This window comes from Crotalus tigris, unplaced genomic scaffold (genome assembly GCF_016545835.1).
Source record: "Crotalus tigris isolate CLP2741 ecotype Arizona unplaced genomic scaffold, ASM1654583v1 scf7180000021203.308827, whole genome shotgun sequence".
Taxonomy (NCBI): domain Eukaryota; kingdom Metazoa; phylum Chordata; class Lepidosauria; order Squamata; family Viperidae; genus Crotalus; species Crotalus tigris.
In genome coordinates, this window is record NW_024098395.1 from 1 (window position 1) to 71,657 (window position 71,657).

Here is a 71,657-nt window from a genome sequence, read left to right on the forward strand (position 1 = left end):
GGGAGAAACGGCTGAAAGAGAGCTGCAGCACAGCTGGAGACTTGAACTCGGGTTTCAGGGGGTGGGGCAGGCCTCGGACATCGCCAACCTGGTGCCCCCCAGACCCATCAGGAATTCGGGTGTTGGACACCCAGCACCTCAAAACATGGGAACTGTGCTGCCTTTGGAGAACTAACTGTGATTTCAAGAAGATGCTTCTGGGGGCTTCAGACCATGACCAAGTTTATGCTGGGGAATTCTGGGAGATGAAGTCCACCCCTCTTTTAAAGCAAGCTGATTGGGGGATTCTGGGAGTCGAAGTCTGTTCCTCTTAAAGCAGGATGGCTGGGGAATTCTGGGAGTGGAAGTCCACCCCTCTTAAAGAAGGCTGGCTGGGGGATTCTGGGAGTGGAAGTCCACCTCTCTTAAAGCAGGCTGGCTGGGGGATTCTGGGAGTGGAAGCCCACCCCTCTTAAATCATGCTGGATGGAGGATTCTGGAAGTTGAAGTCCACCCATCTTAAAGATGCTGGATGGAGGATTCTGGGAGTTGAAGTCTGTTCCTCTTAAAGCATGCTGGCTGGGGAATTCTGGGAGTGGAAGTCCTCCTGTTTCAAACCATGCTGGCTGGGTAATTATGGGGGTTGAAGTCCACCCATTTTAAAACATAGTGGCTTGGGAATTCTGGGAATTGACATCTATCCCTCTTAAAGCAAGCTGGCTGGGGAATTGTGGGTGTTGAAGTCCTCCTGTCTTAAAACACAGTGGCCGAGGAATTCTGGGAATGGAAGCCCACCTCTCTTAAAGCAGGCTGGTGGGGAATTCTGGGAGTGGAAGCCCACCCCTCTTAAAGCAGACTGGCTGAGGAATTCTGGGAATGGAAGCCCACCCCTCTTAAAGCAGGCTGGCGGGGGAATTCTGGGAGTTGAACTCCACCCCTCTTAAAGCCTGCTGGCTGGGGGATTCTGGGACTGGAAGTCCACCCATGTTAAGGCTGAGAACCCCACCCTACCCCCGTGAGACAGCTGTGTCCTTAGCAAAGTTCAATTCTCACATGTCGAATCCTTTTAAGTGCCCTCCGTCAACAGTTGTGCTGGTGGCACAACTAAATCCCGGCGAGGCTGGGGGAGCTTTGAACATGGGTGCCCCCCCGCCCCCTCCCCACTGCTGTTTCCAGCAAAGACACTTTTCCATCACACCCAAAGTGTGGGCTCTTTGCAAAAGCTGGCTTGGGACACAAACGAAGAGGGGAAAGTGCGCCCGTTTGTGTGTGTGTGTGTGTGTGTGTGTGTGTGTGTGTGTGTGTGTGTGTGTTGAAGGTTCTATTCTTAGGTGCTGACTCCTGGCTGCTATTCTTAGCCCAAAATGCTGCCTCATCGCCCCGGAAAGGGTGCCAGCTCCCAGCCAGAGCCTGCAGCTTGAAGCCCACCCTTCGGCCAGCCAACCCCATGGAGAGGAAATGGTTCCTCTCTCCCTTGGTACCAACGGAAAAAGGGGGGGCAGCGGATGGGACGCCCTGGACCCTCCACATCGAACAGCGAGGACAATGAAGCAGTGGAACAGAAGTTGCCTTCAGAAATCGTGGGTGCTCCATCACTGGAGGGTTTTAAGAAGAGACTGGACAGTCACTTGTCTGAGATGGTGTAGGTTCTCCTGTTTGAGCAGGGGGCTGGACTAGATGACCTCCAAGGTCTCCATTCTATTCTATTCATTATTCTATACTATTCTATTCTATTTTATTCTCTTCTCGTCTATTCTATTCTATTCTATTCTATTCATTATTCTATTCTATTCTATTCATTATTCTATTCTATTCTGTTCTGTTCTATTCTATTCATTATTCTATTCTATTCTATTATTATTCTATTCTATTCATTATTCTATTCTATTTTATTCTCTTCTCATCTATTCTATTCTATTCCTCTTTTAATTCTATTCTATTCTATTCTTATTCTTATTCTATTCTTTCTATTCTATTCTATTCATTATTCTATTCTGTTCTGTTCTATTCTATTCATTATTCTATTCTATTCAATTCTATTCAATTCTATCACTATTCTATTCATTATTCTATTCTATTCATTATTCTATTCTATTCTATTCTATTCTATTCTATTCTATTCTATTCTATTCTATTCTATTCTATTCTATTCTATTCTATTCTATTCTATTCCATTCCATTCCATTCCATTCCTGTTTTAATTCTATTCTATTCCTGTTTTAATTTCTTTAATTTCTATTCCAGTGGTGGCGAACCTATGGCACGGGTGCCAGAGGTGGCACTCAGAGCCCTCTCTGTGGGCACACGTGGCATCGCCCCATTCTGGGAGTGGAAGTCCACCCCTCTTAAAGCAGGCTGGCTGGGGGATTCTGGGAGTGGAAGCCCACCCCTCTTAAAGCATGCTGCCTGGGGGATTCTGGGAATTGAAGTCCACTCCTCTTAAAGCAGTCTGGATGGGGAATTCTGGGAGTGGAAGTCCACCCATCCAAAACCTCCAAGGCAAGGAAACAGCAGCTTCAAGACAGAGCTACACAGTTCAAGGAACTCAGTTCCTTCTTCAACCACTTAGTTGTTCTTTGTGTGTCTGGCCTCCTTTCTTTGCTTGCCTCCTCCTCCTCCTCCTCCTCCTCCTCCTCCTCCTCCTCCTCCTCCTCCTCCTCCTCCTCCTCCTCCTCCTAATGAATAAGGCACCCAACACAGAAAAAAGCTCCCCATCAGACGCAAAAGTGCTTTTTCAAGAGACCGGAGGCATGAATCTCCCTAGCCTTCCAATCAAAGATGTGAAATTAAATCCCCCTCCCCTCACAACTGACCCCAGAAGAAAAACTAGTCCTGGAGGGAGGTTAAACTTTTTCCTTTCGTCCACCTTCCCAAAAGGCTCCCCACCCACCCAACCCAGAGGGTCTCCCCAGAATGCTTTCTAAGTGAGCCCACCGCTGCACCCAGTGTGGTCAAAAAAAGTCAAGATGGCAACCGCCACACGCTAACTAACCAAGGAGAGAGAAGCAACCTTGAACTAAGGAGAAACTTCCTGACAGTTAGAACAATTAACCAGTGGAACAACCTGCCTCCAGAAGCGGTGAATGCTCCAACAGTGGAAGTTTTTAAGAAGAGACTGGACAGCCATTTGTCTCAAATGGTATAGGGTTTCCTGCCTGAGCAGGGGGTTGGACTAGATGACCTCCAAGGTCCCTTCCAACTTTATTACTGTTATTGTTAACATTAAGCCTGAATGAGATAGTCAAGAGAGGGGTCATTAGTTGTCTTTAAAAACAACACAAACACATTATTATTATTATTATGGATCATCGCACAGTCAGCCAGATGTTCAGACTGGATTTGGCATTTTGTCTACCTATCGAGTCCTTACCCAGGACCTGGGATAGGCAGATGTGGATGTTTGATGGTATTACAGATATCGTCTGTAATACCAGGATGGAAGCAGTTCCTAGTAAGGCTGCCTTTTGCAATTGACTAATGGCGAATTTGTCAATGCCAATGGTGTACAAGTGGTGCTCCAGTTGTTTTGGGATTGCACCCAAGGCGCCTATGACTATTGGTACTACCCTTGCTTGCTTTTGCCACAGTCTTTCTATTTCTATTTGTCGGTCTTTGTATTTTGTTATCTTCTCCAGTTCTTTCTCGTCTCTTCTGCTATCTCCAGGCACTGCCACGTCCACTATCCAGACTTTTTTGTCTTTCTTATCGACAATTGTTAAGTCTGGGGTGTTGTTGTTGTTGTTGTTGTTGTTGTTGTTATTATTATTATTATTATTATTATTATTATTATTATTATACTTTCACCAAAGTGCCTTCACCGCCTCCGATTCTAATCGCTGTTTTGTCAAGAGACCCTAAACACAAGTAGTCCCCGACGTAAAATCGTTCCCTTAACAACGGTTTGTATTAAAGATAAGCCCTGAAAAAGTCAGTCCCGAACTCAATTCGAACTCGTGACCGCTGCCCCACCCCCGCCAGTCTACGTGATGGCAATCGAGGGTAAATCCCATTGACAACCAGTTGCAGCGTCCTGAGGTCACCCAATCGCAATTGGTTAGGGTTTTTTGCCCGTTTTGGGCAAAACGAGGGAAAAAAAACAATGCCATTGGTCAAGCTGGATTCGCATTCACAACCCAGGTCAACTCAACTTTCGACCGCAGGACTTGACTTACTGACCACATTGACCCGTGGGAAACTTAGTTGTAAAGTTGGCGTCTGGTCAACTTAAGACGATGATGACTAAAAATCAGAAATTGTGGTCGTACGTTCAGGATGGAAACTAACCAAAGAGAGAAGCAACCTAGAGAACTAAGAAGAAATTTCCTGATAGAACAATTAATCAGCAGAACTCCTTGCCTCCAGAAGCGGTGAATGCTCCAACACTGGAGGTTTTTAACAAGAGACGGGGCAGCCATTTGTCTGACATGGTATGGGGTCTTCTGCCTGAGCAGGGGGTTGGACTAGATGACATCCAAGGTTCCTTCCGAGTCTGTCATTCTGTTAATTCAGTGGTGGCGAACCTATGGCACGGGTGCCAGAGGCGGCACTCAGAGCCCTCTCTGTGGGCACGCACGCCGTCGCCCCAGTCCTAGACCTTCAGCTGGGTTTTATAAAACCTTTTCGCTTTAGGCCTCCGCCGCCATGTGCAAAAAAAAAAAAAGGTTCAATCAATCAGTCAATTTCAACTTCTCGCGGGAAAAAAAAAGATCTTGCAAAGTTGGGTTTGATTGATTGAACTTTTTAGTCCCACCCAGTCTGCTGTTACCACTGTAGCCACGCCCACCCAATGGGCCACACCCACCCGGCACCCGACGATGCATAAGTGGGTTTGGGGTTGCAGTTTGGGCACTCAGTCTCTAAAAGGTTTGCCATCACTGGGTTAATTAACCAGTGGAACTCCTTGCCTCCAGAAGTTGTGAATGCTCCAATACTGGAAGTTTTTAAGAAGAGACTGGACAGCCATTTGTCTGAAATGGTGCAGGGCAGTGGTTCTCAACCTGTGGATCGGGACCCCATTTGGGGTCGAACGACCATTTCACGGGGGTCACCAAACAACGCAGTCCGCCATTTTTTTCCCCTTTTCCTTAGCTGTGCTGCTCCCTTTTATTCTATTGGCTTTTGAAAGCCAATAGAATAGACTCTCTTGAATAGGGTCTAATTCTATTGGCTTTCCAAAGCCAATAGGAATTGTCCAGGCTGTCTCTGCCCTGCTGAGCCCGCCAAAAGTCCCATTCTGCAAACGGGGCTGCACCAGTTGAGTAGTCCTCCACTTACGACCGGTTGAGTAGTCCTTGACTTACGACCGGTTGAGTAGTCCTCGACTTACAACCGGTTGGGGGTCGTGGCATTAAAAAGGTTGAGAACCACTGGTTATAGGGTTTCCTGCCTGAGCAGGGGGTTGGACTAGAAGACCTCCAAGGTCCCTTCCATCATCATCATCATTATCCCTCCCTCCATGCGAAACGTCTGAAGGGTTAGGGTTGTGACATCCCTGGCACCGTCACTTACCATGATGGTTGTGTCTTCGGATGCGCTGGCAATGACGTTGTCGTTGTGGGGACACCAGTCGATGTCCAGCACGGGGGCCGTGTGTCCAGTCACCAGGGGAACGTTCTTGTCCACGCGGCCCACCTGCAAACATACATGGAGAACAGGGTATTTTTAATTAATTTATTTCATTTATATGCCTCTTTCCAAAGGAAGATTCTGGTCCGTGCACCCAGGAAAGATCGGCACGAACTTGGTGGCTCCCCCAGACTTAGTTTGGCCTAGCGGTCAAGGCACCAGGCTAGAAACCAGGAGATGGAGAGTTCTAGTCCTGCCTTAGGCCAACTGGGGTGACTTTGGGCCGATCACCAGGCGACGGTGAGTTCTAGTCCCGCCTTAGGCGTGAAAGCTGGCTGGCTGACTTTGGGTCGATCACTGGGAGACGGTGAGTTCTAGTCCTGCCGTAGGCATGACAGCTGGATGGGAAACTTTGGGCTAATCACCGGGAGACGGTGAGTTCTAGTTCTGCATTAGACATGAAAGCCAGCTGGGTGACTTTGGCCGATCACCAGGCGACGGTGAGTTCTAATCCTGCCTTAGGCATGACAGCTGGATGGGTGACTTTGGGCCAAACACCAGGCGACGGTGAGTTCTAGTCCCACCTTAGGCATGAAAGCCAGCTGGGTGACTTTGGGCCAATCACCAGGAGGCTGTGAGTTCATCCCGCCTTAGGCATGAAAGCCGGCTGGGTGACTTTTGGGCCAATCACCAGGCAACGGCGAGTTCTAATCCTGCCTTAGGCATGACAGCTGGATGGGTGACTTTGGCCAATCACCAGGCGACGGTGAGTTCTAGTCCCGCCTTAGGCATGAAAGTCAGCTGGATAACTCTGGGCCAATCACCAGGCGATGGTGAGTTCTAGTCCCGCCTTAGGCATGAAAGCCGGCTGTGTGACTTTGGGCCGATCACCAGGCGACGGCGAGTTCTAGTCCCGCCTTAGGCATGAAAGCCAGCTGGGTGACTTTGGGCCAATCACCGGGCGACGGCGAGTTCTAATCCTGCCTTAGGCATGACAGCTGGATGAGTGACTTTGGCCAATCACCAGGCGATGGTGAGTTCTAGTCCCGCCTTAGGCATGAAAGCCGGCTGGGTGACTTTGGGCTGATCACCAGGCGACGGCGAGTTCTAGTCCTGCCTTAGGCATGAAAGCCGGCTGGGTGACCTTGTGCTAGTCCCTCCCTCTCAGCCCGGCCCATCTCACAGGGTTGTCGTTGTGTGGAAAAGAGGAGTAGGACTGTGTGTTGGACACGTTTGTCGCTCGAGTCACTTGTCAGAATAACGGCAGGATTCCAATCAATACAGTAAAGAAATAAGCCGAGAGGGTCTCCCCCTGGGGGGGGGGTCTATTAGGAGCCTCCTGACTTTGTGGTCCCGACAAGGTGCGTTACACAACTCGTCCTTTCCACCAAGGACAAAGAAAACAGAGCGATTATTCCTCGTGACGTAGCCCAAAATCATCGGGGACAATTTTGGCAGCCCCGTCACGCTCTTGCAAACTGCACTTCCCGCACTCCGACTCCCAGGTGCGCCTGGCAGAACAAGAACATCCTGAACCCCTCCTGGGCATCCGAGCGCGGGCTCCCCTCCGAAGGGGGGGATTGTTCGGGAAGGCCGGGCGACTTTGAGAGGGCGGGTCTCGGGCCCCTTCTCCCTCCCCCCCGTGGCTTTTCATTTTTTGTCCCTCTGGTGTTGAGGGGTTGCCCTCCCCCAGCCTCACGCAGGCTTTAGTTGTTGGTGGAGAGGAAGAGAGGAAGGGAAGGAGAAGGAGCGGAGGAAGGGAGATAACAAGAGAAAGAAAGGGAAGGAAAGAAGGGAAGGAAAAGGAAGGGAAGGAAGAGAAAGGAAGGGAAGGAAAAGAAGGGAAGGGAAGGGAAGAGAAGGGGAGGGGGGGAGGGGAGGAAAGGAAAGGGAAGGGAAGGAGTGAAGAGAAGGGAACGGAAGGGAAGGGAAGGCAAGGAAAGGAGGGAAGAGAAGGGAAGGGAAGGAAAAGAAGGGAACGGAAGGGAAGGGAAGGGAAGGAAAAGAAGGGAAGGGAAGGGAAGAGAAGGGGGGAGGGGAGGGGAGGAGAGGAAAGGAAAGGGAAGGGAAGGAGTGAAGAGAAGGGAAGGTAAGGCAAGGCAAGGCAAGGCAAGGAAAGGCAAGGAAAGGAGGGAAGAGAAGGGAAGGAAAAGAAGGGAAGGGAAGGGAAGGAAAGGAAAGGAGGGAAGAGAAGGGAAGGGAAGGGAAGGAAAAGAAGGGAAGGGAAGGGAAGAGAAGGGGAGGGGGGAGGGGAGGAAAGGAAAGGGAAGGGAAGGAGTGAAGAGAAGGGAACGGAAGGGAAGGTAAGGCAAGGCAAGGCAAGGAAAGGAAAGGAAAGGAAAGGAGGGAAGAGAAGGGAAGGAAAAGAAGGGAAGGGAAGGGAAGGAAAGGAGGGAAGAGAAGGGAAGGGAAGGGAAGGAAAAGAAGGGAAGGGAAGGAGTGAAGAGAAGGGAAGGTAAGGCAAGGCAAGGCAAGGAAAGGAAAGGAAAGGAAAGGAGGGAAGAGAAGGGAAGGAAAAGAAGGGAAGGGAAGGGAAGGAAAGGAAAGGAAAGGAGGGAAGAGAAGGGAAGGGAAGGGAAGAGAAAGGGAGGGGAGGAGAGGGAAGGGAAGGAAACGAAAAGGAAGGAAAGGAAAGGGAAGGGAAAGGGAAGGGAAGGGAAGAGGGAGGGAAGGAGGGAGGAGGATAAATGGGGAAGGAGAAGAAGAAAGAAAAGGAGAAGGAGGAACAGAAATGATGGGGAGGAGGGCTGTGGGGTCCTTGGTGCTCTCTGATCTTGGATGTTTTCTTGCAGACGTCTCATGACCCAACTAGGGAACATCATCAGTGCTAGAAGGGAGTGGGGTTTGCTGAGGGGAGGAGGAGGAGGAGGAGGAGGAGGAGGAGGAGGAAGGATCAAGGAGAAGAGAAAGTAGGGAAGCCATGAGGGCTGGGAGATTGTCGGGGGGATCAATGCAGCCCCTACCCTAGATCTACGGTGGCAGAGTTCTCCTCCAGGCGCCCTGACCTTGAGCGAGCTCCCTCGCCTGCCGCCCCCCCCCCAGGGAAATATGAGCTGTGGAAAAAATGCCCCCCCCCCTTCAGCCTCCTCCCTTCGTTTTAATTGTTCCCAAAGTGAGTCACTTATTATTGTGACTCAGCCGGACAACTGCTCCAGTCCATCTCACACAGGCTGGCCAGTCCAGGGCAGGAAGGGGGGATTGGGGGGGGGGGAGAGAAGGGGACACTTAGAGGTCAGCTGTCTGAAGAGGGAAGAGGAAAGAGGACAGTGGCGAGGGTGCAAAACATTCACAAGCAGCAAAGGCCGGGCTGAAGTGCACGGAAAAAGACTTTGGGAGGAGGAAAAAGTCCAGAGAAGAGCAACTAAGAGGATCCAAGGCCTGGAGACTTAAAACGTACGAAAAACGGCTGTGGGACTTGGGTTTGGCTAGTCTAAAGAAAAGAAGAAAGAGGGGAGACAGGATAGCGGTATTCTGGTATTCGGGGGGGGGGCTGCCACAAAGAAGAGGGGGTCAAATTATTCTCCAAAGCACCAGAGGGCAGGATGAGAAACAATGGTTGGAAACTGATCAAGGAGAGAAGCAACCTGGAATTAAGGAGAAACTTCCTGACAGTGAGGACAATGAACCAGTGGAACAGCTTGCCACTAGAAGTTGGGGGCGCTCCATCACTGGAGGTTTTTAAGAAGAGACTGGACAGCCACTAGTCTGAGATGGTATAGGTTCTCCTGCTAGAGCAAGGGGCTGGACTAGAAGACCTCCAAGGTCCCTTCCAGCTCTATTCCGTTCTACCTTAGGGGTGAACCTGACAGCAATCTTCCAATATTTGAGGGGCTGCCCCAAAGAAAAGGGAGTCAAGCTATTCTCCAAAGCGCCTGAAGGCAGGACAAGAAGCAACGGAGGGAAACTAATCAAGGAGAGAAGCAACCTAGAACTAAGGAGAAACTTCCTAACAGGGAGGACAATTAACCAGTAGAACAGTTTGCCACCAGACGTTGTGGGTGGTCCATCACTGGTAAGGTTTTTAAGAAGAGACTGGACAGCCCCTTGTCTGAAATGATCTAGGGCGGAGGTAGGCAACCTTGGCTCTTTTATGACTTGTGGATTTCAACTCCCAGAATTCCTCAGCCAGCATGGGGGAACTATGGCCCCTTCATGACTTAAGGACTTCAACTCCCAGAATTCCTGAGCCAACATAGGGGAACTATGGCCCCCTTCATGACTGGTGGACTTCAATTCCCAGAATTCCTGAGCCAGCATGGGGGAACTATGGCCCCTTCATGACTGGTGGACTTCAATTCCCAGAATTCCTGAGCCAGCATGGGGGAACTGTGGCCCCCTTCATGACTCGTGGACTTCAACTCCCAGAATTCCTGAGCCAGTATGGCTCAGCTTGGAAGCCTCTCCCTTTCCCCTCAGGAATTCTGGGAGTTGACGTCCACGAGTCATAAAAGAGCCAAGGTTGCCTACCCCTGGTAGGGTCTCCTGCCTGAACAGGGGGTTGGACTAGATGACCTCCGAGGTCCCTTCCAGCTCCATTCTGATTGATTGGCTCTCTTGCTTCCTTTGGGGTTCAAGATATTTTGCCAAACACCGTTTTTTTTTTCCTCCTGCAGGTTCATCCAGGCCACCTGGAAATTGTCCTTAGATGCAGGATGTGTGGGCAGCGATAGTCCAATGGGGCATGTCCATCTTTTTGCCGGAGAGGCGAGCAATTCGTCACGCCTCCCCAACTCGGTGTCCTGCCTCGGCTGTCTGGAGGGATGTCGTGCGCATCGTGGTGTCATGGCAGAAACGATGTGAAATGGGTGGTTGAACAAAGGGAGGAAATAGCAGGGTGTCCTTCAGGGGGTTTGACATTGTCAGGTCTTGTGGTTCTCTGTTTGGCCGGCTTTTTTTTTGATTTAATGTCCTGGCCGTGTCATACTTTGCCTGGTGGGAGTTCTTGGTGCTCTCTGAGCTGGGTGGTCTTCTTGCAGGCCTTTCACGACCCAGCTAGGAAACATCATCAGGGTTAGAAGAGAGGAGGAGGAGGAGGAGGAGGAAGAAGAAGAAGACTGTGGGGTCGTTGATGCTCTCTGAGCTGGGTGGTCTTCTTGCAGGCGTTTCACAACCCAACTGGGGAACATCATCAGCGTTAGAAGGGAGGAGGAGGAGGAGGGGGGGGGAAGACGATGACTGTGGGGTCCTTGGTGCTCTCTGAGTGGTTTTCTTGCAGGCATTTCACGACCCAACTAGGGAACATCACCAGTGCTAGAAGAGATGATGATGATGATGATGGTGGTGATGATGATGATGATGATGATGATGAGGAGGAGGAGGAGGAGGAGGAGGAGGAAAATTATGGGGTGTTTGATGCTCTCTGTGCTTGGCGGTTTTCTTGCAGGCATTTCACGACCCAACTAGGGAGCATCATCAGTGCTAGAAGGGAGGGGGATTTGCAGAGAGGAGGAGGAAGAAGAGGAAGAGGAAGAGGAGGAGGAGGAGGAGGAGGAAGAGGGGGACTGTGGGGTCCTTGGTGCTTTCTGAGCTGGGTGGTTTTCTTGTAGACCTTTCACAACCCAACTAGGGAACAGCATCAGGGCTAGAAGGAAGGAAGGAGGAGGAGGAGGACTGTGGGGCTGCCCTCTGAGCATGGTGGTTTCCTTGGAGATGTTTCACTGCCCAACTAGATTATATACAGCGGTTTGCCCTGCCCACCATTAAATATATAAATAGAGAGTATCTAAAGCATTAATTAACCAACAGCCAGATAAGCATGGATTAACACCAGCCGAACAGTCAAGCAGAAAGCAATACCCCAATCAAGGAATTACTAAGGAGAAAATCGCTGCCCCATCAAATGTCTATGTCCTCCCTGCGTGGAAAGGAGCTTTAAACCTCTGTTTCCAGCTGGACCGAGGACCGGGCACGGTCCCAACAGCTGGAGGCATTAAGAAGCCAACTCCGATGAAGGCTGCATTCACACAACGCACGAAAAACCCAAGGATAGCGACCGCGTTGGGCGTTGGAACGGGAAACGCGATCTCCAGCCACGACGTTTTTTTTCCTCCCTGCAAAAGTGCCGGATCGGTTTACGTCGGCCACATCAAGCGTGTTCGGAGGATTCGGCCACATCAAGCGTGTTCGGAGGATAAGTGTCCCCAAAAGGGATTTAAGCAAACTTTCTCAATAAATAAACTCCATCAGAGGGAAAGAATAACTTGGGAAACGGACGTCAAACATCCAGGTTAAGGATGGCTGCAAAACATGGTGGATTGCAAATCAAATATGAATTGGCAGAAAAAGGCAATTTGAGGGGGCATCAGGAAAAATATTGCACAGGGGATCCTAAAAGTAAAACAATTTGTTTAGTAACCGTTCAAACTTTCAACAGAACCGGAAAAAAAAAAGTGAATTATGTCCAGTTTTCACACTTGCAACTGTTCCAGCATCCCCATGATAAAAATTTGGACACTTGGCAACTGACCCATGTTTACGACGGCTACAGCGTCCTGGACGTAGAGATGGGAAGGCCTGGGGGGAAAAAAGCTGGACAAATAGGGGGGGGGAAACAGAGTTTTTTCTGGGTTTTTTTTTTTTTGAAACGGCTTTGGAAGGGGGGGAAGGAAAAAAATGTTTTTTTCCCCAATTTTTCCGGGTTTTTTTTTCACTCCAGGTATCCCCATCTCTATCTGGAGTCAGGTGATCCCCTTTTACCGTCTTCCAACAAGGAAAGTCCATGAGGAAGCCAGATGGGTGGAAACTAACCAAGGAGAGAAGCAACCTGGAACTAAGGAGAAACTTCCTGACAGTGAGAACAATTAACCAGTGGAACTCCTTGCCTCCAGAAGCGGTGAATGCTCCAACACTGGAAGTTTTTGAGAAGAGATTGGACAGCCATTTGTCTGAAATGGTCTCTAGGGTTTCCTGCCTGAGCAGGGGGTTGGACTAGATGACCTCCAAGGTCCCTTCCAACATTATTATTATTATTAACAAACTGCCTAAATAAATGGTGAAGAAGAGACTGGACAGCCGTTTGTCTGAAATAGTACTATAGGGTTTCCTGCCTGAGCAGGGGTTTGGACTAGATGACCTCCAAGGTCCCTTCCAACTTTATCATTATTGTAATCAAGGAGAGAAGCAACCTGGAACTAAGGAAAAACTTCCTGACAGTCAGAACAATTAACCAGTGGAACAACCTGCCTCCAGAAGTAGTGAAGGCTCCAACACTGGAAGCTTTTAAGAAGAGACTGGACAGCCATTTGATCTGAAATGGTATAGGGTTTCCTGCCTGAGCAGGGGGTTGGACTAGATGACCTCCAAGGTCCCTTCCAACTTTATTATTATTATAACCCTGCACTACACTTGATCTCCCATATCGTGTTTCCCCGAAATTAAGACCTGGTTGCTCTGCACTCTTTCTAGAGCAGCGATTCTCAACGTTTGTGTGACGGCGACCCCGTCACACAAACGTTATGCGCATGCGCAGGCGCGGCACGCATGGGGGCGGGGCCCCACGCGCGGCGCGCATGCGCGGCATTGCCCCCCCGCGTGGGGGTGTGCATGGGGGCGGCCCCCCGCGTGTGGCGCGCATGCGCGGCGGCGCCCCCGGAGGCGTGCCGCCACCCCCATGCGCGGCACACATGCGCGGCGCCGCCCCCCGGAGGCACGCCGCCACCCCCATGCGCGGCGTGCATGCGCGGCGGCGCCCCCCGGAGGCGCGCTGCCACCCCCACGCGCAGCGCGCGTGCGCAGCACCGCCCCCCGGAGGCGCAGCGCGCCCCCAGAGGGGACAAAATGGCGGATCGCCACCTTTGCCGACCCCCGAAAAGAGGTCGATCGACCCCAAATGGGGTCGCGACCCATAGGTTGAGAACTGCTGTTCTAGAGTCTCAACATCTTTTTTCCATCGTGGTGACCAAAACTGGATGCCGTATTCCAAGTGTGGCCTTACCAAGGCCTTGTAAAGTGGTATTAATACTTCACGTGGTCTTGATTCTGTCCCTCTGTTAATGCAGCCCAGCACTGTGTTGGCTTTTTGGGCAGCTGCAGCACACAGCTGGCTCCTATTTAAATGATTGTTCCTCCTACATAAATGTGGATCCATTCCACGTATCGTGGCCGGAGCAAGTTGTGGTGGCATTGCGTGGTCACAAAAGAGGATCACATGACCTGGGATAGTGCAACCGTCATCAATACGAGTCAGTTGCCAATCGTCTGAATTTTGATCCCGTGACCCTGGGACACTGCAACCGTCCTAAGTACAAGTCAGTTGCCAGCACCTGAATCTCCAGCATCACACTGGGGTCGTCAGTGTGAAAAACATCCATAAGTCCCTTTTTTCGGTGCCGTTGTAACTTTGAATGGTCACTAAATGAACTCTCATAAGTCAAGGATCACCTGTAGTTTTACTCAATACAGGTAGTCCTCGATTTATGTCCATTTCCTCCCTGAGCAGGGGGTTGGACTAGATGACCTCCAAGGTGCCTTCCAACATCATCATCATCATCAATAATATTAATATTAATGTTAATGTTAACATTAATGTTAATGTTAATATTAATGTTGATGTTGATATTAATATCAGTAATATTAATATTAATATCAGTAATATTAATATTAATAATAATAATTACTACTACTAATAATAATAATATTAATAATAATAATAATTACCTTGACGTGGTTGTGGGGCTTGTGTACTCTGAGGAAGATGAGAGCTATGCCAGAGGTTCAACCATACTGGACAGGTCTCATCAGAGGAGTCAGACAAAGAGTGTCTCTCCCATAAAAAATATGGTGAGACGTAAATTTCAGAATGCCATACCGGCTCGGACGTCGCCCGGGTTAACAAGGTCCGCACTAGATATTGGAGTTCCTGGATATCTGGTGAAAAATGGGTTACAGGACTCAGGACTGTTGGCTGAGCAACCAGGGCCAGCAGCTGCAGAACTACTGGAAGAAAAGGTGTTTACCCGTCGCAGATACACAGTGATGGAAAACAAAGAAATAATGATCTGTTACTACAGATCAAGTCCAACAAGAAGAGGATATCTAAAACGAATGCACGAATTCTGGAAAGAACAACATCCAGAATCAGAAATAACAGAACAGAGACTAGCAGATCAACGCCGATTTATAACACGAAATAAAGTATTTACAGAAACAGAATTAGACGAACTGCAAAGGTTTACCCAGGGCAAAGAAATCAAAGCCTTACAAGAAGTAATTCAGAATGTAGAGGCAAACCAGGGGGAGTTGGCAGTGAAAGAATCCAGTAGAGATATACAACTGTTCTCATTTGGAAACCAGGCACCTCTTCCTCAGGAAGAACAAAACCCTCTAACTAAAGAAATAAAAGAATTGAAACAAAGAATAACTGAGCATCTAGAACAGCACAAAAACAACAGAATAAGGCTGCCTGCATTGAAGCTTGTTCCAAAGAAACAGCTAGCACAAGCATTAAAAGATGCAAATACTGCAATAGCAAGTATAAGCACCAATTCACTGCAAGAAACAAACCAACTAATGTACAGCACAGCTGCAGTTATAACAGAATACCTGGGATGCAAAATCAACAAAAAAGAAAAACAAACAAACAGTGCACCACAAAAATGGAAGGTTAGACTAGAAAATAAGATCAGCAAGTTAAGATCACATGCAAGCAAGCTAGAACAGATGAAAGAAAAGAAGCTGAAGAACAAGAAGACCAAAGAATACCTAATCAAGAAATACCACTTAGAAACAAGGAAGATCAAGGAAGCACTGGAAATAATAAAGCAACAAATAACAGCTATAGCCAGGAAAATCAGTAGATATGAAGCTCGAATTGCAAACTATAGGCAGAACCTCCAATTTCAATCCAATCAGAAACGTTTCTACCAATCCATCAATGGAGAAACTGCAAGGAATCAGTCAGTACCTGACAAGGAAGAAACAGTGCAGTTCTGGAAGCAGATATGGGATAACCCAAAGAAATACAACAAGGATGCGGCTTGGTTAAAAGAGGTGGATGCAAATAAAACAGAAGTTGAAATGAAAGAACTAGTAATAACAACAAAAATGGTAGAAAAAAGAGCAAAGAAAATCAAAAATTGGTCAGCACCAGGTGAAGATGAACTGCATGGGTTTTGGTTGAAACATCTAACTGTTATACACCCACTCATTGCCAAGCAGTTCAACAATATACTACAAGGAGGAGAAATTGAAAAGTGGCTAACAACTGGGAAAACCTACCTAATAATGAAAAATCCAGCAAAAGGGGCAACACCAGGTAACTACAGGCCAATTACCTGCTTACCAACAACTTTCAAATTACTAACTGGTGTGGTAGCTGATGCAGTACAACAGCATCTAGTTGAAAACAATCTCTTTCCACCTGAGCAGAAAGGAAACCGCCCCAATAGCAGAGGAACAAAAGATCAACTCCTAATAGACAAAATGATCTTGGAAAACTGCAAGAGAAGGAAGACCAACCTGAATGTGGCATGGATTGACTACAAAAAGGCATTTGACTCTCTGCCACATGATTGGATAATCAAGTGCCTAGAAATAACAGGAGTCAGTAGAAACATCAGAAAATTTGTGCAAAGATCGATGGCACAATGGAAGACACAGTTGCAGATCAATGGTGAGAGGCTGGGAGAGGTTAATATCAAGAGAGGAATATTTCAAGGAGATTCATTATCACCATTACTATTTGTTATTGCACTGTTTCCTCTGTCAACAATACTGAATAACTCAGGACATGGCTATCAAACATCAAAAACATCTGCCAGACTATCCCATCTCCTTTACATGGATGATCTGAAGCTGTATGGAAAAACATCATCTGAAATAGAATCGCTGCTCAACACTGTCCGTATATATAGCCAAGATATTGTAATGGAGTTTGGCTTGGACAAATGTGCCACACTTACTATCAAACAAGGAAAAATAGTGAAAACTGAAGGAATCAAGATGCCCCACGAAAATAACATTAAGAGTCTGGATGAGGAAGAATACTACAAATACTTGGGTATCCTTCAAGCTGACAACATCAAGCACACTGAAGTCAAGAAAAAGATTAGAGGTGAATACATCAAGAGAGTGAAGAAGATCTTAAAGTCCAAACTCAATGGAGGAAATACCATAAAGGCAATCAACACCTGGGCAATCCCAGTCATTAGGTACACAGCTGGAATAGTGGACTGGACTCAAGCAGAACTAAAAGCAATGGATAGGCAGACCAGAAAAATAATGACAATGAATCATGCCCTTCATCCACGCAGTGACATTGATAGACTTTATCTACCAAGGCAAATAGATGGGCGTGGAATGCTACAAGTACATCAGATGGTTGAAGAAGAAAAAATGGCTTTGGAAGAATATCTGAAGAACAATGATGAAGATGCACTGAAATTAGTATATCAGGAAGGCTTACTGACTACTGGAGAGACCAAACTGGCCTACAAGAAAGACCAAATGAAGAACAGAATAGAGGCATGGGAAGACAAAGCACTACATGGCCAATACATGAAAAAAATAGCTGGGAAAGCAGATAATAATAAAACCTGGCAATGGCTAAGAGCAGGAAAATTGAAGAAAGAGACCGAGGGACTAATTCTGGCTGCACAAGACCAAGCCTTAAGGACAAATGCATACAAAGTCAAAATTGAGAAGACAGCAACAGACAGTAAGTGCCGCCTATGCAAAGAAGCTGAAGAAACAGTGGACCACTTGGTAAGCTGTTGCAAGAAGATTGCACAGACTGATTACAAGCAGCGGCATGACAAAGTAGCAACAATGGTGCATTGGAAGATCTGCAAAAAATATCATTTGCCTGTAAGCAAAAACTGGTGGGATCATAAAATAGAGAAAGTCATAGAAAATGATAAAATTAAACTGCTCTGGGACTTCAGAATTCAAACAGACAAGCACCTGCAACATAACACCCCAGACTTAACAATTGTCGATAAGAAAGACAAAAAAGTCTGGATAGTGGACGTGGCAGTGCCTGGAGATAGCAGAATAGAAGAGAAAGAACTGGAGAAGATAACAAAATACAAAGACCTACAAATAGAAATAGAAAGACTGTGGCAAAAGCAAGCAAGGGTAGTACCAATAGTCATAGGCTCCTTGGGTGCAATCCCAAAACAACTGGAGCACCACTTGAACACCATTGGCATTGACAAATTTGCTATTAGTCAATTGCAAAAGGCGGCCTTATTAGGAACTGCTTCCATCCTGCGACGATACCTGTAATACCATCAAACATCCACATCTGCCTATCCCAGGTCCTGGGTAAGGACTCGATAGGTAGACAAAATGCCAAATCCAGGCTGAACATCTGGCTGACTGTGCGATGAATGATAATAATAATAATAATAATAATGTTGGAAGGGACCTTGGAGGTCATCAAGTCCAACCCCGTTGGCAGGTAACCCTATACCAGTGGTTCTCAACCTTTCTAATGCCGCGACCCCATAATACAGTTCCCCATGTTGTGGTGACCCCCCAACCACTTATACATCACCGGGTGCCAGGGGCGTGGCCAAAGAAAAGGGGGGAAAATGGCGGACAGCCTTGCTTGGCGACCCCCGTGAAATGGTCATTCGACCCCAAATGGGATCCCGACCCACAGGTTGAGAACCACTGCCCTATACCATTTCAGACAAATATACCATTTCAGACATTATTTTTACTACTAATATCGACATCAATATTAATAATATTATTAATAATAATATTAATCGATATTAATATCAATAATATTCATATTCATATTTGTTTAGCGACCATTCCAAGTGACAAAGCACTGAAAAAAGCACGACCAGCCCTTAGAAAAATCGCAGCATCCCCCAGGGTCACGTGATCAAAATTTGGGCGCTCAGCAATTGGCGCATACTTACGACGGTCACACCATCCTGGGGCCAGGTGGTCACTATTCGTGACCTTCCCAACGGCTTCCCATGAGCAAATTCACTGCAGAGAAGTTGGATCCGCTTAACGACCGGGCGACCCACTAAACAACTGCAGGGATTTGCTAAACAGCCGTGGCAAAGAAGGTCGTAAAAACCAGGCATGGCTCACTTAGCGATCGCCTTGCTTGGCAACGGAATTTCCGATCTCAGTCGCGTCGTACCTAGAGGACTGCCTTCCTGTTTTGAATCACCCTGAATTTCCCCGGAATTTTAAACAGTAACCACATTTCCAAAACGTTGATTCAAAATGCTGATTCAACCAGTGGAACTCCTTGCCTCCAGAAGTTGTGGCTGCTCCATCACGGGAGGTTTTCAAGAAGAGACTGGACAGCCCTTTGTCTGAAAGTGGTATAAACCAGGGGGTTGGACTAGAAGACCTCCAAGGTCCCTTCCAACTCTATTCTCCTCCTCCTCCTCTCTCTCTCTCTCTCTCTCTCTCTCTCTCTCTTTCTTTCAACTCCCCTCCTTTCTAGCACTGATGCTATTACCTAGTTGGGTCATGAAATGTCTGCGAGAGAACCACCAAGCTTAGAGAATACCCAGGACCCCACAGTCTTTCCTCCTCCTCCTCCTCCTCCTCCTCCTCCTCCTCCTTTTTAAGAAGAGATTGGACAACCATTTGTCTGAAATGGCATAGGGCAGTGGTGGCGAACCTATGGCACACGTGCCAGAAGCGGCACTCAGAGCCCTCTCTGTTGGCATGGGTGCCACTGCTGCCAGCAGCAGGTCCATCAGCCGCCCGGAGCAGCACAAAGGAGACAAAGCGGCCGACTTGCAAGCTCAAGTAGACGTGGTAGAGCAGAGGTCAACAACCATTGTCGATTGGTGGACTGGAAGAAAAGGGAGGGGGAAGCATTTTACATGCGTGCATGCACGCACGGGGCCGCAAGCAAGCACCTGCTGAAAATGGGGCGGGGCTAGTGTCTGCGTGATACTCACTAGCCCTGTCCCGTTCTTGCGTGGTGCAGCGCCTTATATCTGCACCCCGCGGCACGGCGGTGGCCGTTTTTGCGCCTTGCAGCACGGTGGCCCATTTTTGCGACCCCGGTTTTTGCGTGCCAGAGGCAGCACTCAGAGGCGCCTCCCTGCCCCGCCCCCCGAGGCACCGCAATGCTAATGAGGCCCTGGCACTTTGCAATGAATAAGTGGGTTTTGGGTTGCGGGTTGGGCACTCGGTCTCTAAAAGGTTCGCCATCACTGGCATAGTGTCTCCTGCTTGAGCAAGGGGTCGGACTAGAACACGGGTCCCCAACCCCCAGGCCGCGGAGCGGTACCAGGCCATGACATTCCAGCAACCGGTCCGCACAAACAAGGGAAGCCCCATCCGCGGGATGCAGGCAGCACGCAAAACCACGCACCCTCCAGTCCACGGAATAACCTCTCTCCATGTAACCGGTGGTCCCTGTTGCCCAAAATGTTGGGGGCCTCTGGAGTAGAAGACCTTCAGGGTCCCTCCCAACTGTGACATTCTGTTCTGTTGTGTTCTGTTCCGCTCTCTTAGCCCTGCTTTTTTTTTTTTGGCAGGGATCAGCTTGTGAACATAACACTGAGATCTGGCACCTTTGTGCGTCAAAGGAACAAATCCACATTTCAACTGCAGCATCTCCTCTCCCTTCCAGGGATGCCGCTTCTGCTCGCTGTTCCTCCATTTCCCGATCGGTTGGGAACCAATTTCTCGCTCCTGACTGCAGTCCGTTATATACGGGCGCGCATGCACACTCAAACCCCCTCCGCGTCATTTTCTAAGCGAGTCTTTCTCTTTCGTTCCGCTCCGTGCAAAGTGGGCTCCTGACAATTTTTGAAGGAAAGAAATGACTGGATTCTCTCAATTTGGGGAGTTTTCCATCCCGTCTCCAAACCAGAGGAGACAATTGCTCCGTTTACTCAAAAACGCAGCGCAAGGTCAGAAAATGGGGAGAGACCTGGCCCACACCAAGAATCGGATACGACTGAATGGATAACGTCATCGTCCATTTTTCCATTTGGTTCACCCTCGTCTCAAGAGCCAACTTTTGAGAGGGATGCAGAGAAAGGGATGAAGGAGAGTACCAAGGATGTTCCGGAGATGAGAAATTAAGGCTAGGCAGACAAATGGAAGGAGTCGAGCTGGGTGCATCTACCCTTGATGATGGGAGATGGAAGGACTTGGTCACCGGCTACAAGGCTACAGTACAGGCCTGAACGAGTGAAATGAACCCCTGAAACCATGCTAAAAACAAACACGATTTGACTTCTAAGATGATCAACAGCCACCTTTGGAGAAGGATGCAGAGAAAGGGATGAAGGAGAGTATTAAGGATATTCAAAGGGGTGAGAAATTAAGGCTAAGAGGAGGAACAGAAGGAATCGAGCTGGGTGTATTTAATCTTGTGAAAAGATGATGGAAGAGGAGATGAAAGGATTGGATCAACAGCTGATCGACGTCAACAGAAGAAGGTTGAGTCATTTCTTTGTCTCCTCTGGCTCCAGAGTTCAAGATGTGGGATAATGGATTGGATTAAGATAATGTTTCTCGACCTCAGCGATTTGACGATGGGGGTGGAGGAGACTTCAACTCCCAGAATTCTGGGAGTTGAAGTTCACCCATCGTCAAGTTGCTGAGGTCGAGAAACATCGGATTAGGAAGAACATCCAAATGAACACCCCGGAACATGCCAGGCCTGGAAGCAGAGGTTGAGGAGACATCTCTCCAGCTTTTCACCCACATTCCTGCCCCCCAAGCAGCATGTCAAGCTTCTCTAGAAAAGATGGGCAAAGTGGCCCATCTTCCACCATCCCAGAGATACCTTTTCCCACTGAAGCCCACAGAGAAAAATTTGTCAACAGACCACAAGAGAGAAGCAAAGTCACCAAGAACTTCCGGAAGTAAGCAAGCAGGTGGAAGGCCCAAAAGATTGACTTGGGTTTGGTTGAACCCTTTGGGTACCTTCAAACTTCTCCAGAAAAGAGACCACAAAACTACATTGCTTGTCCAGAATCAAAAATCGAATCTGGTTAGCTAACCCATCGTCAAGTTGCTGAGTTTGAGAAACATTATCTTAATCCAATCCATTAACCCTCATCTTGAACTCTGGAGCCAGACAAAGACATGACTCAACCTTCTTCTGTTGACGTCCATCAGCTGTTGATCAAGTCCTTACATCTCCTCTTCCATCACCTTTTCCCAAGATTAAATGCATCCAGCTCGATTCTTTCCTTTCCTCCTCTTAGCCTTAATTTCTCATCCCTTTGAATATCTTTCATACTCTCCTTCATCCCTTTCTCTGCGTCCTAAAAAATGACAAAAAAGGTTATCTTATCTTATCTTATCTTTCATACTCTCCTTCCTCCCTTTCTCTGCGTCCTTCTCCAAAGGTGGCTATGGATCATCTCAGAAGTCAAATCGTGTTTGTTTTTAGCATGGTTTGAGGGGGTTCATTTCACTCGTTCAGGCCTGTACTGTAGCCCTGTACTGTAGCCTTGTAGCCACCGGGCCCCGAGTGCGAATGAAGCAGGCCCGGATTGTAGCAATCCACAGAGCCTGCCAGGGAAATTGCCAAGATGCCCTCGCAGAAGGCTCGATTGCTGGTTTTGCCTTTTGCGATGGGCTGGCTTCTGCATTGCTTATATAGGCCAAGGGAATTCTCTCCCTCGCAGGGCTGTTGTGAATCGTTACGGAAGTACCTTGAGTGCGGAAGTCAAAAGCTGCTCCTCCCCATGGCTCCCGCCTCCCTAAGATGGCCACTTACCTTGCTCAAGGGGAGGACCATAAAGGCACCACCTCCTCCCGATTCCACAATGATGGCCAGGAACTTGGGGTTGACAGCGCAGAAGGAACTGTCCCAGGTCACTTTGGAGACGCGAATGTCCTCGTACATCTGGTCGGCCTTGACTGGCTGTCCGAAGACATGCCGGAACTTGCTTTGGCGAACCACCCGACGACTCATGGCGGGGGACCTGGGGTAGGGGTTAAGGGGGGGGGCGGAAAGAGACAATGTCAGCCAGGGAATTGGTCCACAGCCGTCCCCAGACCTTGGACGTCACAACAGAGAATGGCAAGCGGATGAAATTTGCTCTCCTTTCACCTTTCCTTCCCAGTCTCCAAGGCTGCGGTTTTCCTCCTCCATCGGCCTCCTTTTTTTCTCTCAAGCTTTTCCTTCTGTTTTTTTTTCCTTTTTTGGGGGGGGGGACCCTGCTCTATTCTTCCCCAGCAGGTGAGTTCCAGATTAAAAGGATGATTAATCTCCGCGTTTTCATTGCGGTGGGAATCCCGCCATTCAGTCAGGGCTGGCCACCGACGGCAACTTTTAAGACCTATGGACTTCAACTCCCAGAATCCCCCATGCTGGCTGGGTGAATTCTGGGAGCTGAAGTCCACAGGTTTTAAAGTTGCCAAGGTGGGACGTCCCTGCGGTAAATCCATCAGTGGTTATGCAATTAATCAGGGGAACCACCTGCCTCCAGAAGTTGTGAATGCTCCAAAACTGGAAGTTTTTAAGAAGAGACTGGACAATATTTGTCTGAAATCTAACCTAATCTAATCTAATCTAATCTAATCATTTTCTATTCTGTTCTGTTTCTATTCTATTCTATTCTATTCTATTCTATTCTACTCTACTCTACTCTACTCTATATATCCATTCTGTATTCTATTCTTTTCTATTTTTTTCTGTTCTGTTCTATTCTATTCTGTTCTATTCATTTTCTATTCATATTCTATTCATATTCTACTCCACTCCACTCCACTCTCCATTCCACTCCACTCCACTCCATTCCATTCTATTCTTTCCATATTCTATTCTATTTTATTCTATTCCATTCCAAATTCTATTCTATTCTATTCTATTCTATTCATATTCTACTCTACTCCACTCCACTCCTCTCTCCATTCCACTCCACTCCATTCCATTCCATTCTATTCTATTCTTTCCATATTCTATTTTATTTTGTTCTATTCTATTCCAAATTCTATTCTATTCTTTCCATATTCTATTCTATTTTATTCTATTCCATTCCAAATTCTATCCTATCCTATCCTATCCTATCCTATCCTATCCTATCCTATCCTATCCTATCCTATCCTATCCTATTCTATTCTTTCCATATTCTATTTTATTTTGTTCTATTCTATTCCAAATTCTATTCTATTCTTTCCATATTCTATTCTATTTTATTCTATTCTATTCCAAATTTTATTCTATTCTATTCTATTAAACCGACAATGATTTGGGCCAACTGCCAATTGGGCACAGGTCGGACCCTCGGAGCTGAAGATCACAAGAAGCCAGCAGGAGTTTTAAAAAAGTTCATCCACCATCCTGCCCCAATCCTGGCCAAAGAGATGGCTCGGAAAATCCTGGCTCGGAAAAAGGATATGCAACGTTTACAACCAATCAATCAAAAGGGCTTATCGGATGCCCGATTGGGAAGGGCATCAAAGGCCAGGAGCTCAAAGCCTCCCCTTGCTCGGACCCTGGGTGGGAGCTGTGATCATCCCCTCTCTGGAATCTCCCATATCCTTGCAAAGTATGCAGTCTGCTGCCCGCCACTCCATCACGTGGCAGTGAGTTCCGCAGGATTAATTTTGTTGTTCTGCGTTTGGCACGTTCCACAGCGTGCCTGCTTCTTCTCATTCCTCCCGGGGCAATTTTGTTGGGTTACCCCTAATTTTTTTCGTCCTTGCTAAGCTAGAACCTCTACCAACCCCCCCCCCCAAAAAACTCCAGCTCAGATATTAAAATGTTTTTAAAGGAGATTCCTTGTATAAATCTCCCTCTGCCAGGCACCGGATTCTAAATGGGGCCACTGTGCTGGGCACCCCACAAATACAGGTGGTCTTCTACTTACAGCCGTTCATTTAGTGACTGAAGCAACAGCCGTGCTGGAAAAAAAAATGACTTATTACCATTTTTCAGACTTAATGACCCTCACAGCAATCCCCCGTGGTCACGTGATCAAAATTCGGACACTCAGCAACCGACTCCTATTTGTGACGGTCACAGCATCCCGGGGTGTGTGTATGTGTATGTCATGTGATCTCCTTTTGCGAGCAAAGCCAATTCAGAAGCCAGATTCGCTTAACGACTGTGTTGCTAACAACGGCGCCGTTTCACTTAACAACCGTGGAAGAAAGGTCGTAAAACGGAGCCAAACTCGCTTAGCTGCCTCGCTGAACGACAGAAATTTTGGGGTCAGTCATGGCCGTAAGCCGAGGACGACCTGGATAGCTTTTCAGTGGGTGGCAACCGGGCCTAGACAGTCATCTGAGAAAATAGGAGTCAAGAAGTGACCTTGGGGGGGAGGTCATCTAGTCTGACCTTCCCAAGACTAGGAACTGGGATTTACAGTGCCCCATAAGGCCACAACACAATACTCCACTTTTTTTTTAAGGAGGACGGAAAGGCTCGGGGTCACCTCTGGGCTTGAACAGGGGGTTGGACTAGAAGACCTCTTAAGGTCCTCTTCAACTTGGTTACTCTTGAGCCCAAAACTTCGAACTGTATGGATTTTTTTTTACCAAAAATTGCTCAGTAGCTTTAATAATAATAATAATAATAATAATAATGATATCCGTAATACCATCAAACATCCACATCTGCCTATCCCAGATCCTGGGTAAGGACTCCATAGGTAGACAAAATGCCAACTCCAGTCTGAACATCTGGCTGACTGTGCGATGATCCATAATAATAATCATGATGATGATGATGATGATGATGGAAGGGACCTTGGAGGTCATCTAGTCCAACCCCCTGCTCAGGCAGGAAATCCTATACCATTTTGGACAAATTGGCTGTCCATTCTCTTCTTAAAAACTTCCAGTGTTGGAGCATTTGCCCGAGAAACTTATGAGACCAGCCCCGAGTGCGAATCACGCAAACGGGCAAAAATCTAAGAAAGCTCAAAACAAGACCTGAAGTTATTTGGGGAGGGGGCGTCGGGGGGGAGGGCGAGTTCAACAGAATTGGCAGGGGGAACGATGTTTTTGGGGGGGAGGGTGCTGCTTTAAAAGGGGTGACCCCTACCTTTTTGGGCGTTCCCTGATAGACTGCGCTGGGACATGGCGGTTCCATTCCCAAACTCTTATAATGCCAATTGACGGATCTTCTCCCCCCCCCCACTCACCTTTCCTTTTCAAAGAAGTCCACTGGAAACCAAACCTAGATTGCTAAACGTTCCTTTGATGCTGGTTTGTTTAGAGATGAGCCTTCAGGTGTATTTGTGGGGGGGGGGACAGAGAAGGGAAAGGGGGGGGCTACTTGGGTTTGGTTCACACAATTACCCCCTTTTGAAGTTGGGGACTTTCCCAATTACTCCAATTCTCCCGGGTCAGAAGTTTCCCCGTCCCACCCCCCCCACCCCTTTATCCAGCAAAGGCTCCAAAGAGGGGGAAAATTGGGGGGGGTCCCCCTCCGACTTTGCACGGGGGAGGGTGGAAGGGGTCCCAAGGGAATCACCCTAATTCCCACGGATCTAAAGTCCGGGATTGTTTTCCTCTCCCGAGTCTAAAAGCTGAGAGGCTGGAAGAATTGGGGGGGGGTTGCCCTCCGACTTTGCAAGGGGGAGGACGGTGGGGGGGGGTTCCACAAGACCTCACCCCAATTCCCACGGGCCGAAAAGCCCGGCAGAGTTTCTCTCTCCCTTCCCCCCTCCCCCCTCCTATCCAGCAAAAGCCCCAAAGGGGGGGAGGAAATTGGGGTTCGCCCTCCCACTTTGCACGGACGGGGGGGGGGGCTGCCGCAGGGGTCCCACAAGATCTCACCCCAATTCCCACGGGCCAAAAAAGTCCGGCAGAGTTTCTGCCTCCCTCCCTTCCCCCCCCACTTTCTATCCAGCCAAAGCCCCAAAGGGGGGGGGAGGGAAAATTGGGGGTTCGCCCTCCCACTTTGCACGGATGGGGAGGTCCCGCAAGACCTCTCCCCCAATTCCCAAAAAAGTCCGGCAGAGTTTCTCCCCCTCCCCCCCTCCTCAAGAATCGGGGTTGGTGGGGAGGGGGGAGAAGAGAGGGGGGGGAAAACTGGGGCGGGGGTCTCCAGGGGGGCTCCGCGCCCCCAGCCTCTCTCCCCACCCGGCCGGCGCTTGCTTACCTGCTCGTGGGAAAGCGCAACGACGCGGGGATTTCTTCCCCCCCCCTTAAATGGGTGGGTAGGTGGGTGGGCGACGACCACCCGGCCGCTTGCCAACGGGGGCGCTTCCCCTGCCCTGCCCGGCCGGGGGCGACCTCTCCGGGGGACCCCGCGAGGCGCAGCGGGCGCGGCAACTCCGCCCCGGCTCTGCAGCGGCCGGCTATAGAAGGCGCGGCGCTGGTGCAGAGCTGACTTTCCTAATATAGCCTCCAACTGCGGCGGCGGCGGGGGGGGCTGGGGGCTGGGGGGGGATGGGTCCGGTGGGGGGGGGGTGCTGGACCAGCCGGCCGGAGTTTGACTTGCTGGTGCCCCTCCAGGCGCCTGGCCCGGGGGGGGTCCCACTGCAGCGCCCCCTGCCCGCCCCCAGTGCGGAGAGAAAGGGGCTGCGTGTGGGGGGGGCGAAGGGGGTCTTCGCCCCTCTTCTGGGTTCCCCCTGCAGAAGGGCCACTGGGTCAGGTAGACTGCCTCCGGAGGGGGGAGGTTCCGCTGATGGCCAGGGGGCTGGCAAGGGGGGGCAGGCTAAGACAGGGGTGCCCCCACCTTTTTCTCTCTCTGTAAAAGGGGGGCCTCATGGCTCAGCCCTCCCCGTGTTCCCTCCTTTGTTTGGAACGGGGGGGGGGTGGATTAGAAGACCTTAAAGGTTCCCTTCCGGTCCTAGGAGTCTAGGGTCGTAAGATAGACTGCCTCCGGATGGGGCAGTTCTACTGAGGCAGGTGGCAACTAAGGGCATTGCAAGGAGTGCGGAGGGAGGGGGACCCTTCTCCGTGCACTGGATACCGCTGTCCCCCTCCCACACCAGCCACAGAGAGCCCCTCTTTTTTCCCCCTGCAAAGGGGGCAGCCCACGGGGTGGGGCAGCATCATGGTGGCTTCCCTTATTCCCGCCCTTGCCTTTGGCACAGGGTGGGCTAGAAGACCTCCAAGGTCCCTTCTAGCCTTCAGATTTTAGGACTCTTAAGGTAGACTGCCTCCAGATGGGGAGGTTCTACTGAACAGCTTCAGCACACGCCAGAGGCGAGGCCATCCTGGGGTGGGGGGAATGGACGTGGGGTGCCTCTCCCTGCATAGGATACCAGCCTCTCCCAGCCCCCCCTCCTACGCCAGTCCTTGGGTCACCAAGGAATAGAGTAACTTCCATATTTGGTCTTCTGGGACCCCTCCCCCTGGAGGACCCTCAGCTTCCCTGGGCCGGGAAAGGGAAGGCCTCCCAGGTCCCCCCAGACCATCATCATCATCATCATCATCATCATCATCATCATCAAGTCGGAAGGGACTTTGGAGGTCATCTAGTCCAACCCCCTGCTCAGGTAGGAGACCCTATACCAGTGGTTCTCAACCTTTCTAATGCCGTGACCCCATAATACAGTTCCCCATGTTGTGGTGACCCCCAACCACTTATACATTTATTTATTTATTTATTTATTTATTTATTTATTTATGAGACTTATATACCGCTTTAAGTGCAAGCACTCTCTAAGCGGTGTACACCAGTAAGCAATGCATATATATATTTACATTGCCCCCAACAATCTGGGTCCTCATTTTACCTACCCCGGAAGGATGGAAGGCTGAGTCAACCTTGAGCCGGTGAGATTTGAACCGCTGACCTGCTGGACACAGTCAGCTAAAGTGGCCTGCAGTACTGCACTCTAACTGCTGCGCCACCTTGGCTCTGGATGCCAGGGGCGTGGCCAAGAAAAGGGGGAAAAAATGGCGGACAGCCTTGTTTGGCGACCCCCGTGAAATGGTTGTTCGACCCCAAATGGGGTCCCGACCCACAGGCTGAGAACCACTGCCCTATACCATCTCAAAAAGTAGTAGTAGTAGTAGTAGTAGTAGTAGTAGTAGTAGTAGTAGTAGTTGCAAGGGACATTAGAGATCATCTAGTGCAACCCCCTGCTCAGGCAGGAAACCCTACACCATTTCGGACAAATGGCTGTCCAGTTTCTTTTTAAAAACTTCCAGTGTTCGGAGCATTTACTGCTTCTGGAGGCAGGCTGTTAATAATAATAATAAAGTTGGAAGGGACCTTGGAGATCATCTAGTCCAACCCCCTGCTCAGGCATGTCCCCTTTACCAAGAGAAAAAAAGGTTGGGGCACCCCCTTCTTAGCTGTAGGCCCCCTGATCATCAATAAAACCTCCCTATCCGGAGGCAGTCTATCTGCTATCCCCTTTTGCAGAGGGAACAAGAAGAGGGGCAAACATCCCCCCCAACCCCAGGCCCCCCTATCCCGCTGAATGTGAAGTGGGTGATCAACATGCAGAACCCAAAACTCGAAGATTTTTCTCCAAAGGAAACTGTATCCCCAGTTCTCGAAACGGAGCGAAGTCAGAAATGAAATGGTACAGGGTTTCCTGCCTGAGCAGGGGGTTGGACTAGATGACCTCCAAGGTCCCTTCCAACTTTACTACTACTACTACTACTACTACTACTACTACTACTACTACTACTACTACTATTATTATTATTATTATTATTATATAATAGAGGCAGGGGAGGGGCCCCTTGTTTTGGTTCCTAAGGGGGTCTCGGGTCCCCTGACCTCCCTTTAAAAATTTAAAACCCTTTTCCTAGGCTCCCCAAAGTCAAATTATTTGATTTGGGCAGCACAAGGTTGTGGCTGTGGGAAAAATAGGAGTGGGAGGAAGTTGGTTAGGAGAGGTTGGCCATCTTGAGTTATTTGTAAAAATAATGCAGGTAGTCCCCGCCTTATGATGAAAATGCACCCCCAAATTTCCATTGTCAGCCAAGTCAGTAAGTGAGTTTTGCCCCTTTTATGACCTACATGGAATAAAATAGAACAGAATAGAATAGAATAGAATTAAAATAAGGAATAGAATAGAATAAAATAGAATAGAATAAAAAGAATAGGATAGGATAGGATAGGATAGGATAGGATAGGATAGGATAGGATAGGATATAATAGAATAGAATAGAATTAAAGTAAGGAATAGAATAGAGTAGAATAGAACAGAATATAGAATAGAACAGAATATAGAATAGTATAGAATAGAATTAAAATAAGGAATAGAATAGAATAAATAGGATAGAATGGAATAGAATAGAATAGAACAGAATATAGAATAGAATTAAAATAAGGAATAGTAGAATAAAATAGAATAGAATAGAATAGAATAGAATTAAAATAAGGAATAGAATAGAATAGAATTAAAATAAGGAATAGAATAGAGTAGAATAGAACAGAATATAGAATAGAACAAAATATAGAATAGAATAGAATAGAATTAAAATAAAGAATAGAGTAGAATAGAAAATAGAATAGAATAGAATAGAATAGAAACTTTATTGTCACTTTGAATATACACTAATCGGCATACATCAAGACGAAATTTCATTGCATTCAACTCTCAAAGGATCACTTTTTGCTATGTTTGTTCAGAGAATCACTCAGTTGTTAAGTTAGTCAAACGGTCGTTAAGCGAATCCAGCTCCCCCCCCCTTGACTTGGCTTGTCAGAAGGTGGCAAAAGGGGATCGCCTGACCCCGGGACCCTGCGACCGTCATAAATATGAGTCAGATGCCGAGCGTCTGAATTTGGATCACATGACCATGGGGGGGGGAGGGAAATGCCGCAATGGTCGTAAGTGTGAAAAATGGTCATAAGTCACTTTTTTCAGTGCCGCTGTAACCTCAAGCGGTCCTTAAATGAATCGTCGTAAGCTGAGGACTGGCTGTAAAGGCAGGATACGAACAAAGAAACAGAAATGCCTTCCAATCAATTAAGAGTATTTATTGGGTCAATAACCAGCCGAGTTTAAAATAAATAAATAATAGAAACAGAGGGAAGCCAATAAATACTGTGATGTATTAACCACTGGTGACCTCAATCGCTTCCAATGGAATAAACTCTTCTTTGTGCCGGTTGAAAGTGTTGGGTTCTGGGTCTCTTTGTTTCCCCCCCCCCCAGGGTCCCTGGCCTTCGTGGTGAAGGACCCCTGCCGGACGATCTGGCCTCGGCCCTGGGCTGCTGCTTCAAGCAGACGGCCGCTTGGGACAATTTGCCGGAGCCATAAAATAAAATAAAATAAAATAAAATAAAATAAAATAAAATAAAATAAAATAAAATAAAATAAAATAAAATAAAATAAAATAAATATAAAATAAATAAAATAAAATAATAAAATAAATAAAATAAAATAATAAAATATAAAATAAAATAAATAAAATAAAATAAATAAATTAAAATAATAAAATAAAATAATAACAAAATAAAATAAAATAATAAAATAAAATAAATAAAATAAAATAAATAAATTAAAATAATAAAATAAAATAATAACAAAATAAAATAAAATAATAAAATAAAATAAATAAAATAAAATAAATAAATTAAAATAATAAAATAAAATAATAACAAAATAAAATAAAATAAAATAAATAAAATAAAATAATAAAATAAAATAAAATAAAAAATAAAATAATAAAATAATAAAATATAAAATAAATAAAATAATAAAATAAAATAAAAAATAAAATAAAATAAAAAATAATGAAATAATAAAATAAAATAATAAAATAAAATAAAAAATATAAAATAAAATAAATAAAATAAAATAAAATATAAAATAAATAAAATAAAATAATAGAATAAAATAAAATAATAAAATAAAATAATAAAATATAAAATAAAATAAATAAAATAAAATAAAATAAATACATTAAAATAATAAAATAAAATAACAAAATAAAATAAAATAATAAAATAATAAAATAAATAAATTAAAATAATAAAATAAAATAAAATAATAAAATATAAAATAAAATAAATAAAAAAATAAAATAAAATAAAATAAAATAAAATAAAATAAAAAATAATAAAATAAAATAAAATAAAACAAAATTAGAACACACAAATGGGCCCGTTTCAACAGGGGACGAGGGAAAACCAAGAAAGAAAGAAAACAGAACGGAAGACCATTCAAGACCATTCAAGAGAGCCTCCAGCCTAGAATGAAGGAGGAATTTCCTGAGGGTGGAACTCCTGGCCTTCAGAAGTTGTGGGTGCTCCATCACTGGAGGTTTTGGTGAAGAGATTGGAGGATCTTTTCTCTGGGATGGTTATAGGGTCTCCTGCTGGAGCAGGGGGTTGGACTAGAAGACCTCCAAAGTCCCTTTTGCAGGCTTAGGATTCTGTAATTCTAGAATGAATGAATGAATGAATGAATTATAGATAAATAAATAAATAAATAAATAAATAAATAAAGGGGAGGGAGGGAGGGACGGAAGAAGAAAGGAAGGAAGGAAGAAAAAAAGAAGAAAAATGGGAAGGAGGGAGGGAAGGAAAGAAGAAGAGGAAGAGAACTAGGGGAAGGATGGAGGAAGAGATAAAGGAGGAAAGGTAGGTAGGTAGGTAGGTAGGTAGGAAGGAAGGAAGGAAGGAAGGAAGGAAGGAAGGAAGGAAGGAAGGAAGGAAGGAAGGAAGGGCAATGGATAGAAACTCATCAAGGAGAGAAGCAACCTGGAACTAAAGAGGAAGGAAGGAAGGAAGGAAGGAAGGAAGGAAGGAAGGAAGGAAGGAAGGGAAGGAAGGAAGGAAGGAAGGAAGGAAGGAAGGAAGGAAGGAAGGAAGGAAGGAAGGAAGGAGGGAAGGAGAAAGCAATGGTGGAAGCTGGACAGAGGGAGATCCAAATTGGAAATATGGAAGAATCTCCTGATATAATTAACCAGTGGAACGGACTTGCCACCAGAAGTTGTGGATGCTCCATCACTGGATGTTTTCAGGAAGAGATTGAACAATCATTTGTCTGAAATGATCTAGGCGGGTCTCCTGCTTGGGCAAGGGGTTGCTCTAGAAGACCTCTGAGGTCCCTTTTGCAGGATTAGGATTTTGTAATTCTAGAATGAATGAATGAATGAATGAACGGGAGGGAGGGAAGAAGGAAGAGAAAAAGGAAGGAAGGAAAATGGGAAGGAGGGAGGGAAGGAAAAACTTACTAAGCAGCAGATTGTGGTCTACTTTGTCAAATGCCTTACTGAAGTCTAAGTATATTATATCCACAGTGTTTTGCTGGTTTACTAATTTGGTCACTTTATCGAAGAATGAAATAAGATTGGTTTGGCATGATCTGTTTTTAACAAACCCGTGTTGGCTACTAGTTATGACTTTGTTTGCTTCTAGTTGTTCGCAGATCTGTTTTTTGATGATCTTTTCCAGGATCCTCCCAAGTATTGATGTTAAACTGGGTATAGGTTCTCCTGCTTGAGCAGGGGGCTGGACTAGAAGACCTCCAAGGTCCCTTCCAGTTCTATTCTATTCTAATAAATCGGAAGTCAATGCCTTTTCATTTTTCTTATTCCTTTCCTTTTCTCCTCCTCCTCACTTCCCTTTGCCCTTTCCCTCCTGTTAAGTTGCTTTTGCATTGTTGTATTTCATTCTAGAATCTCATGAAATGCTACAAAAAGAAAAACAGGGGCAATTCTGCTCGCCGTTGTAAGTCAAGGGTTACTTGTACTACCTTCTCTGCCTTTATTAAGGACGTAGAGGAGATATAAATAACTCATTGATCCATGTTTAGTAACTGGGATGAAATACTGCAGTGCAACGAACTGCATAATTCTCCTTTTCCCGCCCCCTCAAGAGGTTACAGTCCCATTTTGCTGAAGTTAATGGTTTTTTGATACGGATTTCTCAGTTAATGTTTTTTTTTAAAATATGGACTTCACAGTCCCACTGCACAGCTGAAGGCCTTCAGTAATAATAATAATAATAATAACAACAACAACAACAACAACAATAATAATAATGAAGTTGGAAGGAACCTTGGAGGTCATCTAGTCCAACCCCCTGCTCAGGCAGGAGACCCTATATACCATTTCAGACAAATGGCTGTCCAGTCTCTTCTTAAGAACTTCCAGTGTTGGAGCATTCACAGCTTCTGGAGGCAGGTTGTTAATAGTAATAATAAAGTTGGAAGTGTGGGAGAATATTTAAAAATAAATATATATATGGTTTTAGTATTATCATGTAATCATATTTTATATTTTATAATTAGCATTGTATAATCAATTGCCTGAGTAGATGCTTCGAGTATATAGGGAACATACAAGCCTCAGGTGGAGGAAGGGGGGAGAACAGGAGTTACCATGGGGCCCAGTGTGAGTCCCCATCTAGGAATTGTTTTTAAGTACCTTTTGGTACCTGGTACCCCTACTGGATCTAACAGGTGTAGAAGATGGGAGACATTTATCCTCCAGAATTGATATAGGATAGTAGGGGAGAGATCTTATTAGTATAATGTATTCTGTTTAGACTGCTTCTGATAGATCAGTGGTTCTCAACCTGTGGGTCGGGACCCCATTTGGGGTCGAACGACCATTTCACGGGGGTCGCCAGACAAGGCTGTCTGCCATTTTTTTCCCCTTTTCTTTGGCCACGCCCCTGGCACCCGGTGATGTATAAGTGGTTGGGGGTCACCACAACATGGGGAACTGTATTATGGGGTCGCGGCATTAGAAAGGTTGAGAACCACTGTGATAGATTGTAACCTCCAAAACCTAAGCTAATGGGGCCATGGGGAAGGGAATGGGGCATCGTGATAGGATGTATAATAATATGTGATTTTGGAATTTGGGGTGTGGTTCAATGCTTGGCTACATTGCATTGCCTTCCTGAATCCACCACACTTTGCAAACCGTTATTTTTTTAGACTTGGATGTGAAGTCTAATAAACTTCCTTTCTATTTGTAACTCAGAGTGGATTTCAATTTGTGACTATTTTTGTGTCTAACAGAAGGGACCTTGGAGGTCATCTAGTCCAACCCCCTGCTCAGGCAGGAGACCCTATACCAGTGGTGGCGAACTTATGGCATAGTTGCCAGAGGCGGCACTCAGAGCCCTCTCTGTGGGCACGTGCGCCGTTGCCCCAGTCCTAGGCCTTCAGCTGGTTTTATAAAACCTTTTCGCTTTAGGCCTCCGCTGCCGTGTGCAAAAAAAAAAAAAAAAAAAAAGGTTCAATCATCAGTCAATTTCAACTTCTCGCGGGAAAAAAAAGATTTTGCAAAGTTGGGTTTGATTGAACGTTTTAGTCCCACCCAGTCTGCCATTACCACTGCAGCCACACCCACCCAATGCGCCACACACCCCCAACTGGCCACACCCAGCCAATGGGCCACACCAACCCGGCACCCGACGATGCATAAGTGGGTTTTGGGTTGCAGTTTGGCCACTCGGTCTCTAAAAGGTTCGCCATCACTGCCCTATACCATTTCAGACAAATGGCTGTCCAGTCTCTTCTTAAAAACTTCCAGTGTTTGGATCATTCACAGCTTCTGGAGGCAGGTTGTTAATAATAATAATAAAGTTGGAAGGGACCTTGGAGGTCATCTAGTCCAACCCCCTGCTCAGGCGGGAAACCCTATACCAGTGATGGCGAACCTTTTAGAGACCGAGTGCCCAAACTGCAACCCAAAACCCACTTATGTTTTGTCGGGTGCTAGGTGGGTGTGGCCCATTGGGTGGGCGTGGCCCATTGGGTGGGCATGGCCCATTGGGTGGACATGGCTGCGGTGGTAACGACAGACTGGGTGGGACTAAAAAGTTCAATCCATCAATTCCAACTTTGCAAGATTATTTTGTCCCGTGAGAAGTTGAAATTGATTGATTGATTGAACCTTTTTTTTTTTTTTTTGCACACGGCGTCGGAGGCCTAAAGCGAAAAGCTTTTATAAAACCCAGCTGAAGGCCTAGGACTGGGGCGACGGTGAGCGTGCCCTCTGAGTGCCGCCTCTGGCACCCGTGCCATAGGTTCGCCACCACGACCCTATACTCTTTCAGACAAATGGCTGTCCAGTCTCTTGCACTGGTTGAGTTCATCACACCATTGTTAAGTGAACCCGCTTCCCCCGTTGACTTTGCTTGTTGGAAGGTCACAAAAGGTGACCCCTGGGACATTGCATCTGTCATAAATACGAGTCAGTTGCTGAGCAGCTGAATTTTGACCGCGTGCCATCGTGCAACAGTCGTTAAGTGTAAAAAAACGAACGTAAGTCCCTTTTTTCAATCCCTTTATCATTTTGAATAGTCACTAAAGGAACTGCCATAAGTAGGGGACTACATAAGTGCAGCCACGCTTTTCACAAATGAGTGGTTCTGATGTGCAAAAGAGGTGCAATCCACCACCAGCCCCTCTGGGCTCAATTTGGATAAATGTGGGTCGACTTCACACAACCCCCCCTCCCCAAGCCTAGAGGGGGTTGGCTTGCTTCTGGCTTTGTAGCTGAGAAGCCAGCTATTGTGGGCCAGGCTCAACACATGGAATGGCATCAAACCACTTCTGTTTATCCAGGAAGCCAGGATCAAATAAACCGTAGCTTGCTTGCTGTTAGGGGACCAGAGTTTTCGAGGCAAAGAGGCCTCCCCACTTGTTTGCAATGTGTATTTTATATATTAAACTCTCTTCGGTTTCCAGTTAAGTCCAGTTTGATGCGGCAAACTGGTGCAAAAATATCGGGGGTCAATGAAGAACTTTCCCTGACTATGTTTTGTGAACGGCTGGTTGTGCAAGCTAATCAGAAACAAACAATCTTCCATCTTTCTCCCCCCTTTTGCAAACTAGCATAGATTTCTTGACTTATTTCTAATTCACATTTTCTGTTTGCCCATCTGTTGCAGAGGGCTGTGCCATTTCATCGATAAAATGAAACATTAAAAATCAGAATAATGTAGGATTAAAAATGCGCCTTGATTTATGACCCTTTATTTAAGGACTAAAGTCGTTACTGACACTATTTGAAGTCAGGACAGCACGGAAAAAAACCCCTGATGACCGGTCCTCACCTTTATGACGGCCGTGACCCCATGGTCATTGTGGTCAAAATTTGGGTGCTTGGCCACCTGCACATCCCCAGAGTCATGTGATGGCCATTTACCCCCTTTCTCAGATGACGTGCCACATGCAAAGTCAATGGGGGAAGCTGGATTCACTTAATGACTGGCTGATTCATTTAACAACCGCAGTGATTTGCTGAACAGCCGTGGCAAAAAAAAAGTTCATGAAATCAGGCATGACTTGCTTAAAGACTGCTCAGAGATGGAAGTTGTAGTCCCAACTGTGGTTGTTAAGCCAAGGACAACCTGTACAGGTAGTGCTTGAGTTACGACCGCAATTGAGCCCCCCCAAGTTAGGTTGCTAAGTGAAACATTTGTTCGACGAGTTTTAGCTCCCTTTTTTACGAATTTTCTTGCCGCCGTTGTGAAGTGTGCATTTGTTAATAGCACGGTTGTTAAGTGAATCTGGCTTCCCCCATTGACTTTGTCGGTCAGAAGGTCGCAAAAGGGGATCGCGTGACCCCACCCACGGGGACGCTGTGACCGTCATAAATACAAGCCAGTTGCCAAGCGTTCGAATTTTGATCAGCTGACTCTGGGGATGCTGCAATCAATGGTGGTGTTAAAAAACGGTCGTTAAACCCTTTTCCAGTGAACGGTCACTAAATGACCGGTTGTAAATCAAGGACTACCTGTATTTACGACCTAAGTGGACTTCACCTTCCAAAATTCCCAAGTCAGGGTAGCATTCTGGGAGTTGAAGTCCTCCCACCTGAAGGCAAATGAACTTTTCTTGATTGCCTAATTTTTTCCGGACAAATAATGCCACAAAACTGGGTGTTTCAGGCGACACACAACCACAGCCCCAGTGAAGGGCACAACTGGACCCAGCTTAGAGCTTGGGATGGGGGGGCAGGGCCCCCCTAAGAGAGGAGATTTGCCCCCCCAAGTCCAACAAACAGAGGACTTCCTACAACTCACCCTTAAAATCTCACATTCGTTACGCACGAGAAATAACAGGTAATCCTCGACTTACGACGATCGAGTCCAAAACGGACTCCAACGTACGGGTGAGTCCTTGACTTACGACCACAATTGAGTCCAAAACTGACTCCAACGTACGGGTGAGTCCTCGACATACGACTACAATCGAGTCCAAGCAAGACAATTGTTAACGTCCACTTTGTCCCACTTTACGACCTTTTTTGCCACCATTGCAAAGGGAATCGCCACCGTTGTTAAGTGAGTCACAGGGTTGTTAAGTGAGTCCAGCTTCCCCATCAACTTTGCTGGTCAGAAGATCGCAAAGGGGGGGAACTCCCACGATCCCGGGTCGCTGTGACCGTCATAAATGTGAGCCGGCAGTCGGGGTCCGAATTTTGATCACAGATAGTAAACTGGGGGTGTGTGTGCTGCAACAGTCATTAAGTATGAAAAATGGTCCTGTCATTTTTTTTTGTTGCGACTTCAGTCACTAAGCAAATGGTCATAAGTTGAGGACCCCCTGCAAAATCCAAGTCGGGAAGATTTGGGGTTCGGGAGGCCTCCGAGGCCCGTCTCTTCGGCCCCGATTCCCCGCTCCACTAACCACAAGAGTCGTCTGCAACGTACTATCATATTTGGTGGTCATGTAGAAATATAAAGGCTTTTTGGATTAAGATTTGGTGGAACATTCAGAAGATTTTTAATAGAAGGATAAAATTTACACCACAATTGTTTTTGTTAGGTATTATTGTTGATTGTGGTGATAAAGAAATTATTCTAATGTTGAATTTAATTACAGCGGCAAGGTTGCTGATTGGGCAATATTGGAAGGACTCTTTGCCTACTTTAGAAGAATGGTTTCTTAAAGTTTCTTATTTATCTGAAATGGCAAAAATTTCGGCTTATCTGAAAGATCAATCGCAAGAGAAATATATTTTGGTGTGGAAAAGATGGGTGAATTTTATACAGAATAAATATGAGATTAGAAAGTATTATTTAGCTTTTGAATAATCTATGTTTAAGGGTAATGGTTAGAATCTTTGCTTTCATGTACTGGAGTTAAAGTATTTAAAGTATTTAAAATTTCGTTTTTTGGATGTATGTATAATTGTTTGATGTGCATTTAAGTTGTATGTTTTTTGTTGTTTTTAACCCTGTATACAGCTCTGGGAAGGAGGGGGGAGGGTGATGGGGGGTGGGAGGGGGGGAGTATTTTATTGTAAAACTTTAAAAATTCTCAATTTAAAAAAAAAAGAGTCGTCTGGTTGTCAAAATAAAAATTTATTCAGTAACAAGAACATCGAGTCAGCCCCCGTCGTGGGTGGGAGTTCACATTTAAAAACAGCAGAGCATCCTTGTGTCCAAGCAGTCTATCTTAGAAGCCCCTGGGAGAGACAGGGAGCCCAGAGGATGGGGGGGGGGGGGAGAGACAAGTTGAAAGGGGAAGAAGGGAAACGAACGTGGTTTCCCTCCCCCCATTCCTTGTCCTGGAGTTGCTGGAGAGAGACCCCCGCCCCGCCCCACCTTGCAGACAGAGACCCCCAATTTTACAACGGCCAGGATGCGCCCCTTCTGCTCACCCCCACAAAATGCAAAACCCCGTTTGGAGAAGACACCCCGACAGACTACAGCTTGCTCCCCCCCATCCCTCCCACCCAATTCCAAAAGATAGATGGGTTCTTCACTGGAGCCTTTGCAAAATTAATTCTCCCTACGCAAATAGCCCAGATGTGAAAGACCCCCCCAATCCCCCAAAACATCTGGTGGTGGTGGTAGCCTGCCCGTGGAAGGGGGTCTTTTTGGTCTGGACAGGGGCTGGAGTGGCTGCGAGGATCGTGGGGAAGATGGGCCCAGGCTTGCAATTTCAGACCAAATTCATCGCTAGGCCAAGGACCCCATTTGGGGGGGGGACGGCAAAGCCCCCCATCTCTTGGGTGGTGTTGAAAGGCTGAGGATGCTCAGCTGTTATGGGGGGGGGGACACACAACGGGGCTGTGGTAACACAGCTGGCAACGCCGCATAACAAGTGTTTCTCAACCTTTACGAGGCGTGGACTTCAACTCCCAGAATCCCCCAGCCAGAACGGCTGGCTGGGGGATTCTGGGAATTCTGGGACCAAAGTTGAGAAGCACTGCTGTGCTCGTCAAGTTATCACCATTCGTGCTTTCAGCAGAGATGTACCATCATTGCTCGCCTGCCGGGGGTCCCGCAAGCATCCATTCGCCCCTAGAAGAGTGTTTCTCAACCTTGACCATTTTAAGGCATGTGGACTCAACTCCCAGAATTCCACAGCCAGCAATGCTGGCTGTGGAATTCTGGGAGTTGAAGTCCACATGCCTTAAAATGGTCAAAATTGAGAAACACTGCTCTACAAGGTTGACAGTACAGTGAAAATGAAGGGGTTTTTTGGGGGGTGGGGAAGGAAATGGGGACTGCTGGAGGAGACCCCCTCTCCAAAAAAAAAAATCTGGATACCTCTGACTCCTGAATGCAGAAAGAGGAGCCAGGACAGAAGTCCAGAAGGAGGGAAAAAATACCCCCCTTAAAAAAAAAAAAAAACACAGCAAAGCTTTCGATCAGCGCTGAGTTTTCATCCATCGACATAAATTAAGCTGAGCTGGCAAAGCTTTTCCAGCCCTCTTAGTTTTGATTGTGAGAAAAGGGGAGCCCCCACCCCAAGGCTGCAGATATTGGGTGCCTGGAATTAGCCCAGTCTGGAGTGCAACTGGATGAACAGAGATGCTCCCCTTCCCAAAAGAGAGACACCCCCCCCTCCAATGAGCTGCAAGGTACGCGTTTCGCTTCCCGAAGAGACCCTGATGACTTTTAAGAAATGGAGGCGAATAGTTTGGGGGGGCCCTGCCCTCCTGCCCCCCCCCAAATACAGACCCACCATTTCTCATTCTTGGGTAAAATACTCCCCTGGATGGTTGCAATTTTTAAATTCGCCGCCTGCAAGGAAGAAAAAGGCCGCCGAGAACATAAAATCAAAACAAAATTTTTTTGATAAGGAGAGATTCCAGACACGGGAAGGGGGTTCCCTCTTTTGGCATGGGGGGGGGGTAGGGAGAAAAAACTGGGAGCTGGCTGGATCCACCCCCCCCCAAGGTCCAATCAATGCCTTCCTTCTTTGAGGAAAAAATAAAGCAGAAAAAAAAAATCAAAATTTTTAGTTCTTAAGCAGCCCGGAAAAGTCCCCAGCACAACCATCTAATTTCTGGGTCGGAGAAGAATTACTTCAGGAAACGCTGGATTTTTTTGACCCACTCAGGAGCAACAAGGATGATGGATCGTGATGTGGGGGGGGGCTCATTTAAAGCCCTCCAATCTTGGTGGTCATCTGGCCTGGTAATGGCCACAGAAGGGTCTCGTTGTCGCCAACTGGCTCCGGGACCATTCTGTGCGGGATAACTCAACGCAATAAATGTTACCTGCCGCCGTTTCTTGTCTATGGTTTTTATTTCTATTTTTCTCGATGTAATGTCCAAGAAACGGTGGCGGATAACATTTATCGCGCTGAGTTACCCCGTGTGGAATTGTCGTGAGTGGGCGACAGCAAATTGTCCCGTGGCAAGGTGGTCGTGGTGAGTTGTCCCATTCCGGCCACAGAGAATCCCCCTTCCTCACAGTTAAGGGGTGTAGGCATCTAGCTGGGCTTGGGGATGGGGAAAAGAGGGGGTACTTCCTCCAAAATTAACTCTACACCACCCCCCAAAAGCCCACCTGGCCAAACTGAGCTCCAACGATTTGCACAACATTCAAGTTAAGACTCGGAGACCTTTATGAGAAGGGGGACTGGACTCCCCCTCAAACGCTCCCCCCGGTGGGCACCCTCTTTTGCTGGGAAGTCGATGGTGCAGTTCAAGTGCCCTGCTTAAACCTATCATAAGTCCCAAGAGGAGAGGAGCTGAGCATCCCATTTCCCGGAAAGTTTTGGGGTGCAATCCACCGGATGCTCCTCTAAATCTCTTTGCGGACCTCAAGTTTTTGGTCCCGAACCGGTCTGGAGAGCTACAGAGTCCACAGGAAGAGCATCAAAAAGACGTGACGGATTTTTCCGGAAGGAGTTTCTTAGCCTTCTAAGAAATAAACGACTTTTTTAAAAAAAATAAAAATAAAAAATGAAAGGACAGAGCCGAGAACACTCCTGGCTTGCTCAAGTTTGTAAAATAAAAATAAATAAATCCAGACACGGTTCTTGTTCGGGTGGCAGTGAAGAGGAAGGAATATTTTAGTGCATTAATAATACATTCCGCGCCACCGGGATGTGTTACACGACAGCCGTTTGTGTGGAAAACCCTGATTTCCAGAAAAAAGAGGAAAAAGGAAGGGAAGGATCAGCGCACCACGCACACCTGTCCACGAAGGACACCGGAGAGAACCGACACACGAGACAGGTGAATGCAACGGGTCGGTCCGAAGGCAAAAAAAAAAAAAAAAGGAAATTAAAAAAACAACACAAACAAAACAGCAACACACAACTTGCATGCGTTTTGGCACCCGCTGGCAAAATAACCCCCCTCCCTTACTTTTCAAATATTTGTTGTTTTTTTTAATAACAAACAAACAAAGAAAACAATGGGTAACCGTTCAAACAGTTTGGGCCTAATTCTGAAGAGAAGTGCAAATAATTCGGTTAAATGGGGGGGGGGGAGAGAAAAATGGATTTTCCAGTTTACAGAAGAGATGTCAGGACAAAGAGAGGGGGGCAGGACAAAAATCCCCCTCCCCACCCCTTTATAATAAGTCCTATTATGTACAGAAACACAAAGACGCAAAACACGCGCAATTTTTCCCCCCTCCTGTTTTGGTGACATGAAGGTGGGAGAAGAGGAACAGGACCAAGGGGGGTGGCCCCCCGACTCTTAATTCATTTCTGGAGTCTAATCGAAGTGCTTGATGGGAGCGGGGAAGGGAAAGGCAAGGAGACCCCCCCTCCTCCCCACGAGCCCCCTCACCCCCACAGCTTTGCACAGTGGAGAGAAAAGGAAACAAGAGATAGCCAGCAAGTTTGGAGAAGGCCCACCGTTTTATTCAAGTAACCGGACAATCGGACCCTTTTTTTTCCCCCAATGCCTGCCTTAAAAGAACACCCCTTTCGGAAAATAAATTATATATATATATTTTTAAAAAAACAAACCCACAAAATTTTAAATCTCTTTTTTTTGCGGCTAAAAAGGGTCTGTTTTCAGCAAGGGCAGTTAAAGAGGGGCACACTTGCAAGCCCCCGCACAGGCACGCGACGCGTTCCCTGCCCTTAACACGGTGGGCAAAGCTACCGGTTGCCCGCTGTGTTGTAGAGGCCTTGGGTGGGTGGGTGGGTGGGCACACTTGGGGAAAGAGGCGGAAGCTGCAGAGGTGGGCAAATGTTTTTGAGGGAAGGGGGCACCAGGTCTGGGAAGGGCTTCCTGTGGGAGGAGGGAGAAGATCGGAGACAGCGGACACCCCCTACTCAAATGCATCAGGATGGCCCTTTGGGGGGGGGGTCCACAAGAGGTGGCATGGTGGACATCAGTGGCATTACGGGCGCGACGTGGTCCTGATGTGCGTGGGCTACAATATTGTGGCTTTCTCCTGGACGTTTTTGGAGGCGAGCAGCAAGGAAAATAAACTTCACAAATGTTTGGATCCAGGGGTTCAACCCGAGGAGGACAAGGTGGAACTTAAGGGGCTCCTGTCAGGCCCCCACCCCTAATTAGCAGAGCGGGGGCTTTGCACACCCCAAACCCTACTCTCTGGCAACAGCTGGACTATGACGGTGGGAAAATAAAACCCACGGCCTCTTCCCCCCCCCCTCTTCGTTTTTTGCAAAAGAAAGGGTGTTCTTTTAAGACAAAGCTGGGGAAAAAAAAATTAAGAGGTAAAAATCTTTTCATAGGTAGGAAGAAAAAAAAAACATCCCATGAAAAACAAAACGAAATAAAACACAACACGACAAACAGCACGGGATGCTCCTGCAGTCCCTCGCACGGATGGGGAGTAATTTTTTTTTTTGTAAAACCTTGAATTTTAGCCGCTTCAGAAAATGTACATGCAAAAAAAAAAAGGAGGAACCGTACAAATAAAAGAACATATAATATATATATATATATATATATATATATATATATATATAAAAAACAACCTAACTAATAAAGTGCATGTTTCGTTATATATTACATCTGCGCCAATTTGAAGAACACACACAACCGAGGGATTGTGAAAAGTTGGAAGGGGGGGGGAGGAGGAAGGGGGGGGAGAGGAAGGAGGGGAAACCGAGGCAGAGATCACATCGTATTGTAGACGGGGTTGGTGGTTCGTTTCCGCTCGGATTTTTTTAATTTCCTGGGCAGTCGAGTTCTGGTGGGGGGGATTCGAGCGAGGCCGGCCGGCTGGGCCGGGCTGTGGCCCCAAGTCCACGTTCCTTCGGGGGGCCCACAGGCCGGGGGGAAGTCTTGGGCAAATTGAGCCAGGGGTCTTTCCACCGGCCGACTCAGGGCCAGGCTTTCCCACAGCTTGACCGGTTCTACCAAATGCCTCGTGGGCTCGGGAGACAGGAGGGCCAAGGAGATGACCGGATCCGGCATGGGGACCCGGAGCGATTCGGGCGAGACCGGTCTGGCGCCGATGGACAGGCAGCAGCCACGGGGCAAGTCGTCCTTCAGCGAGCCCAGACTGTCCAATTTGGCCAAAGAGGCCGAGCGCTTCATTTGGGACGGCGTGGTCAGCCCAGCTTGCCGCAGGCGGCATTCCAGTTCTTTCGCCAGCTGCTTGACCAGGCCTGTCCCCTGGCCGTTGTCTTTGGCGCAAGCGTCGCAGCTAGAACGGCGAGGGAGAGAGCAGCGGAGAGGTGGGGCTGCGCAGACGTCCGGAGGGTTTTTTCCCGGATCGGGGGTCCAGTGTGTCCAGGGCAAGAAACCCCTTCCCCTCTCCTCCAGGGAGAAGTGGCCATTTCCAGCATAGCCCCCCGAGGGAGCAGGCTCGGGTTCGGTGCTTGTACTGTCCTGAGTGACCCCCTCCAGGCCGAGACGGGGCTGGCCACATGAAGAAGGTGGAGGGGAACACCTCGCTCGGTTGGCAGGAGAGGAGGGGGCTGCCAGGTTAGACGGTGCCGTTTTCCCCGCCTCCTTGTCCGTCTCCTTCGGGCTCCCCCAAGAGAAGGGGGCTTTGTTGAAGGGGCCGCTCTCCTGTTCTGGAGTCCCAGACGAATCCGGGCTGCATCTAGGCGTCTCCGAGCCGAAAGTGGCGTTGCAGTTTTCATCCAGGGTTTTCTCTGGGGTCCGGGCGGTGCCCCCCTTCTCGGCCCCCTCCGTGCCAGGCAAAGCAGGTGTGTATTCGATGATCTCGATTCTCTTGGGGAGGGGGCTGAGCAGAGGAGGACTCTCGTCACTCTCCATCCAAAGCACCATCCGGTGCTCGTGAGCTACGCCCGATATCTCCGCAGGGACTTCCGGTGGAGGAGACACTTCCGACGGCGGTTCAGTGACAGTCATGGTCTCGCAGCTGCTGCCCGTCCTCAAGACCTCGTTACTCTTCGGGAGCTCGGCCGGCTCGTGAGGTGGATCCTCGTTCTTGCCCTTGGCACTTGGATCGGAGGCGGGGGACTCGTTCCTGGAATTCTTCCGGACGGGGAAGAGGGCGATAGGGGGAGTGTGCTGCAAATCTTGCTGCTCTTGCCGTAGACGCTCTTCAAACTCCAGAGTGGCCCGTCGGACGGAACCCGGACACCATTTGGGCCCGGGGAGGACTCGGGCATCTGCGGGGTCTTCAGCCAAGCCCCTTCCTTCCACGTCTGGCTTAGAAGCAAGCATTGGGGGCAACGAAGACCCATCTGGATCCGGTTTCAACGGCTCCCGAGCAGCTTCTTTTGGGACAGGTCCGGCCGTGTCCCCTGCCTCCTCGGCCTTCCCGTGCTTGCTGTCCTCAGCTGGCGTCTCGTGGAGGAGGGTCCTCTTGGGCGTTGGGAGTGGATTGTTGGTGGTCTCTGCCTTGGCTGGTCCCTGCGATCCTCCCTGATGGATCGACTCGATCTCAGTGACGATCCCTTTGACTGAGATGACAGGGGAATGGGACCGGCTCAGGCCCATGGGAGGCTCAGGTTCCGAGAGCTGAAAAAAAGAAGAAAGAAAGCAGAAAAAAGAACCTTAATTTGGTGACAATCCAAAGGCTTCAACATCAAATCAGGCCACATTACATACAGGCTGTCCTCGACTTACAACAGTTCATTTAGCGACCAGTTACAACGGCACTGAAAAAAGTGACTTATGACCTTTTTTCACACTTACGACTGATTCTCACATGTACGACTGTTTTTCACACTTACGACCATTGCACGATCCCCATGGACACATGATCAAAATTCAGATGCTTGGAAACTGGTTCACATTTACGACGGTCGCCATGTCCCGGGGTCAGTTTGATCCCGTTCTGTGACCTTCCGACAAGCAAAGCAAACGGGGAAAGGCCGATTCACTTAATGACTATGGGACTAACTTCACAACTGCCTAGCGACGGTGGCAAGAAAAGGTGGCAAAATTGGGCCAAACTCCCTTGACAAATGTCTCGCTTAGCGGCAGAAATTTGGAGCCCGTCTGTGGTCATAACTGGAGGAGTGCCTGTAATTCTGAATTTCGACTTTTCAAAGCCACAATGGACTTTCTACCTACGATCAGTGTACAAAGTCAGGATTGGGCTGACCTTTCTTTTCTATTTTTTGTGACGGCTGTTAAGCGAATCCCTTCGGTTGTTAAGCGAATCTGTAGTCATTAAGCAGACACTGCAGTTTCGTCAAGAACTGGAAGTAAATGCCAGTTTAGGGCAAACCCTAGTTAAATTTGGCCACTTCGCCACGTTACCCTGTAAATGTTGAGCACCTAAAATGCAGTCATGGGACCACCGGGGGGGGGGGGGGGAAGGAAGATTAACTTCAAATTTGGATCATCACAACTTTAAACCGTCGCTAAGTGAGCAGTCGTAAGTCGAGGACAATCTGTAATCCGATCAACAACGGCAAGGTACAATCAGTATGACCAAGACTCTTTTCCTTCCTGGGTTGCAAATGTGGCGGAGGTCTTCATCTGGCGAGGAGGGAGGGAGGGGGCTCCGGGGATGGGGTTGCACACACACACACACAGGAGGATGGAGCAAGCCTGCCGTTTGGCTCTGCGGCTACTCCTTGACCAGCAGAGGGCGCCAGCAGCCAAGGGAACTGGAGCAGCTGCCTGGCCCTCCCTGGAGAAGACAGTTTGGGTGCCACCACGACCTCTCCACGCCCTCCTCCCCAAATCCTGGGGGTGGTGATGGTGGTCGGGAAAGGCACCCACCGAGCTGTTATTCTGGGGTCCCGTTGCGATTTGGGAAGATGCCAAGCAGCAGGAGGAAGAGGGGAAGCTGGTGCTGGTGCCCCCTGGCATAAAAGGGGAAGGGTTGGTACTTCACTCAGGGTTAATTCCCATTCTCTCTCCATCCATTCATTCTCCATCTATCTGTCTGTCCGTCCGTCCATCCATCCTCTCTATCTATCCATCCATCCATCCATCCCCCCTCTCTATCAATCATATCTGTCTCCATCCATCCATCCATTCCCCCTTCTATCTGTCTGTCTGTCTGTCTGACTGTCCGTCTGTCCATCCATTTATCCATCCTCTCTATCCATCCATCCATCCATCCCCCCTCTCTATCAATCATATCTGTCTCCATCAATCTATCTGTCCATCCATTCCCCCTTCTATCTATCTATCTATCTATCTATCTATCTATCTATCTATCTATCTGTCTGTCTGTCTGTCTGTCTGTCTGTCTGTCTGTCTGTCTGTCTGTCTGTCTGTCTGTCTGTCTGTCCGTCTGTCCATCCTCTCTATCCATCCATCCCCCCTCTCTATCAATCATATCTGTCTCCATCAATCTATCTGTCCATCCATTCCCCCTTCTATCTATCTATCTATCTATCTATCTATCTATCTATCTATCTGTCTGTCTGTCTGTCTGTCTGTCTGTCTGTCTGTCTGTCTGTCCGTCTGTCCATCCTCTCTATCCATCCATCCCCCCTCTCTATCAATCATATCTGTCTCCATCAATCCATCTATCCATCCATTCCCTTCTATCTATCTATCTATCTATCTATCTATCTATCTATCTATCTGTCTGTCTGTCTGCCTATCCATCCATCTATCCATCCAGCCATACCCTCTCTCTATCAATCATATCTGTCTCCATCAATCCATCCATTCCCCTATCTATCTATCTATCTATCTATCTATCTATCTATCTATCTATCTATCTATCTATCTATCTATCTATCTATCTATCTATCCATCCATCCATCCATCCATCCATCTCCTCACTTCTCTCTCCATCCATCAGTCCATCTACTCAGCCACCCACCTATCTATTTATCTAATTTTTGAACCACCCATTTTCCTATGATAGGGACTCTGGGTGGCTGGTGTACAATAAAAACAATAAAATATCAAAACATATATAAATATAAACCATAAAGATTAAAGTTTTAAAACGAGGCAAGGATGATTAAACACTGGTAAACATTGCTGGGCTCCCCATGCAAGGTGGAAGAGCCCTGGTTTTACACCTTTCTGGAAGGCCAGGAGAAGGAGGGTCCACCTCACCTCCAGGGGAGGATATCCCACTTTAAAAGAGGGGTCTCCAAATTTGGCGACTTTAGGACTTGTGGACTTCACTCCCAGAATTCCCCAGACTTGTGGACTTCCACAATTCCCGACAGCTTTAAGACTACTACTATTACTACTACTATTACTACTACTACTACTACTGATGATGATGATGATGATAAAGTTGGAAGGGACCTTGGAGGTCTTCTAGTCCAGCCCCCTGCTCAGGCAGGAGACCATATACCATTCCAGACAAATGGGTTGTCCAGTCTCTTCTTAAAGACTTCCAGTGTTGTTGCGTACAGGTAATTATTTATAATAATAATAAAGTTGGAAGGGACCTTGGAGGTCATCTAGTCCAACCCCCTGCTCAGGCAGGAAACCCTATAATATTTCAGACAAAGGGCTGTCCAGTCTCTTCTTAAAAACCTCCAGTGTTGGCGCCTTCACCGCTTCTGGAGGCAGGTGGCTCCACTTGTGGACTTCCACTCCCAGAATTCCCTAGCAGCTTTAAGACTTGTGGACGTCCACTTCCCAGAATTCCCCAGCCAATTCTAAGACCTGTGGATTTCAACTCCCAGAATTGCCCAGTCAACTTGTGGACTTCAGCACCCAGAATTCTCCAACCCACGTTCTTTCAGACGGGTGGACTTTCACTCCCAGGATTCCCTAGCCATCGTCATCATGGCTGGCTGGGGAATTCTGGGAGCCGAAGTCCACGAGTCTTAAAAGAGGCCAGGCTTGGAAAGTGCTGGGAGCGATGGGGATCACCCAGACCTCCTCCCCTCCTCCTGGGATACCTTCAGCTGCTCCTCCTCCAGAGACGACCCCTCCGAGACCTGCGGGGAGCTGCCCGCCGAGGCGCTTCGCCGGGCCTGCTCGGCAGGATCGCAAGGCAGCAGCTCCAAGCCGGAGACCCGGGGATTCCCGTTTCGCCCGTTGCCCAGATCTTCCGCTCTGGACGTGGCCCGCGGCCTCTTCTCCTGCGACAGCTCCACAAACTTCTCCAACGCGCTGAAGAAGTCAATCCGATCCGTGCCAAAATCTCCCGCTGTAGCTTCCTCCTCTTCTTCTTCTTCCTCTTCCTCCTCCTCCTCTTCTTCGTCCGGCTGAGAAAGGTTGCCGGGCGGGCTGGGCGTGTCTCGCAAGCAGGACTCCAACACCTCCATGGGCATCAGGTGGACGTTCCCGTCTCCCGGCTTGAGGGCGTCGTTCTCTAACTCGTCCACCGCCAAGTCCGGAAAGCCGCCGGCCGATGTCAAGGCACCCCCTTGCTCCAGTAAGGCCTCGGAGGGATTGCAGTTGTCTAGGGGCGACTCGGCGTCGCCCACACAGCATCCGGTAGGGCACCCGTTGAGGTTGTTCAAATTCAGCTGGTCCTCCATTTGCTCGGCGTCGATGTCTCGGGGCGCAATTTCCAGCTGGATCACCCTCTCCTTGCCTGGAAGATTCGGCAAAGGGCCGGAGCCCAAATGGCACAGCAAGGGTCCGTGTGGGCTGGCGCCGATCCCCACGGGCACCGCCACGAGGCTGCTGGAAGACCTGTTCTCGGAGATCCGGTCGGCCGAGGTGGTAATTTCTTTTTTGCTGACCTCCATCCCCGACTTGCCGATAGGCTCGTGGTGGTCCGAGATGTCGCTCTCGGAGTGCGAGCGCCAGAGCTTGTTGTGGCGTTGCTTGCTGTGGAGAGAGAGAGAAAGAGAGAGAGAGAGAGAGAAAATGAAGGGAGGTCTTTTTATTATTATTATTATTTAGTACAGATTGGACGAGATCTGGCTCAAAAAGAGCAACTGTGAAAGGGGACCTTGGAATCCGATTGGATGATCACTTCAAGGTGAGCCAGCCATGTGCAGCAGCAGCAGCAGCCAAAAAAGCGAATACAGTCCCGGGTTGCATAAACAGAGGCATAGCATCAAGATCACGCGAAGTATTGCTGTGTTTTCCCCAAAAGTAAGGCCTACACCAGGGGTCTTCAAGCTTGGTCCTTTGATGACTTGTGGACTTCAACTCCCAGAATTCCTCAGCCAGGATGCTTTAAGACAGGGGTCTTCCAACTTGGCTTGTGGACTTCAACTCCCAGAATTCCTCAGCCAGTGTGCCTGGCTGAGGAATTCTGGGAGTTGAAGTCCACAAGTCATCAAAGGGCCAAATTTGAAGACCCCTGGCCTATACCAACATTAAGCCCTAGCTTGATTTTGGGGAGTGGGCCTAATATAAGCCCTACCCCAAAAATAAGCCCTAGTTTTGGGACGAGGCACACCCCTAAAAATCAAGCAAGGCCGGGGGTGTGTGGAGCTGCCCCATGCGCCCAGCACACGCTTATCTGGCAGCCAGGCCTCTCCTCACTGGCCCACTTCTTCTTCTGAGGCCTCTTCTGCAGCCAAGTCTGCATTTCTCAGTCACGGGCCTTTCCGGAAGGCCTTTGTAGCCAAGAACCGAGCTATGGGTTCAATCCGTAGCTCGGTTCTACAAGACTCAGCAGCCGAGCACTGAGCTATGGATTGCATCCATAGCTCGATTCTCGGCTGCTTAGGCTTTCTGGAAAGGCCTGACTGCAAAATGTAGGCCCGAATGCAGCTGCAGAACTTTGGCCCCAGAAGAAGTGGACCAGCTGGGTGGGGCTGTCGGTGCCGGAGGTGAGGCAAGGCCTACCCCGAAAATAAGACCTGGTACTTCTTTTGGAGGCAAAAAAATAAAAATAAAATAAGACCCGGTGTTATTTTCAAGGAAACATAGTAGTACCGCTTTATAAAACCCTAGGGCAGGGGTAGGCAACTTTGGCTCTTTTATGACTGGTGGACTTCAACTCCCAGAATTCCTGAGCCAGCATGAGGGAAATTTTGGGCCCTTCATGACTCGTGGACTTCAACTCCCAGAATTCCTGAGCCAGCATGACTCAGCTTGGAAACCTCTCCCTTTCCCCTCAGCACGGCTGGCTCAGGAATTCTGGGAGTTGAAGTTCACAAGTTATAAAAGTGCCAAGGTTGCCTACCCCTGCCCTCGGGAGACCACACCTGGAATACTGCAACCAATTTTGGTCACCTTACTACAAAAAAGATGTTGAGACCTTGGAAAAAGTGGAAAGAAGAGCAACTAAGATGATCCAAGGCCTGGAGGCTAAAGCATACAAAGAACGGTTGAGGGACTTGGGTTTAGCTAGTCTAAAGAAAAGAAGGAACAAGGGAGACATGATAGCCGTATTCCAGTATTTGAGGGGCTACCCCAAAGAGGAGGGGGTCACGTTATTCTCCAAAGCACCAGAGGGCAGGAGAAGAAACAACGGTTGGAAATTGAACAAAGAGAGAAGCAACCTGGAATTAAGGAGAAACTTCCCGACAGTGAGGACAATTAACCAGTGGAACAGCTTGCCACCAGAAATTGTGGGCACTCCATCAGTGGAGGTTTTTAAGAAGAGACTGGACAGTCACCTGTCTGAAATGGTATAGGTTCTCCTGCTTGAGCAGGGGGCTGGACTAGAAGACCTCCAAGGTCCCTTCCAGCTCTATTCTCTTCTAGTGCCATTTGTTTAGGAACCGTTTGAAGTTACAACGGCACTCAAAAAAGGGACTTAGGACCGTTATTCATACTTAACGACCCTTGCAACACCCCCCCCCCATGGTCAAGTGATCTAAATTCCGATGCTGGGCAACGGGCTTGTATTTATGACCGTCGCACTGTCCTGAGGTCATGTGATCACCTTTTATCAATGAGCTAGGTCAGTGGGAAAATCAGATCCACTTAAAAATCGTATTGCCAACCCTTGGAAACCGCTTCTGGACTTTGTGCTTGAGGTGGGAAAAAAAAATGGAGCTTTGATTTGGGATTTGGCCGATTAGATAAGCTCGCTGTGACAAAAACGGCTCGCTTATATTATTATGCAAAAGTAAAAAATGGAGCTTTGATGCTACCATCTTGTTCTAGGGCAGTGGTTCTCAACCTTTTTAATGCCGCGATCCCCAACCGGTCGTAAGTCGAGGACTACTCAACCGGTCGTAAGTCGAGGACTACTCAACTGGTGCAGCACCGTTTGCAGACTGGGACTTTTGGCGGGTTCAGCAGGGCAGAGACAGCCTGGACAATTCCTATTGGCTTTGGAAAGCCAATAGAATGAGACTCTATTCAAGAGAGTCTATTCTATTGGCTTTCAAAAGCCAGTAGAATAAAAGGGAGTAGCACAGCTAAGGAAAAGGGGGGAAAAATGGCGGACTGCGTTGTTTGGTGACTCCTGTGAAAGGGTCGTTCGACCCCAAATGGGGTCCCGACCCACAGGTGGAGAACCACTGGACTAGTGCACCAAAAGGAGTCAGAAATCAACCCCCCTTCCTCTCTTTTTTCCCTTTTCCCTCCCTTGTTTTCCTATTTTTTTCCTTTTCTATCTTCTGTTATATTTGGACCAGCTAACAAAATTCTGAGTGAGAATCGTGTTGCTAACTGAACAACGGCAGGGATTCATTTAAGGACTGTGATGGGAAAGGCCGCAAAATGGGGCGCTTAGCAACCGTTTCGCTTAGCGGCAGAAATCCGGGGCTCAGTTGGCGTCGTAAGTCAAGGGCTCCATGCACGTCGCTGAGTGAGAAGCAGAGGGAGAAAAAAAAAATGCAAGGAGGGCTTGACTTACGCCGAATTTATGCTGCTAAATGAGACGCCGGTTAAATGAGTTTTTGCCCCACTTTATGACTCTCCCTGCCCCGTTTGTTCAGCGAATCGGAGCAATTGTTAAGTTCGTCATACGGTCGTTAAGCGAGTCCAGCTTCCCCCATTGAGTTTGCATGTCAGAAGTCGGCCAAAAGGGGATCACGTAACCCCCCCCTCGGGACACTGCAAACCGTCGTAAATCTGAGCCTGTTGCCGAGGGCCCGAATTTGGATGCTGCAACAGTCGTTAAGTGGGACACAGACATTTTTTTCCCGTGCCGTTGTGATTTGGAACGGTCACTAAATGAACTGTGTTGTTAAGTGGAGGATGACCTGCACATCCCTATGCGAGAAAAGCAGAGGGGAAAAAAAAACAAACCATTATGCAAGATTTGTGGAGCCTTGAGCAAGGAGAGGTGAAGGAGAAAAACAACGCCGGACACGATCCGGTCAGGATCAACATCCGAAGCCTCAAGAGATCAGGTTGCTTGGGGCGTTGGAGACCCAGAGGGTTTTTTGTGTCTTTAGTGGACACTCCGTCCCGGTCACTCGTTCTGCCGCTGGTCAGCTGCTGGTCCCGCTGGACCATCTGTTCCCAGGAACACAGCTTTCCAGAAAGAGGCAAAAACAGGCCAGGTGATCCTGCGGCCACCAGCTGTGACCAAGGGGAAGGGCCGGTCAAGTCAGCTGGGCCCAGTGGCACCTCGCCCTGTTCCCCCGACACACACACACACACACACACACACACACACACACACGCGCGCGCGCGCGCGCGCGGCTGGGCTGGCAAGGCTGCTGGGGGTGCAGAGGCTTTGGGAGATTTTGGCTCCAAGATCCCTTCAGCTCCTATCCTATCCTCTTCTATATTCTATTCTATTCTATTCTATTCTATTCTATTCCCTATTCTATTCTATTCTATTCTATTCTATTCTATTCTATTCCATTCATTATTCTATTCCATTCATTATTCTATTCTATTCTATATTCTATACTCTCCTATTCTATATCCTATTCTATATCCTATTCTATATTTTATACTATACTATTCTATATCCTATTCTATATTGTATTCTATTCTATATTCTATACTATCCTATTCTATATTGTATTCTATTCTGTATTCTATACTATCCTATTCTATATTCTATACTATCCTATTCTATATCCTATTCTATATTCTATTCTATTCTATTCCCTATTCTATTCGCTATTCTATTCTATTCTATTCTATTCCATTCCATTCATTATTCTATTCCATTCATTATTCTATTCTATTCTATATTCTCTACTCTCCTATTCTATATCCTATTCTATATTCTATTCTATATTTTATACTATACTATTCTATATCCTATTCTATATTGTATTCTATTCTATATTCTATACTATCCTATTCTATATTGTATTCTATTCTGTATTCTATACTATCCTATTCTATATTCTATACTATCCTATTCTATATCCTATTCTATATTCTATTCTATTCTATATTCTATACTATACTATTCTATATCCTATTCTATATTCTATTCTATTCTATATTCTATATCCTATTCTATATTCTATACTATCCTATCCTATTCTATTCTATTCTATTCTATTCTATTCTATTCTATTCTATTCTATTCTATTCTATTCCATTCATTATTTTGTTCTGTTCTGTTCCATTCCATTCCATTCCATTCATTACTCTATTCTATTCTATTCTATTCTATTCTATTCTATTCTGTTCTGTTCTGTTAAAATTTCATTTTAAAAATGTATTCTATCCCGATTTCATTTTACATTGTATTTTATTTCTATTTTATCCCAAATTATATTTTAACTAACTCCATTCTAAATTGTTTTTACTGCATTTTAGTATAACGTGTGTTTGGGACTCCGCACTTCGATATGGCCCACGGGCTAATCAATAAAGATTCTTATTCAAATTCCTTCCCTTCAGTCCTGTTTCTGACCAGTTGTTGCTTCAAATCACACTTTCGGAAACCCCCCCCTCCCGACATTTGAACCCAAGGCATCTGGCAGGCACGTGGCTGTGGGGAGTCCCTCCACCGAAAACACAAAACAGGTTGCCCAAGATGGTGGTTTCTTGTTACAAAAACAAGCTTGAGGCTTTTGCATGAGAAATAACAGGCAGATAACAGAATGGGGGGGGGGAAAGGACCGTGGAGGTCTTTTGATCACGTGACCCAGGGATGCTGCAACTGTCTGTCATAAATACGAGTCAGTGGCCAAAGAGCCTGAATTTTGATCACTTGACTCGGGACGCTGCAACTGCCCATCATAAATACGAGTCAGTGGCCAAAGCATCTGAATTTTCATCACGTGACCACGGGGACGCTGCAACTGTCCGTCATAAATACGAGTCAGTGGCCAAAGAGCCTGAATTTTGATCACTTGACTCGGGACGCTGCAACTGTCCGTCATAAATACGAGTCAGTGGCCAAAGAGTCTGAATTTTGATCACGTGACCACAGGGACGCTGCAACTATCCGTCATAAATATGAGTCAGTGGCCAAAGAGTCTGAATTTTGATCACGTGACCATGGGGACGTTGCAACTGTCCGTCATAAATACGAGTCAGTGGCCAAAGAGTCTGAATTTTGATCACATGACCACAGGGACGCTGCAACTATCCGTCATAAATATGAGTCAGTGGCCAAAGAGTCTGAATTTTGATCATATGACCACGGGGACGCTGCAAGGGTGGCAAGGGTGAACATTGGTCCCAAGTCCCTTTTTTGTGACTTTGGTCGCTAAACGAGGACCCCTTGTGCAAGCCGAACAGGGGGTGGTGCCAAGCCCCCCTCTGGGTCATAGCCCGGACCCACCTGGCCAGGAGGATGCCCTGGTACTCCTCCAGCTGGCGCATGAAGCTGGGGTTGGGCTTGGTGACGCTACGGCGCTCCTTGACGTACTCGTAGGCCCGGTCGAGGTTCCAGCCGTACTCCTTCATGGCGTAGGCGATGACGGTGGAGGCCGAGCGGCTGACGCCCATCTTGCAGTGGACCAGGCACTTGGAGCCGTGCTTCCTGGGGGGGACGGGCAGGAGGACGGTTGCAGGAGGAGAGGGACCCCCAGCCCCAGAAGGCAGCCCCCCCCCGGCCTTGCACCGCCTCAAGTTCACAAGCAGGGGAACTCGGGCTGTTGCCCTCTGTCCGTCCATCCACCCACCCACCTGCTGAACGGTCTGTCCATCTGCCTATCATCCATCCATCCATCCATCCATCCATCCATCCATCCATCCATCTCTCTCTCTCTCTGTCATCTATTTATCTTTTATCTATCAGCTATCTTTAATTTGTCCATCATTATCTATCAGCTCTCTGTCTGTCTATATCTAGACAGTATCAATTATCTATCTATATCTACAGTGTCTGTCTGTCTGCGTATCTATCTATGTTTATCCATCTGTCTATCATCTGTATCTCTTTCTCTATTTCATCTATCTATCTATCTATCTATCTATCTATCTATCTATCTATCTATCTAATCATCTAGCTGTCTGTCTATCTATCTATCTATCTATCATCTATTTGTCTGTCTATCTATATCTCTTTCTCTATTTCTATTATCTATATCTATCTATCTATCATCTATCTATCATCTATCTATTTGTCTGTCTGTCTGTCTGTCTATCTATCATCTATTTGTTTGTTTGTCTGTCTGTCTGTCTATATTTCTTCTTTCTCTATTTCTATCTATCTATCTATCTATCTATCTATCTATCTATCTATCTATCTATCTATCTATCTATCTATCCATCCATCCATCCATCCATCCATCCAGTATCTATTATCTATCTATATCTATAGTTTCTGTCTGTCTGTCTATCTACAATATCTATCTATCCCAAAGATTCTCATTAAGGAGTCATCAGTCAGTCAGTCAGAGTCTATCTTTTTCTTTCTCTTTCTCTATTCTATTCTATCTACCTACCTACCTACCTACCTATCGTATCCCTCTCTTTAAGTTGTCTGTCTCTCTCAATCTATTTTGCCATTTTGACCACGTTCTAGGGACACCCCTGCTTATTGCACACACAGGCTTCCATGGCCGAGCCGTGTCTCCCAAAAGCGGGGGATCAGCACCCCCAGCCTTGGAGCACTAACTGGGAACGGCTCCTCTTAACCACCTTTAAGCTGACAAGGTTCTCAGAAGAACTCCATTTCCCTAACCAGGTAGAATCTCCTCCTTCCGCTCTTAATCACAGTTAAATGCTGATTTAATCCAGCTTAAATTCCCCAAGGCTGTTTAATAGGGACGGGCAACTTACACCCGCTCAGCGACCTGTGGACTTCAACTCCCAGGATTCCCGAGTCAGCCAACAGGGCTCAGGAATTCTGGGAGTGGCTCCCGCCCTGCTCTTGAATTATTCTACCCCGCAAAATAAATGAAAGGCGGCCAAACGAATCGCAGAGAAAAAGCAAGCGAGAAAAGAGGGACCCACTTGGCTTTGGAGATGAATTTGTAGGTGTCGTTCCAGTAAGCCAGCAAATCCGTCGCCTCTTCGTCGTAAACTCGGATATTGTGGTATTCAAAAACTCCCGGGAAGAAATTGTCGATCTCACGAGTGACGTTCAGGATATACCGCACCCTGCGAGGAAACGGGACAGGTTGTATTCTCTGTTGATATCCTGCCTTTTAATATCTTTACAAATATCGCAGGGGGGCGCGAACCGTATCCAATGCACCTTCCGCCTCGTCTTTTCCCCACCACAAGAACCCTGTGAGGCGGGCCGGGCTGAGAGAGAGAGAGGGACTGGCTCAAAGTCCCCTTTCAAGGGTAAGAAGGGAGGATTAGAACTCAGAGCCTCCCGCTGTCTAGCCTGGCGCCTTAATCCCTGGACCAAACTGGCTCTCTGCTCTCTCAGACTAATCCTTGATTTACAACAAAAGTTTGGATCAGAATTTCCGCCGCTAAGCAGGGCAGTTATTGAACGGGTCATGCCTGGTTTTTATGACCTCTTTTGGCCAAGGAAAAAGCAAATCACTAGGAGTTCTAGTCTCGTCACTCGTTCTAGTCTTCTTTCTTTCTTTCTTTTCTTTCTTTTTCTCTTTCTTCCTTTTTCTTTCCTTCTTTCTTTCTCTTTCTTTCTCTTTCTTTCTTTCCTTTCTCTCTCTCTCTCTTTCCTTCCTTCTTTTCTTCCTTCCTTCCTTCCTTTCTTTCTTTTTCTTTTCTTTCTTTCTTTCTTTCTCTTTCTCTCTTTTCTTTCTTTCTCTCTCCTTCCTTCCTTCCTTCCTTCCTTCCTTCCTTCCTTCCTTCCTTCCTTCCTTCCTTCCTTCCTTCCCAAGCAGTAGCATTTAGACTTATATACCACTTCACAGTGCTTTACAGCCCTCTCTAAGCACTTTTACAATCTATTTGCCCCCAACAATCTGGGTCCTCATTTTACCGACCTCATAAGGACGGAAGGCTGAGTCAACCTTCAGCCAGTCAGGATCAAACTTCCTGGCTGTGGGCAGAGTCAGCCTGCAATGCTGGATTCTAATCACTGCACCACCAGGGTTCTTGAGAATGACTTGTAGATTAATCTCCAGGAATACTGAAGGAAGTGTGTACGCATTTTACACACACACACACACACACACACACACACACACACACACACACACCAGTGCCTTCTACACACACAGACACTCACATGAATGCATGCATGCGCAAACACACATACAAACGTCCTTCAAAGAGGTGATAACTGCCAATAAAACCAACTGTTTATTTAAATCACTGGATGAAACCAAATTAATGCAATTGAACCCAAACAATAAAACTTGTGTTTTGTGAGGACAATTTTCGTGGCCAACTCACCCTCTTGTCTGCAAGTCTTCCAGATTGGAGGCGTTCCACTCCGAACCCTGCACAAACAGGCGAGAAAGCGAAACACAACAGTCACATGTCAGCCAAGAGCAGAGCTGGTCGTGCAAGTAATAATAATAATTATAATTAAAAAAGCCATATATGAGAATATCAGGTACAAGAGATATTCAAAACCCCTGGCTAAGAATATTTGACTGTCGTTGTCTAGGACAGGGGTAGGCAATCTTGGCTCTTTTATGACTGGTGGACTTCAACTCCCAGAATTCCTGAGCCAGCATGAGGGAAATTTTGGCCCCTTCATGACTCGTGGACTTCAACTCCCAGAATTCCTGAGCCAGCCATGCTTGAGGGGAAAGGGAGAGGTTTCCAAGCTGGGCCATGCTGGCTGAGGAATTCTGGGAGCTGAAGTCCACAAGTCATAAAGGGGGCCATAGTTCCCCCATGCTGGCTCAGGAATTCTGGGAGTTGAAGTCCATCAGTCATAAAGGGAGCCATAATTTCCCCCATGCTGGCTCAGGAATTCTGGGAGTTGAAGTCCACGAGTCATGAAGGGGCCAAAATTTCCCTCATGCTGGCTCAGGAATTCTGGGAGTTGAAGTCCACCAGTCATAAAAGAGCCAAGGTTGCCTACCCCTGGCTAGGATGCTGTGTAAACCCAGGGTTTCTCGAACTTAGCAGCTTTGAGAGGTGTGGACATTAACTCCCAGAATTCCCCAGTGCGCAAGGAATTCTGGAAGCTGAAGTCCACATGTCTTAAAGTCCCTGATGTTTAGAAAGACTGGTCCAAGCTAGGCGTGTCCAACTTTAGCCACTTTAAGGCTTGTGGACCAACTCCCAGAACTCCCCAGCCAGCAAAGAATTCTGGGAGTTGAAGTCCACATGTCTTACAATTCCTGGAGTTTAGAAATATTGGTCTAAGCCAGGGGTAGGCAACCTTGGCTCTTTTATGACTCGTGGACTTCAACTCCCAGAATTCCTGAGCCAGCCATGCTGAGGGGAAAGGGAGAGGTTTCCAAGCTGAGCCATGCTGGCTCAGGAATTCTGGGAGTTGAAGTCTACCAGTCATGAAGGGGGCCATAGTTCCCCATGCTGGCTCAGGAATTCTGGGAGTTGAAGTCCACAAGTCATAAAAGAGCCAAGGCTGCCTACCCCCGGTCTAAGCCAAGAGCGTCCAACTTTAGCCACTTTAAAGCTGGTGGACTTCAACTCCCATGTGTGTGCATGGTTGACTGGGGAATTCTGGGAGTTGAAGTCCACCAGTCTTAAATTGGCCAAGGTTGGACACCCCAGATCTCCAAGCTGTACAATTCTCCCAAAAGGGAAGTGTCTGTTCTACCCCACTGCATGCAGGATGATAATCCAGGAATTTACTCAGACTTTGCAAGAGTTTGACCGGAAGCGCATGGGAAACGAGAAGAACATTGGTGTGAGATGGAAAACCTGAAGCCCGGGCGAAGAGGGCCGTTTGTTCCCGTGGCAGGAAAGCCTCACCAGGAAGACATGGTCGAAGATCTGCGTGGGGCTGTCCATCTGGCCCAGGATGATGATCATCTCGTTATCTATGAATTCCTTAAATTCTCGCAGATTGCACGCCATCTGCATTTCCAGTTCTGTGCGGATCTGGGTGAGGGAGGGGGAGAGACAAAGACAGAGAGACAAAGAGAGAGAGAGAGAAAGAGAAAGAGAGAGAGAGAGAGAGAGAGAAAGTCAGAGAGAAAGAGAGACAGAGAGAGGAAGGGAGAGAGAGAGAGAGAAAGAGACAGACAGAGAGAAAGAGACAGAGAGAAAGAGAGACAGAGAGACAAAGAGAAAGAGAGAGACAGAAAGAGAGAGACAGAGAAAGAGAGAGAGAGAGAGAAAGAAAAAAGAGACAGAGAGAAAGAGAGAGGAAGGGAGGGAGGGAGAGACAAAGAAAGACACAGAGAGAAAGAGAGACAGAGAAAGGGAGAGAGAGAGACAGACAGACAGACAGAGAGAGAGAAAGAGACAGACAGAGACAGAGAGAAAGAGAGAGAGAGAGAGGGAGGGAGGGAGGGAGAGACACAGAGAGAGAGAGAGAGAGGGAGAGAGACAGACAGAAAGAGACAGAGACAGAGAGACAGAGAAAGAGAGAGAGAGAAAGAGACAGACAGAGAAAGAGAGACAGAGAGAGGAAGGGAGGGAGGGAGAGCAAAGAAAGACACACAGAGAAAGAGAGACAGACAAAGGGAGAGAGAGAGAGAGAGAGAGACAGACAGACAGAGAAAGAGACAGAGACAGAGAGAACAAGAGAGACAGAGAGAGACAGAGAGAAAGAGACAGACACAGAGAGAGAGACAGAGAGAGGAAGGGAGGGAGGGAGAGACAGAGAGAGAGAGAGAGAGAAAGAGACAGATAGAGACAGAGAGAAAGAGAGAGGAAGGGAGGGAGGGAGAGACAAGAGACAAACACACAGAGAGAGAACAAGCATTTTTAAAAAATAAAATATTTCAAATAAAAGAATTGGAAATAAAATGCTATTTTAACACTTGATGGCTGGATATTGTCAAAGCTGACCCCAGCCAGAGCATAGGAGGAGGAGTGAAAGATTGGAAGATGTGGAGAGACTCAGCCCGGGGAATTGCCAAGATCAATCAATCAGAATAGAGCCGGGAGGGACCTTGGAGGTCATCTAGTCCAACCCCCTGCTCAAGCAGGAGACCCTATACCATTTCAGACAAATGGCTGCCCAGTCTCTTCTTAAAAACCTCCAGCGATGGAGAGACTACAACTTCTGAAGGGCAAAGTTGTTCTGCTGGTTAATTGTTGTTACTGTCAGGAAGTTTCTCCTTTACTCCAGAGGTTGGGATCTCCCTCTGATGATGTTCCACCCCTTCCTTCCTTCCTTCCTTCCTTCCTTCCTTCCTTCCTTCCTTCCTTCCTTCCTTCCTTCCTTCCTTCCTTCCTTCCCTTCCTTCCCTTCCTTCCTTCCCTCCCTCCCTCCCTCCCTCCCTCCTTCCTTCCTTCATCATAGAATCCTAGGGCCAAGATATATCTTAGACCATCTTGGTCAGATGGCTGTCTAGTCTTTTCTTAAAAAACTGAAGCACCCACAACTTCTGGTGGCAAGCTGTTCCACTGGTTAATTATCCTCACTTTCAGGAAGTTTCTCCTTAATTCCAGGTTGCTTCTCTCCTGGATTAGTTTCCATCCGTTGCTTCTTGTCCTGCCTTCAGGCGCTTTGGGGAATAGGTGGAACCTCCCCCCACCTCTTCTTTGTGGCAGCCCCTCAGATACAAGAAGCAACGGATGGAAACTAACCAAAGAGAGAAGCAACCTAGAACTAACACTGGAAGTTTTCAAGAAGAGACTGGACAGCCATTTGTCTGAAATGGTGTAGGGTTCCTGCCTGAGCAGGGGGTTGGTCTAGAAGACCTCCAAGGTCCCTTCCAACTTTATTATTATTATGATAAACTTCCTGACAATTAGAACAATTAACCCATGGAACAACCTGCCTCCAGAAGCAGTGAATGCTCCAACACTGGAGGTTCTTAAGAAGAGACTGGACAGCCATTTGTCCGAAATGGGATAGGGTTTCCTGCCTGAGCAGGGGGTTGGACTAGATGACCTCCAAGGTGCCTTCCAACTTTATTGTTGTTATTATTATTATTATTATTATTGGCAGAGTGCTATCATGTCACCCACAAGAAGGTCTTATGTTCTCAACCTCGCCAATAACCAGCTTGGCTGCATACTTTCGAAACAGCCACATGTTAGGAGGTGTGCAAGGCGTTGGAGGCTGTAGAATATCACAGTTGGAAGGGACCCTGGTGGTCTTCTAGTCCAACCCCCTGCTCAAGCAGGAGACCTTATCCCATTTCAGACAGGTGGCTGTTCTGTCTCTTCTTAAAAGCCTCCAGTGATGGAGCGCCCACAACTTCTAGTGGCAAGCTGTTCCACTGGTTAACTGTTCTCACTATCAGGAAGTTCCTCCTCCATATATCGAGTATGGATCTCAAAATGCAGAATATAGTATAACTGAGCTGGACCATTTTAGACAAGTGAACTCTTCAATCTCTTCTTAAAAACTTCCAGTGTTGAAGCACCCACCACTTCTGGTGGCAAGCCGTTCCACTGGTGAATTGTCCTCACTGTCAGGAAGTTTCTCCTTAATTCCAGGTTGCTTCTCTCCTGGATCAGTTTCCATCCGTTGCTGGTGCTTGGGAGAATAGTTTGACCCCCCCTGTCCCCAAAGGTCCCCTTCCCACCCCACTCACCTCTTTGGACGTGATGTTCTCCAGATCCTTCTGCATCATAATCTCCCTCAATTTGGTCTTGATCAGACGCTCTGTCCGCTCGCGTTCCGTGGGGCTGAAACGAGGGAAGCCACAACGGTGGAAACCGGAAGGAAGACACGGACGCGGGCAAGGAAGGGGTGCAGAATTTGACCGCACCCCTGAATGTGTTCTTTTCCTGTCCCCCCCATCCTCTTTTCCCTCCGGCGCAACTGAGGTCCAGCGTCCCTTCACTCAGCTTCGTTTATTTATTAATTATTCCTCCTTTGGATGTTTTTTCCATAAAACGGTTCCATCGCTGCAGAATTTGTAAGCCGCCCAGAGTCCCTTACTCCCCTACAGCTAGTCCTCGACTTACAACCGTTCAAAATTACGACGGCACCGAAAAAAAGTGACCTGTGACCGCTTTCGGCCACTGCAGCATCCCCAAAATTCAGACGCTTAGCGACGGGCTCATCTTTATGACGGTCGCAGCCTTTCTGCGGTCACGCGATACCCTTCTCACAAGCAAAGTCAGTGGGGATTCACTTAACGACCGTGTTGCTAACTGCAGCGATTCGCTTAACAATCCCATGTGCCTCACAACTGCAGCGACGGACTTTAACAATTGTGGCAAGGAAGGTGGTAAAACGGGGCAAAACTCACAACATCCCCTCTTGCTCAGCCAATTGTGGTCGTTAAGGTGAGGACTACGTCACCCGCTGTGTACTTAAGAGCTCAAAACATTGTTAGAGACACCACACAGACCCACCCACTTCATGGTCTGTTCCTGTTCTCCCCTCTGGGAGGAGGTTTTGAAGTATTTATAGCAGGACCACCCATTCTGTAACAGCTTTGTTCCCTATGCGGTCCGTCTGGTAAACCGCGCCAGATTCGTTTTTCTCGCCATGCACATGTATACATAGCCCAAACTAGACTGTGTGGTTTCTCTGTGTCATATAATATATGTGGGTATAGGCATAATCTGTATTTATTTATGTCATAGTTATGTAGCGTATATCGGAGGTGGCGACCCTTTGAGAGCTGAAGGCAATGAAATTTCGTTTTAATGTATGCCGATTAGTGTACATTCAGAGTGACAATAAAGCTATTATTCTATTCTATTCTGTTCTATTTCATTCCATTCCATTCTATTTCCTATTCTATTCCATTTCCTATTCTATTCCAACTCTGTTATTCTATTTCTATTTCTATTCTATTCTGCTCTGTTCCGTTCCCTTCCATTTCCTATTCTATTCTATTCCATTCTATTCTATTCCTTCCATTTCCTATCCTATCCTATCCTATCCTATCCTATCCTATCCTATCTTATTCTATCCTATTCTATTCTGTGTATTCTATTATTCTCTTCTTTACATATTCTCTTCTATTCTCTTCTCTTCTCTTCTATTCTATGTATTCTATTATTCTATTCTTTCCATATTCTATTCTATTCTATTCTATTCTATTCTATTCTATTCTATTCTATTCTATTCTATTCTATTCTATTCTATGTATTCTATTATTATTAATAACAGCTCTCAAAAGAAACCAGCATGGCTGCATAAAGAACTCTCTGACAAATTGAAAGATAAAAAGGACAAGTATAGAAAGTGGAAAGAGGGGAACATAACTAAGTCAGAATATCAGCAAATAGCCCGAGCCTGCAAAGATGAAGTGAAGAAAGCCAAGGCTCAAAATGAACTAAGGCTTGCGACCAAAGTCAAAAATAACAAAAAAAAGCTTCTTTCAACATGTAAAAAACAAGAAAAAAGTGAAGGAAATGATTGGTCCATTAGTGGGTGGAAGTGGCAAGAAGGTGACAAGCAACAGGGAGAAAGCAGAACTATTTAACTCATTTTTTGCATCTGTCTTTACACAAAGGGAAAAAACAGACCAACCTATCAAAAATAGTGCCATAAAAAACAAAACAGAAACACAAGTTAAGATAGGCAAGAAAATGGTTAGTGAGCACCTGTCCAGCCTAGATGAGTTCAAATCGCCAGGACCAGATGGATTACACCCCAGAGTTCTCAAGGAACTGGCAGATGTGATATCGGAGCCACTGAACTATATTTTTCAAAGATCCTGGAACACAGGGGAACTACCAGAGGACTGGAAAAGAGCTGATGTATTTCCTTCTTCAAAAAAGGAAAAAAAATGGATCCAGGAAATTACAGACCTATCAGCCTGACCTCAATACCTGGGAAGATCCTGGAAAAGATAATCAACAACGAATCACGAACACCTAGAGGCAAACAAAGTCATTACTAAAAGCCACATGGGTTTGTCAAAAATAGATCATGCCAGACAAATCTTATTGCATTCTTTGACCAAGTGACAAAATTAGTGGATCAGAGGAATGCTGTGGACATAATTTACTTGGACTTCAGTAAGGCATTTGATAAAGTAGATCACAACCTACTACTTGACAAGATAGAAAAATGTGGGGTAGACAGAACCACCACCAGATGGATCCGTAGCTGGCTGACCGGCCGTACTCAGCGAGTGGTCCTCAATGGAACTGCATCTATATGGAGGGAAGTGTGTAGTGGGGTGCCCCAGGGCTCTGTTCTGGGCCCAGTACTCTTCAACATCTTCATCAACGATTTGGATGAAGGGATAGATGGGGAACTCATCAAATTTGCAGATGACACCAAGCTGGCAGGAATAGCCAACACTCCAGAAGACAGGCTTCAGGTACAGAAGGATCTGGACAGACTTGAACACTGGGCACTAACTAACAAAATGAAATTCAATGGTGAAAAAAGCAAGGTTCTACATTTAGGCAAGAAAAACCAAATGCACAAGTACAGCATAGGTGGCACCATGCTCAATAGTAGTAACTGTGAGAGGGACCTCGGAGTCCTAGTAGACAATCACTTAAATATGAGCCAGCAGTGTGCTGCAGCTGCCAAAAAGGCCAACACAGTGCTAGGCTGCATTAACAGAGGGATAGAATCAAGATCACGTGAAGTATTAATACCACTCTTCAATGCCTTGGTAAGGCCACACTTGGAATACTGCATCCAGTTTTGGTCACCACGATGTAAAAAAGATGTTGAGACTCTAGAAAGAGTACAGAGAAGAGCAACAAAGATGATTAGGGGACTGGAGGCTAAAACATATAAGGAACGGTTGCTAGAATTGGGTATGTCTAGTTTAACGAAGAGAAGGACAAGGGGGACATGATAGCAGTATTCCAATATCTCAGGGGCTGCCATAAAGAAGAGGGAATTAAGCTATTTTCCAAAGCACCTGAAGGCAGGACAAGAAGCAACGGGTGGAAACTAATCAAGGAGAGAAGCAACCTAGAACTAAGGAGAAACTTCCTGACAGTGAGAACAATTAATCAGTGGAACAGCTTGCCTCCAGAAGCAGTAAATGCTCCAACACTGGAAGTTTTTAAGAAGAGACTGGACAGCCATTTGTCCGAAATGGTGTAGGGTTTCCCGCCCGAGCAGGGGGTTGGACTAGATGACCTCCAAGGTCCCTTCCAACTTTACTATTATTATTATTATTATTATTATTATTATTATTATTATTCTCTTCTTTCCATATTCTATTCTCTTCTTTCCATATTCTATTCTATTCTATTCTATTCTATCTATGTATTCTATTCTTTCCATATTCTTTCCATATTCTATCCCTATTCTATTCTATTCTATTCTATTCTATTCTATTCTATTCTATTCTACTCTATTCTATATTCTATATTTTATTCCATATTCTATTCCATTCCATTCTATAATCTATTCTATAATCTATTCTATAATCTATTCTATAATCTATCCTATCCTATCGTAAATCTAATGAATAAGCCAATGAACATAAAACGGGTCATTCCTCCGTGTGTCTCCAGCCAGGCCACCCAGAGCTGAGTGGGTTCAAGGTCACAGGCTGGAAATTGAGGAAGCAGCTGGACAGCATCTCTGGAATAACCCAGGGATCAGCTTGGTGGCCTCCCGCCCCCCCTGCACCGATAAGGGCATCGGCGCGCTTTGTAGCTCCATCCTCTCTCTGGCACTCCCTACCTTTCTTGGGGAGGTGACCCTTCCAGGCTTCCTTATATGGCGCCGAGAACTGGCCCCTGCATTCCGGGCAGCCTGCGGGCTTTATCGCCGGCTATAAAAATAGCCAAGCCTCATCGGAGGGGGATGAAGTCCCGGAGGACTCCAAAGGCAGACGGCCGGTGCCATCAATGGCCCGAGCCCAGGAAGAGCCAGGCAACCTCAGCCAAAGGGAGGGGTGGGGGTGGATGCTTTGGGCTGGGGGCTTTCCTTCGGCTCTGCTTTACAAGTCAACTTGCAACTAGAGATGGGAAGGCCTGGGGGGGAAAAAATGGGAAAAATGGGGGGGGGAAGAAACAGGGTTTTTTTCCCATTTCCCCCACCCCCAAACGGCTTTAGAACAAAAGGAAAAAGAGAAAACCTGTTGTTTTTTTTCCTCGATTTTTCCAGGATTTCCCCCCCCCCAAGGCTTTCCCATCTCTACTTGCAAGCGTTCGTTTAGGGCGGTGGTTCTCAACCTTTTTAATGCCGCGACCCCCCCAACCGGTCGTAAGTTAAGGACTACTCAACCGGTCGTAAGTCAAGGACTACTCAACTGGTGCAGCACCGTTGGCAGACTGGGACTTTTGGCGGGCTCAGCAGGGCAGAGACAGCCTGGACAATTCCTATTGGCTTTGGAAAGCCAATAGAATTAGACTCTATTCAAGAGAGCCTATTCGATTGGCTTTCAAAAGCCAATAGAATAAAAGGGAGGAGCACAGCTAAGGAAAAGGGGGAAAAAATGGCGGACTGCGTTGTTTGGCGACCCCCGTGAAATGGTCGTTCGACCCCAAATGGGGTCCCGACCCCACAGGTGGAGAACCGCTGGTTTAGGGGCTCTTCAAAGTTCCTCCAGGGGCTCTGGCAAAAGTTGATTCGTGGCCCCTTTTTCAAACTGACAACCGCTGCAGCCTCCCCCCCACTCCATGGGTCACCTGATCAAAATTCAGATGCTTGGCCACTGACTCATACTTACGACGGTCGCAGCGTCCTGGGGTCACGTGATTCCCCCTTTTGCGACCTTCAGGCGAGCAAAGCCAATTGGGGAAGCCAGATTCACTCGACTGCCATGTGGCTCACTTAATGGTTGCAGTGATTCACTTAACGACTGTGGCGGGAAAGGTTGTAAAATGGGGCGAAACTCACTAAAGACAAATTCCTTGTTTGTCCAATCACACTTGGCCAATAAAGAGTTCTATTCTATTCTATTCTATTCTATTCTAATCTATTCTAGTCTAGTATATTCTTTTCATTCTTCTATTCTTTTCATCCTTCTAATCTTTTCATTCTTCTATTCTACTCTATTCTATTCTTTTCATTCTTCTATTCTACTCTACTCTATTCTTTTCATTCTTCTATTCTACTCTACTCTATTCTTTTCATTCTTCTATTCTACTCTATTCTGTTCTGTTCTGTTCCCGTAATTCTATTCTATTCTATTCCAAATTCTATTCTATTCTATTCCAAATTCTATTCTATTCTATTCTATTCTATTCTATTCTATTCTATTCTATTCTATTCTATTCTATTCTATTCTGTTGTTCTGTTCTGTTCCCATAATTCTATTCTATTCTATTCCAAATTCTATTCCAAATTCTCTTCTATTCCAAATTCTCTTCTATTCCAAATTCTATGCTATTCCAAATTCTATTCTATTCTATTCCAAATTCTATTCCAAATTCTATTCTATTCCAAATTCTACTCTACTCTACTCTACTCTACTCTACTCTACTCTACTCTACTCTACTCTACTCTACTCTACTCTATACTCACAATGGCCTCGCTTAGAGTTGGGAATTTTGGCCTCCACTGTGCTTGTACTTCTTCCTTTGCTTGATCCTTGTGTCCTTGTGGGAGTTTGGTAGGGTGCCCCGATCCACTTACACGTCCGTAAAGAGGGCTGGGGAATCCGGGCGGTGGGACTGGACATCCTGCATGGCATTCCACTCGTTGACCGAGGACTGGTCGGAATTGATGTGGCTCTCATAGTAGCTGACCCAGGTGAGGAAAAGGCTGCCAGGGTAATAGTTATGGATCCGGGCCACTTCGCAGGCTTTGTGAAGGCTCTGCAGGGCAGACCTGGGGAGGGGGCAGATGGGGGGGGGGAGGAAACAGAGACAAGATGACTCTGGTTTAATAAAGGAGAATATTTGTAGCTTGAAATGAGGGGCCCTTGATGCTTATCTGAGCTGGGTGGTTTTCTTGCTGACGTTTCATGACCCAACTAGGTAACCTCATCAGTGCTAGGAGGGTGTGTGGAGGAGGAGGAGGAGGGTGTGTGGAGGAGGAGGAGGAGGAGTACGAGGACTATGGGGTTCTTGGTGCTCTCTGAACTGGGTAGTTTTCTTGCAGATGTTTCATTACCCATCTAGGTAACATCATCAGTGCTAGAGGGAGTGGGTATGTGGAGTGGAGGAGAAGAAGAAGAAGAAGAAGAAGAAGAAGAAGAAGAAGAAGAAGAAGAAGAAGGAGAAGGAGAAGGAGAAGGAGAAGGAGAAGGAGAAGGAGAAGGAGAAGGAGAAGAAGAAGAAGAAGAAGAAGAAGAAGAAGAGGGGGAGGAGGAGGAGGAGGAAGAAGAAGAAGAAAAAGAAGAAGAAGGAGGAGGAGAAGAAGAAAAAAAGAAGAAGAAGAAGAAGGAGGAGAAGAAGAAGAGGAGGAGGAGGAAGAGGAGGAGGAGGATTATGGGGTCCCTGGTGCTCTCTGAGTTGGGATGTTTTCTTGCAGATGTTTCATTACCCATCTAGGTAACATCATCAGTACTAGAAGGAGTGGGGTGTGTGGAGTGCAGGAGAAGAAGAGTGGGAGGAGGAGGAGAAGGAGGAAGAGGATAGGGCCCTTGGTGCTCTCTGGGCTTGGCTGCTTTCCTGCAGATGTCTCATCACCCAACTAGGGAACATCATCAGCATCAGTCACCCTGGTTTCCCCTCGCCACACTCAATTTTGCTGCAAAGGCAGAGGGCGATTTGAGTAAAAAAAGCAATGAAAGGCATCACATAAACACAACGCCGTACTAAGCCCTTGGCACGGGCTGGGCACCCTGCTCGCGCCCGGATGCCAACATCCAAAATAAATCCGTACTGAGGAATGGAAACCTGGTCGCCCCCCCCCCCCGTTCCCCGTCCTTTTTTATTTCCACGAAGGTCACCATTGGCTCAACCATCCGCTTTCTTGGAATACAAAAATAGCAGGGCGACCTCAAACCCAGATTCTGTGTGTGTGTGTGTGTGTGTGTGTGTGTGTGTGTGTGTGTGTGTGTGTGTAGTGGGGGGGGGAACTGCCCGGGGAGAAGACAGGCTTCTGTTAAACCAGGATGTGCAACTAGCCATGGTGCCCGGTGGTGCCGGAAAAGGCTCCCACACGTCCCTTGAACACCAAAGGCGACTAACAAGCAAAGAACTGGAGGGCATGGTTGCAAATGGAGCAACTTCCCTGTAGTCAACTTATTCCACAATTGAGAATTATTAGAAAATAAGAATACTATTATTGCATTATTAACTTGTTGATGTAGATCAGTGGTTCTCAACCTTTTTAATGCCGCGACCCCCAACCGGTCGTAAGTCGAGGACTACTCAACCGGTCGTAAGTCAAGGACTACTCAATGGGTGCAGCACCGTTTGCAGAATGGGACTTTTGGCGGGCTCAGCAGGGCAGAGACAGCCTGGACAATCCTATTGGCTTTTGAAAGCCAATAGAGTTAGACTCTATTCAAGAGAGTGTATTCTATTGGCTTTCAAAAGCCAATAGAATAAAAGGGAGTAGCACAGCTAAGGAAAAAGGGGGAAAAAATGGCGGACTGCGTTGTTTGGCGACCCCCGTGAAATGGTCGTTCGACCCCAAATGGGGTCCCGACCCACAGGTGGAGAACCACTGATGTAGATGGTGAGAACTTATATAGATGTGTATCCTGAGTATTAGACTTTGGGAGGAATGGTGATAAAGGAATTGGGGTCATCTAACGTGTGGAAATGGTAATTATTAAATGTTAAATTTAAATATTAATGAAAAATTTAAAATGGAGAAAAATGGAGTAGGTCATTGATTGTCTAAAGCAGGGTAGGCAACCTTGGCTCTTTGATGACTGGTGGACTTCAACTCCCAGAATTCCTGAGCCAGCATGGGGGAACTATGGCTCCCTTCATGACTTGTGGACTTCAACTCCCAGAATTCCTGAGCCAGCATGGGGGAACTATGGCTCCCTTCATGACTTGTGGACTTCAACTCCCAGAATTCCTGAGCCAGCATGGGGGAACTATGGCCCCTTCATGACTTGTGGACTTCAACTCCCAGAATTCCTGAGCCAGCATGGGGGAACTGTGGCCCCTTCATGACTCGTGTACTTCAACTCCCAGAATTCCTGAGCCAGCATGGGGGAACTATGGCCGCTTCATGACTGGTGGACTTCAACTCCCAGAATTCCTGAGCCAGCATGGGGGAACTATGGCCGCTTCATGACTGGTGGACTTCAACTCCCAGAATTCCTGAGCCAGCCATGCTGAGGGGAAAGGGAGAGGTTTCCAAGCTGAGCCATGCCAGTTCAGGAATTCTGGGAGTTGAAGTCCACCAGTCATGAAAGAGCCAAGGTTGCCTATCCCTGGTCAAGACTGAAAGTTAAAACAACTGAGATATATATTAACTAAAAATAATTGATAAATATTAGAAAGTTACTTTCTATTTGATTGACAGAACAAGAATTGTATTAATTAAAATATGAGACAGAAAGAGAGGCAATGGGGATTGTAACAATTTGAGAACTGTACTAATGATATCTATGTGTAATAGAATTATTGTACTCAGCCGCCACCTTTGCTTTCAAATATTTAAATGTAATATTAGAAAATCAATAAAAATTTACAAAAAAAACCCCTTATTCAGTTAGAACAGTTAATCAGTGGAACTCCTTGCCTCCAGAAACGGTGAATGCTCCAACAATGGAAGTTTTTAAGAAGAG

The 71,657-nt window shown here is 47.0% G+C and overlaps 2 protein-coding genes across 3 annotated transcripts in view; both read right to left on the reverse strand.

Annotated features, from left to right (window-relative positions):
- Positions 1-5,466: 5,466 nt before the first annotated feature.
- CORO6 (coronin 6) lies at positions 5,467-26,771 on the reverse strand (the record flags this gene model as incomplete). Its single annotated transcript, XM_039369701.1, has 3 exons — positions 26,552-26,771; positions 22,214-22,421; positions 5,467-5,610 (listed from the first exon to the last, which is right to left on the reverse strand). Coding segments are annotated over exons 2-3 (342 nt in total), but the record flags the coding sequence as incomplete, so codon positions are not given.
- Positions 26,772-42,430: 15,659 nt separating this feature from the next.
- LOC120320186 (protein phosphatase Slingshot homolog 2-like) overlaps positions 42,431-71,657 on the reverse strand; it is a 145,536-nt gene continuing 116,309 nt past the window's right edge. For both annotated transcript variants that reach the window (XM_039369706.1, XM_039369707.1), the window contains 8 exons: positions 68,594-68,788; positions 62,664-62,757; positions 59,920-60,048; positions 58,420-58,466; positions 57,058-57,204; positions 55,439-55,639; positions 48,771-49,650; positions 42,431-45,450 (listed from right to left, as the gene is read on the reverse strand). In XM_039369706.1, coding sequence (XP_039225640.1) covers positions 43,630-45,450; positions 48,771-49,650; positions 55,439-55,639; positions 57,058-57,204; positions 58,420-58,466; positions 59,920-60,048; positions 62,664-62,757; positions 68,594-68,788 — 3,514 coding nt within the window. In that variant the 3' untranslated portion in view covers positions 42,431-43,629. The remainder of the gene's footprint in view (positions 45,451-48,770; positions 49,651-55,438; positions 55,640-57,057; positions 57,205-58,419; positions 58,467-59,919; positions 60,049-62,663; positions 62,758-68,593; positions 68,789-71,657) is intronic.